Consider the following 72,089-nt stretch of genomic DNA (forward strand, 5'->3'; position numbering starts at 1 on the left):
TCGGTGAAGAGGAAATGGATGGGGTGGTGGCTGTGGGTTTTCCTCTTCTCTGCTTCTCCCTCTCTCTATTTTCTCCCAAACGAAAATGAGGTCTCCTCCTCTTCTTCTTTTTGTTTTGTTTTTTATAACTAGGGTTAGGGACCTAGTTCCAATCCTCACCATCCATTTCCTTTGATGGCCTAAATCACTTCTCCTTGTGCTAAAATCTGAAACCCTAAACATGCTTTCCATCATGGCCCTACACTTGTCCTTCTTTTGATCTTAGGGTCCTTGCTCATTGCTTATAGAGGAAGCAATGAGAACATCCAAGAATACCCTTAAAGATGGGTTTATTTCCTTCTTGCCCAACACCTCTATTTTGATTTTTTTATTAGAGAAGAATGATATACCCGACCCCCCCCTTTTGCTCTAGACAGCCCCATCTAGTGTATTTTAACTACTCTTATCTCTACAGGGGGGTGGCTCGGGTAGGAAAAGGGGGCGAAATAAATTTTCTTCTTCTTTGATTTGCCTATGGTAAGCTAGTATTGGCACACCCATGCCCTGCTGATTCACCCTCCCTTTTCATATTTCTTCAAACTACACCCAGCTCGAGACATGGGTTGGGATGCGACTTGGGTCGATTCATGAAATTCGGGTTGAGATTTTCAACTGGCAATCGGGTTAGGCTCGGATTAATTCCATTCATTTTCCGCCTGACCCTGGCCTGACTCGACCCAATATATAGACATGAGCGTCAGATATCAATACCAACAATTGAAGGTTCAAAATAAAAGAGGGTGTCCGATATCAGAGGTGAAGGTTACATTGGTAATTTCACCAATTCCTGGGACATGAGTGGGGATCAGGGCTTCGAATTAAAGGGGGTTTCTCGGGTTATGAACATCGATCAAAGGGCCTGGCAACGACAGTATTTTCCAGGTTTTTCGGGTTGGTTTCACACTTCGAGACCTTATTCAACCCCGGGATTTCATTCGAATACGCGGGTTTAGGGCCCTATCAAAATGGGGTGTCTACAACGGCATTCACCACTCAATGGGGAACTTATTGTTATAGAGTGATGCCTTTTGGATTAAAGAATGATGGGTCCACTTATCAGAGCACTACTACAACCCTACTTCATGACATGATTCATAAGGAAGTTGAGGTCTATGTGGGTGACATGATCGTTAAGGCCAAGACTCGACAAGAGCACACAGTAGCTTTAAGGAAATTCTTTCAGAGGATTCAGAAGTACTAGCTTTGCCTAAACCCAAGTAAATGTGTATTCGGGGTTACCTCAGGGAAACTACTAGGATTCATGGTAAGTGAAAGTGGAATCGAGCTGGATCCTCAAAAGATTAAGGTAGTCCAAGAGATGGAACCGCCAGATACTGAAAACCAGATCTGTGGATTTCTAAGAAAAGTTCAATACCTGAGGAGATTCATATCTCAGTTAACTACAACTTGTGAACCGATCTTCAAGTTGTTGAAGAAGAATTCTTGGGATGAGACCCCGTGGCCTCTCAATCTCCACACTCCGCAACAAGGTAATTTAAGGTTCTTGGACTTCATCATGCACAAACTCATATTACCTTTTCTTTTTTCAACAGCAATCAAAGTTTGTTACAGTTTCAAAAAAGCTCTTAGAAGCCAATTAGTAAACAAAAGACAAGCACAGTTTGTGCAGTTATAGAACATGTTGATGTCAATATACATAGGCTAGATTTTGGATCCATTTTCTGGTGACCGGCAGACCTTCCTTCTCAAACTTGACTCACAAGACGCCACATTGGCTTGGCGAAGAGATTCCAAAGTGCACTGGTTGCATTAGGGTGCCAAAAATTTCTTTCCATAATTTGAAAATTTATCTATGGGATAATACTTTTTTGTCATTTACATATGGAGGCCACAATCAAACGCCACTAATTCCCTGTTCATTTGAGATTACGAAAACCGATTGTCAGCTGGCAACCTTTTATTTAGGTTGCGGGTTGACAATCGGTTTTCATAATCTGAAACGAACAGGGCCTTAAGAATATTACAACCGATTGCTAGTGCCAAACCTATTATTGGATTGAGTCCAGTAATCGGTTTAGGACTCACAATCAGTTGTCATAAACTTAAATGAATAGGGCTTAAATGAGCCGTTCAGTTTTCTATCGGAAAACTGGTTCATGTTTTGCTAGCAGTTCTCTAGGACAAATTGTGGCATAAATCATATTAGGGATTTGCTAGCGTCCATCACAAAAGGCATTTCGAAGATTGTTTGTCACTTCTGCGCTTGCAGCGGTGGAGGCACATATAGCATGAGGGGGGCCTATGGCCCCCCAATGACTTGAAAAATCCCACTAAAGGTGCATGTACAGCCATGCATGCTTAGGTAGTTTAGTGACTATCCCCCCTCCCCCCCCAAGTGTAAATTCCTGGCTCCGTTCCTGTGTGGTTGCGTGCTTGCATGCGAGCGGAAGGGAGGCTTCTCCGACCGCTTTTAACGAACAAATGTCACCAATAAAGAAGCTTCTACTCCGGTTGTGAGGCTTCGCCGATTGAGACCACATGCCTCGCTGCTTGAGAAGATAGGCCTCGTCGAGTAAGAGGAATAAAAGAACCAATTTCATCTCCGAGAACGATTTTTTTCCTCGTCGTAAACACACTTAATTACCTGAGTTATTAGCATGCATTACCACTTCCATGAATATCCCACTTCCTTTAAGACTCCTAGCAGAGCAGCCACACAGGCTCACTTTTCAGCAGATTTTGTCTTTATTCACGATGTGGCTGCACAAACATGCAACAAACCTTCCGCGAAATGCCTTTTCCTTAGCAAATCCCATCCTATAAATAATCCACATCGTTACTTCCATTGGCAATCCCAAAATGACGCTGCTAATCCCCTCATTTTGATAGAGAGGAGGCTCGACCTCGTCATGGTCTTGCATTCAATATTATAATAAGAAATGGCAAATGAACTTGGACATATATTTTCTCCTGGGTATGATATCCACATTCCCTTTCTTAAATGATGGCACTACTATCTTCAAAAGAATTGTTCAATAACTTAATGAGTGCTACTATCAAAGAAACTAGTTGCAGTCCCGTTGCGATGCACGGGGTGGTAAAAGAAATTAAATATTATAGTTGTATTCCTTATCCATGTGATTGTGAAATATTATTTGGAAGCATAGCATAGGCTGATGAACATCTATGTTTTCCATGGAGCGCTGAGTAGTAAAATATGTACATAACCATTAGACTATATATCTGTGAAACTTTGAGTAAAAAAAATCAATAGTACCATTTATAAAATTCCATCTAAATGGAAAGTAAAACCACAAGGCAACAAATAGACATCATTTTTTCTATTTATAAATAGAAAAAAAACAGAAAATGGTGATTTAGATTTCAAGGTAGAGAGAGAGAGAGAGAGAGAGATTAACTTGTAATGTGAACTATCACAGTTCAAATTTTAATTAGGGGACCTTCAATTCATAATTATATCCCTCTAATTAAAACTTCTTTTTGTATTTCTTCACTGTTCCAATTCTCTTCTTATTTTGTTTAGGTTATTAAAATAAAAATAATCCTTTTTATTATTTTGTGTTTTCCAAGGACTAGCGTACCTGAAAATATACTGTTAAAAAAAATAGGTCAAGAAAACATAGAGAGTGAAATTGTAGAAACACCAAGAAAACCTCAGAAATCAGCGAAACCTAAGAGAAAGAGAGATAATAACCTATTGGTATTAGGAATCCTCATCCAAATCCAATGATTAATAGGGCGGTGTCATCCTCTCACTTTCAACATCAGCTGTGAAAACCTGCAAAAAAAACCTAGAACATGGAGAGAAACAATAGGTGAGAGAGAGAGAGAGAGAGATCACAAAAGGCAGCGTACATAGCTATAAAGATAAACCCATCAAAAGAACCATGTAAATCAGGAAAAAAAAGCCAAGGACAGAAAGAAACCTAGAATATTAGATGTGCTTTTTTAGTTCGTGGAGAGAGAGTGGGAGAGAGAGATTAGGAAGATTTTGATAAACTTCCCATACGTATAGGGGGAATATATATATATATATATATATATATATATATATATATATATATATATATGAGAAAACGGTTTCTACACACAAGTGTAGATAAGTTATCTACAGACTAGCTTAAAATACAGTGGAGGGCATATTGTTTGGGTGATCCAAACCATTCATTTGATTGGCCCTCACATAGATAGGGTGTCCACAAAAAATCAGCTCCAGAGGATCATCCCAATCCTACGATTTGTGGAGGTAAAATTGACGTGTATAAACCTTCACAAATCTATCCATTTTTTGCCTCCACGGTTCGAAGGGTTAGGATGATCCTATGAAGCTGATTTTTGGGGCACACCCTATCTATGTGAGGGTCCATCAAATAAATGCTTTGGATCACCCAAACAATGTGGGCCCCCACTGTATTTTAAGCTAGTGTGTAGATAACTTATTGTTAGCCCAAGGGTTCAACAAGTACTCCTATTGAATTGTTTTGATGATTAACAAACTAGATTTGTTTTAAAGGTTTTATACACTAATGATTTCCATTGGCAAAGTTATAATGTTCACAGTGTACCATCCTCAAGAGTGCATGACAAGGTTGAACTCAAGCACAAGAATGGCAAATCAACTCAAGCATCAATGGAGTTGAGTGAAGACATGTCAAAGCCTCTACAAGGTGCCAACAAGATTGAAGACCAAGTAAATTTAGAATGTAAATGGTCCTCAATGTTTTGTCTAGGTCTATGGCACAAAGGAGAGTTAAAATCAACCTAGATAGAATTTAATGGGTTTGTGAATGTTCATAGTGGTGTCTCAACATTGTTGGACCCTCATGACACTCCATTTATCTTGAAAAATCAAAGTTCCAAAAGCCCAAACAAAATCAGCAAAAATATAAGGAAAATCTGCTGGCCGTAGGCTTCTCGGAACTCCGAGAATATTCTCGGAGCTCCGAGCTCGGAACTCCGAGAATTGTTCCAGGTTCAAAAAATAGCCGCTCGGAGCTCCGAGCCCGGAGTCCGAGACGACCGTTGGGGTGCGAATATTTTGTGTTTTTTTATCCCCTCTATTTATATGAACCTAGGGACTCTTGGTTTTTTTACCTAAGGACATTACAAAGATTTCAAGAGCACAAAAAGCCATTTGTTCTCCTTCTCTTGAAGATCTTCACTCTCCATCTCTCACTTGTGCCATTTACCTTAGATTATTCTTGAGAGACCTTAGGACCTTCACTTGTTCAATCTTGTTCTTGTGAGAGTGAGTGAGCTTTACCTTAAATTAGCCTATCTAGAGGCAAGCAAGCTTTTTCATTTCATCTACTTTGTATTTGGCACAAAGGGCGCCGTAGAAGACCCTTGGAGCGTGGAGCTCGATTTGTACAAGGCGGAAGGAACGCCGTATTTAAGTTCCTTGGAGAAGATAGTGGAATCCTCAAGGAAAGTAACTTGAGAAGAGTGGAGTAGGTCTTGAGCTAAGACCGAACCACTATAAAAATCTTTATGTCAAAGCTTCTTTGCCTCTTCTCCTCTTCTTGTGTGGTAAGTTTTCACTATTGCTTTGAATACTATTTTGGATTTCCTATTCAATCTAAAACTAGTGCAATCTAAGTTTTCAAAAATCTTAAAATTAGAAAAGAAACCCAATTCACCCCCTCTTGGGTTGCTAAGTGGAACTTCACTTGGTATCAGAGCATAGGCTCTTACATAGGAATTCTCTTTGAAAACCTACAAGGGAAAGATTCAAATGGCAACCTTTTCTCATAGCAATGAGGGGCAATCCACCACTAGACCTCCCTTCTTCAATGGCTCAAACTATCCATATTGGAAAGCTAGAATGAGAGTGTTTTTAAAATCTTTGGATTTTGATATTTGGAGAAGTATCCAAAATGGATATAATGAACCTAGTGTTGATATGGAACTATGGGATGAAAATGAAAGAAGAGAATCCACTATCAATGCAAAAGCAATGAATGCCTTGATTTGTGCCTTATCTCCCGAGGAGTTCAATCGAGTTTCTACTCTTGAAACCGCTAAGGAGATTTGGGATATGCTAGAGGTAGCTCATGAAGGGACAAATCAAGTGAAAGAGTCCAAGATGAATCTTCTCTTTAGAGAGTATGAGCTATTCATGATGGACCCAAATGAAACCATTGCCGAAATGCATACTAGGTTCACAAACATAACAAATGGGTTGAGATCCTTAGGTAAACAATTGTCTAGCAAGGACTTAGTTACCAAAATACTTAGGTCTTTACCTAAAGATTGGGATCCCAAGGTCACCGCCATTGAAGAAGCAAAAGACGTATCAAAAATGGGCTTAGAAGACTTAATAGGTTCCTTAACAACTTATGAAATGATTTTAAAAGGAAGAGAAACCTTAAACAAACAAAAGGAAGATACAAAAAGGAAAGGAATAGCTTTCAAAGCAAGAGTTGAGAGTGAAGAGGAAGAGAGTGAATAAGACACACAAGATGATCTTGCTCTCTTCACCAAGAGATTCAAGAAATTTCTCAAATTCAAGAAAGGAGGCAACTCTAGCCAAGGAAGAAATAGACCCTCAAACAAAGAGGAGATGAGATGCTATAAATGCAACAAGGTTGGTCATATACGACCAAATTTCCCACTCATCAACAACAATGACAAGGATAGGAAGAATAGAAGACATGGCAAAAAGGCTTTGTGTGCGGCGGCTTGGGATGAAGGGAGTGCTTCATCCGGAAATGAATCCAACGGAAAGGATGAAGATGACCTTTGCTTCATGGGACTCGCTGATGTAACACAAGACATCTCCTTATCCGAGGTAAATGATGTTGATGATATATCTCATGAATTCTCTAATGATGAACTAATTTTGGTTGTGAAAAACTTCATGAAAATTTGGATTTACAACTCGCCAAAAACAAAACAATGAAAAAGTCCTTACAAAATGTCACTAGGGATTTTGGGTTCATGAAAAAGGAATTCAATTTGCAAACCAATACAAGTGAAAAATTGTTTTTGGAAAACAAAGCTTTGAATGAAGAAGTAGACAAATTAATCTTTGAAAACAAAAGCTTAAAAGAAGAAAATGAGAAACTTATTTTGAAATGCAAAGAACTTGATTTGACATTTAAAAAATTCTCATGTGGCAAAAATAAACTAGATGAAATTCTTGAAAATAAGCTTGTCTCTCTAGAAAAAAATGGTCTTGGTTACCAACCCTTTTCTAAAGGAAAAGCCTCATTCAAAAATAAAGCTATAGGAAATTTCTCCTACATCCATGCTAACACTAGTGCCTTTATTCCCACTTGTCACTATTGTGGTAGAATAGGACACTTAAGGTTTGCATGCAATGTTAAGAAATCAAAAGCAACAAAATTTATGTGGGTTAAAAAGAATGAGCTTTATGATGTTGCTAACCTTGAAGGACCCAAGAAAAATTGGGTACCTAAAACTTCAACATGAGCTTTGATTCTTGTAGGTGTGCTTGAAAGGAAAACCCTCAAAGGACAAGTGGTTTTTGGATAGCGGTTGCTCAAGGCACATGACGGGAGATGTAAGCAAGTTCGCCTTTGTCACCATGAGTCATCAAGGAAATGTCACCTTTGGGGATGATACAAGAAGCAAAATCCTCGGTGAAGGTACCATTAAAATTAAGGACATTAAGGTTGAACATGTCTTGCTCGTTGACGGTCTTTCATTTAATTTGATAAGCATTAGTCAACTATGTGATCTTGGTCACAAAGTTCTTTTTGAAAAAGATAGATGTAAAATTTTGAATTCCAAGAATAATGAAGTTGAATTTGTTGCATATAGAGATGGCAATATGTATTCATTAGCATTAGAAGACCTTGAAAATCAAAACATCCAATGTCTCTCCGCCATGGATGATAACCCTTGGTTATGGCATAGGAGACTTGGTCATGCTCATATGGATTTAATTTCAAGATTATCTTCTAAGAATCTTGTGAGAGAGTTACCTAAACTCAAATACATTAGAGATAAAGTTTGTAGTGCTTGCATTCATGGAAAACATGCTAAAAACTCTTTTAAACCCATAAGTGTATTATCTACCTCTTGTCCACTCCAACTCCTTCACATGGACCTATTTGGTCCCATGAAGACTAGTAGTAGAGGAGGAAGTAGATATGTATATGTGATTGTTGATGACTACTCTAGATTCACTTGGGTATTATTCTTAACTAGTAAAGATGAAACCTTCAAGAAATTTGTCAACTTGTGCAAGCGAATTCAAAATGAACAAGGGGTTTTCATAAATGAAATTAGAAGTGATCATGGAACCGAGTTTGAGAACTTTGAGTTTGATACCTTTTGCAATGAAAATGGAATCAAGCACAATTTCTCGGCTCCAAGAACTCCCCAACAAAATGGGGTAGTTGAAAGGAAAAATAGATCTATTATTGAAATGGCTAGAACCATGTTAAATGAGCACAATGTTCCAAGAAACTTTTGGGCGGAAGCCGTTCACTCGGCTTGCTATATTTTAAATAGAGTGCTCATTAGACCTCACCTTAACAAAACACCTTATGAACTATGGAGTGGAACACCCCCCAAAGTTAGCTATTTCAAAGTTTTTGGTTGTAAATGTTTTATATTAAACATGAAAGACACCTTGCATAAGTTTGATTCAAAATCCGATGAAGGTATCTTCTTAGGCTATTCAACCCATAGTAAAGCTTATAGAGTCTATAACAAAAGAACTCAAATTGTGGAAGAATCCGTGCATGTCAAATTTGATGAGTCATTTGAACCTCCTAATGTCATTAATGAAGATGATGATGGTATCAATCTTCTAGAGCCTCTTAGTCAAGTAGAGTCCATTGTCCAACCCTTAGAAAATCTTAATTTAGAAGGTCAACCTATAGAAGAACTTGAAGTAGAAAGTCTTCCTAAACATAGTAGAATCATGTCTAGTCACCCCTCTACTCAAATCATAGGTGAAACCTCACAAGGAGTTAAGACAAGATCTCACTATAAGAATGTTTGTGCCAACATGGCCTTTATCTCCCAAATAGAACCCAAGTCCATAAAAGAAGCTGAAAAGGATGAATTTTGGATGATTGCTATGAATGAGGAACTAAACCAATTTGAGAGAAACCAAGTATGGAGGTTAGTTCCTAGGCCTAGTGATCACCCGGTTATTGGGACTAAATGGGTGTTTAGAAACAAACTCGATGAGCATGGAGATATTCAAAGGAATAAAGCTAGATTGGTAGCCCAAGGTTACAACCAAGAGGAAGGTATCGATTATGATAAGACCTTTGCTCCGGTTGCTAGATTGGAAGCCATAAGGATGCTACTTGCATTTGCATCCCATAAAAACTTTAAGTTGTATCAAATGGATGTGAAGAGTGCATTCCTAAATGGGTATATTATGGAGGAAGTTTATGTTGAACAACCTCCCGGTTTTGAGGATTTCAAATACCCTAATCACGTATATAGGTTGGACAAAGCCTTGTATGGTCTAAAGCAAGCTCCTAGAGCTTGGTATGAGAGGCTTAGCTCCTTCCTATTAGAGAGTGGCTTTCAAATGGGCACGGTTGACAAAACCTTGTTCATTAAAAGAAAAGGAAAAGATATGCTTATTGTTCAAGTCTATGTAGATGATACAATATTTGGTGCTACCAATGATAAGATGTGTGAAGAATTCGCACAATCCATGCAAAAAGAGTTTGAGATGAGTATGATGGGAGAGCTTACCTATTTCCTAGGACTTCAAATCAAACAATGTAAAAATAGAATTTTCATCAACCAAGAGAAGTATACTAAGGAACTCCTTAAGAAATTTGGCATGGATAGCTCTCAAATCAAGCCAACTCCTATGAGCACTTCCACCAAATTAGAAAAGGATGAAAGTGGGAAACCGGTTGATGAGAAAAAGTTTAGAGGAATGATAGGAAGTCTATTATATTTGACCGCTAGTCGGCCGGATATAATGTTTAGCGTGTGCATTTGTGCTAGGTTTCAATCGGGTCCTAAAGAGTCTCATTTGAGTGCCGTTAAGAGGATATTCAAATATCTCAAAGGAACTCCTTCTTTAGGATTATGGTATGAACGATCGAATGAATTCAATCTAGTAGGATTTTCGGATGCCGACTTTGCCGGTTGTAGAATTGATAGAAAAAGCACAAGTGGCACTTGTCAATTTCTAGGAAGGTCTCTAGTGTCCTGGTTTAGCAAAAAACAAAACTCGGTAGCCTTGTCTACAACCGAAGCAGAATACATTGCGGCCGGCGCTTGTTGTGCACAAATCCTATGGATGAAGAACACTCTCATGGACTATAATCTTGCATTTAGTAATGTTCCAATCCATTGTGATAATACAAGCGCCATCAACTTGACAAAAAATCCAATTCAACATTCTAGGACTAAGCACATAGAGGTAAGGCATCATTTCTTAAGAGATCATTCTCAAAAAGGGGATATTGAAATTAAGTACATCCACACCAATGAACAATTGGCGGATATCTTCACAAAACCCCTTAATGAGGATCGATTTTGTGACCTTAGGAGTGGACTCAACATTTGGAGTCTAGATCAAATGAAAGAGTTTGCACATGAAGCATGAATAGAAGACATAATTATCTTTGTATATATATATCTCATATTTTGTTTGTGACTACATGGTTTTTGATGATCCAACCCTAACTCTAAAACTCACTCAATTGGTACCCATAGCCCACTTCATTTCAAGGGGGAGTCGGTACCATCACCCTAAATTAAGATACTTAAAACTTTGGCCTTGCGCCATCATCAAAACCCTCGGAAAGTCATCTATGTTCATGCATTGGATCATGGTTGGTTAAGTTGCAATTCAAAATATCACATGTAACTATGTTCTCCTCCCATTCAAAAAAAATAAAAATAAATAAATAAATAAATTCTCGGAACTCCGAGATTTTGTCTCGGAACTCCGAGGAAATGAACAGAGGGCTCTGGAGCGTTTCTCGGAACTCCGAGATTTCTTCCAGGCTTCTCGGAACTCCGAGAAAATTTCTCAGAACTCCGAGAATCGGACAGTAGAAAAATAAAAAATTGCGTGTGTTCTCGGAACTCCGAGAAAATTTCTCGGAACTCCGAGAATCGGACAGTAGAAAAATCAAAAAGTGCGTGTGTTCTCGGAACTCCGAGAATATTTCTCGGAGCTCCGAGAATCGGTCCAGGAGCGTTAAAACCCCTGGATCCGGTTCATTTTTTTCATTTTCTCATCTCCCCTTTCCCTCTTCCTTCCCTTTCTTCTAAACTACTACCTCCATTTTCGTTCTTTTTCTTCCTTTTTCTCCTTCCACAACCCCTTTTCCTCCTTCAAACCATTTCCTTTAACTCTCTTCTTCCTACCAAACCATTTTTCTTCTTCAAACCCTAAAATTTCTCCCTTTTTCGTTTTTTTTTCTTCTTCCTTTCTCCCCTTCTTCTATTTTCTTCCATTCTAGGGCTATTTCCTTGTTTTTAAACCATTATCCTTCTCTATTTCTCTATTTTTCTCTATTTCTCTCTATTTCTCTCTATTTCTCTTATTCTCCTTCATTTTAGGGCTATCTCTCCACTCACATTTCTTCTCACAATGCCTCCCAAAACCAAAAATCTCAACATTGGAGGCTCCTCCCAAGCTGCAGACCCTGAATACTTTCCTGAAGAAGTTCCCGAGGAAGAAGGGCCTTCTCGGAAGAAGGCAAAGGCAAAGGCTGTAGCGGCTGAGGTTGTGCCTAACTCATTTTTTACTGGGGATAAAGCCAAGAAACTCTGGGCCGACATCGGCACTAGGGGCATCCTCACCGGCAGGTACATTGATCCTCCTGTCCTTCAAAATTTCGACTTACAGGCCAAATTTGATGCCCTTCACTGGACATCCATCCTACACCTCAATGAACCAGTATACCCTCGATTGGTGCGTCTCTTCTACGCCAATCTCACAATTTCTCCTTCCTTCTTCAAAATTGAATCCAAAATCAAGAAAACAGTGATCAAACTCAACTATCACACCTTTGCCACTCTTCTTGGGATCAGCTCTGATGGCCTCACCCACTATTTCTGGCCGGAAGATGGGACACATTCACTTGATGATATCGATCATGACACGGTCTATGGTCGGATCACGCGGCGCTACCACTCAAATATGCCCGTCCAATCCGGCGACCTCATACCAGTAGCGTGCATGCTTCACAATTTCATGTACCACATCTTCATCCCTCGTGCTGGGATGCGTGAAGCCCTCAGACCCTTAGAGGCCTATCTTATCTATAGCATCCTTGAGGGCCGCCAGCTTTGTCTGCCGTACATCATGTTCCGCTTCATGTTTCAGACCCCTGGCCGCTACCGCTCTTCGTTGCCCTATGGCATGGTCCTCACCCGTGTCTTCCGTCACTTTGGCATCACCTTGGATGGTGAACTGACCATGACTCCGACTGCCCCGTTTGATGAGCAGACCTTTAACCGCATGGCTTTGAATCAAGTAGCGGTTGACGATGTTCCTGCCGCTGGAGGCGGCTACGAAGCCGATGCTCAGGCTGCACCGGCCCTGCAGCCATCACAGGATACATCTTCATACTGCACTCGCCAGGATTTGGCTCAGATGCAGGAGGCTATTGAACGATCCATGGCCTCACAATTTGCGCAGCTATCTACCCATGTCGACTCTGAGATCTCTGCTCGCTTCCAGACCATGACTACCCACGTTGATGAGCAGTGGGCCGTTTATTATCGCTACCTCTCCGGTGACCAGTGGGGCCAGGCGCCGGGCAGCTCTTCTCATCAGCCACCGCCTCCTCCGCCTCAGTAGATGGCTCGAGTTCTCTGATGCTCAGATTTCTATTTCTATTCGGTGTATCTATCTGTTTCTATTTTGTATCGATAGTCTTTGGACTATACGCTGGTTGTATGGATCTTTTTTTTGGGATGTATTAGGTTTATCTACATCTGTCGCCATTATGCTGTGTCATGAATGCTATGTACGCTGACTGATTGTATGCACTTTTCTGTATGCCATTTCACATCCTCTATATATATCTCTATGTTTCATTCTTTTTGTTTGCATACCTTGTATTATGCTTACTCTCTCTATCGCATGTCACGTTACTTGTTCATTTGCTCTTACCTACCCTCACTCCTTTTGTTCCACCTTTTTGGTGATGACAAAAGGGGGAGAATATTTGAGCTCCCAATGCATATATTAAGGGGGAGCAAAGCTCTATGCTTAAAATTTTGCAATCAAATTTTCATCCTTAAAGTAATGCCTTAAATGTTCAATTAAATCAAACTCTTAGGGGGAGCCCAAAGTGTTTTATTCATCCCTAAAGGGGGAGGTCCTACCCTAAAACAAATTATGTTTGTCATCATCAAAAAGGGGGAGATTGTTAGCCCAAGGGTTCAACAAGTACTCCTATTGAATTGTTTTGATGATTAACAAACTAGATTTGTTTTAAAGGTTTTATACACTAATGATTTTCATTGGCAAAGTTATAATGTTCACAGTGTACCATCCTCAAGAGTGCATGACAAGGTTGAACTCAAGGTTGAACTCGAGGTTGAACTCAAGCACAAGAATGGCAAATCAACTCAAGCATCAATGGAGTTGAGTGAAGACATGTCAAAGCCTCTACAAGGTGCCAACAAGATTGAAGACCAAGTAAATTTAGAATGTAAATGGTCCTCAATGTTTTGTCTAGGTCTATGGCACAAAGGAGAGTTAAAATCAACCTAGATAGAATTTAATGGGTTTGTGAATGTTCATAGTGGTGTCTCAACATTGTTGGACCCTCATGACACTCCATTTATCTTGAAAAATCAAAGTTCCAAAAGCCCAAACAAAATCAGCAAAAATATAAGGAAAATCTGCTGGCCGTAGGCTTCTCGGAACTCCGAGAATATTCTCGGAGCTCCGAGCTCGGAACTCCGAGAAAATTCTAGGAGCTCCGAGAATTGTTCCAGGTTCAAAAAATAGCCGCTCGGAGCTCCGAGCCCGGAGTCCGAGACGACCGTTGGGGTGCGAATATTTTGTGTTTTTTTATCCCCTCTATTTATATGAACCTAGGGACTCTTGGTTTTTTTACCTAAGGACATTACAAAGATTTCAAGAGCACAAAAAGCCATTTGTTCTCCTTCTCTTGAAGATCTTCACTCTCCATCTCTCACTTGTGCCATTTACCTTAGATTATTCTTGAGAGACCTTAGGACCTTCACTTGTTCAATCTTGTTCTTGTGAGAGTGAGTGAGCTTTACCTTAAATTAGCCTATCTAGAGGCAAGCAAGCTTTTTCATTTCATCTACTTTGTATTTGGCACAAAGGGCGCCGTAGAAGACCCTTGGAGCGTGGAGCTCGATTTGTACAAGGCGGAAGGAACGCCGTATTTAAGTTCCTTGGAGAAGATAGTGGAATCCTCAAGGAAAGTAACTTGAGAAGAGTGGAGTAGGTCTTGAGCTAAGACCGAACCACTATAAAAATCTTTGTGTCAAAGCTTCTTTGCCTCTTCTCCTCTTCTTGTGTGGTAAGTTTTCACTATTGCTTTGAATACTATTTTGGATTTCCTATTCAATCTAAAACTAGTGCAATCTAAGTTTTCAAAAATCTTAAAATTAGAAAAGAAACCCAATTCACCCCCTCTTGGGTTGCTAAGTGGAACTTCACTTATCTACACTTGTGTGTAGAAATCGTTCTCTCTCTCTCTCTCTCTCTCTCTCTCTATATATATATATATATATATATATATATATATATATATATATATATATGAGGAAAAGGATTGTGAGCTTGAGCGTTGGAACATATTCGTGAGCTTGAGCTAAAAAACCATTGAGGCCCACATTGTTAGGATGATCCAAAGCATTCACTAGAAAGGGCCTTACATAGATAGGGTGTGTACAAAAAATCAGCTCCATAGGATCATCCTAACCCATCCATTTGTGGAGGTCAAAATGGACAGACCACAAATCTGCCCATTTTTGCCCTCCACTTTTGGAGGGGTTAGGATGATTCAATGGAGCTGATTTTTGGTACACACCCTATCTATATAGGCCCTTGCAAATGAATGGTTTGGATCCTCACAGAAATTGTGGGACCCATGTGATTGGTGCACTCAAGCGCACCATTCCTTATTAGAGCTTGAGCGCACGAACATATTCCTATATATATATATATATATATATGAGAAAACGGTTCCTACACATATGTGTAGATAAGTTATCTACACACTAGCTTAAAATACAGTGGGGGCCACATTATTTGGGTGATCCAAACCATTCATTTTTAAGGCCCTCACATAGATAGGGTGTCCACAAAAAATCAGATCCATAGGATCATCCTAACCATTCGAACTGTGGAGGCAAAAAATGGACTACTTTGTGAAGGTTTAAAGACATCCATTTTACCTCCACAAATCGTAGGGTTGGGATGATCTTATGGATCTGATTTTTTGTATACACCCTATCTATGTGAGGGCCTTTAAAATGGATGGCTTGGATCACCAAACAATGTGGGGCCCCACTGTATTTTAAGCTAGTGTGTAGAGAACTCTCTACACATATGTGTAGGAACTGTTTTCTCTCTCTCTCTCTCTCTCTCTCTATATATATATATATATATATATATATATATATAGATAGATAGACCACACACACACACATAGTAAGTCCTGGTTTTTAGGTTTGTGACTCTTTGAAACGAAAATAATGTTTGGGATTCTTGTAGCTTTTCCTATTCTATCCAAACTCTACTAATTAAGGGTAATTAACTGCTAAAATAAAGGTTTAATTAAGAAATTAATGGACTAATAAAATCCAAACAGAAACGTTTGAAATGGAATAAGGGGAGTTTAATATACAGGATGGAGAAATATTTATTGAGAGGGGTGACACGTGGCACCACCACGGCTTAGAGGATTCCGCTTTACTTATTTATATAAAATAAGATAAGGTGAAGAATGAAGGCCTACACCCCCTTATATCAAAATGTAAATTCAAAGGCGGATTAGCGTGTGGGGCTGCCCGATGCATAAAAGGGAGAATTACTCTTTCCTTCACGAATACGCAATGTTTGATTCCGAGGTGGGCCCGTTGCCCACCCATATTCCCTCTACTCTTCATCTTCCTTTTTCCACCGAACAAAAAGGTATATTCTTTCAATTCAAGTTAATTGACTATGAATAATTGTACGTAAGAAACTGCAAGAAACGGCCAGAACTGTTAGTTTGAAACAGAACAACAGAGAGAGAGAAAAAAGACAAAAGAAAGATAGGTTTTGCTTCCATCACTCGCGTAGAAACAACCTTGCCGTCTCTAATGTGTCCACTCTATGGCACATGGTGGGTCCAGTGGACCCATCTAGAGACAAAAAAAATAGTATTAATGAAGCAAAAATGACACAATTTTGGATATTCAAGCTCCATTGGTTGGTCGAATCTGTAAAGTGATAGCCTCGAGATCAATGGTTCAGTTCTAATACACGTGTGCAACTTGCATTGCCAAAGAAACCGAGAGACATTCCCGTGAGTATCAATAGAGTCGCGGTTATAAAAATGAAAAGGTAAAACGGGTATCTTCAGTGTTTCTTTTGGAAATGCTATCAGCACTACTGTATTTTCATGTATTTTGATGATGGCACTCCTCATTTTATTAAATGTACCGTATGGCCCGCACCATAAGATGGCCCAAAACGTCCATTAGATGGGCCACAACTTAAATAGGTTGTGCCCCCTCTATAGATCGGAGGGTTAGTAACAACTTATGGAAATAATTTTTGGGGCACAATCTATTCAGAGTGTGGCCCATCTAATGGAGGGTTTAGGTCCGGGCCGCTTTTAATAAAGTGATGAGTGCGGTCATCAAAATAAAGTAGTGCTGATAACATTTCCCTTTTTATGCTTTTGCGTGTAGAACGCGAGTGACGAAAGGGAGGCGCTCCCTCAAGCAAATGCTATAAATAAGGGATCGAGGGGCTAAGAAGAGGCTTGAAGGAGCTACTCTCTCTTCTAGATTCTTCTTCTCTTCCTCATTCTTCTTCCTTTTTCTTCTCATAACCATCTTCGTAACCGTCAAAGTAAACCCAGTTTTTTTCGTAACTCACCCAAAACAATATGGTCGGAACTCCTTTAAATCCTGATGTCAACAATATCGTCAAGTTCCTTTACAGCTACGGAGGCAAGATCCTCCCCCGTTATCCCGACGGAAAGCTCCGTTACGTTGGTGGAGAGACACGTGTCCTCGCTGTTGATAGATCCGTCCCGTTTTCAGGTCCGTTACCCGTTATGTTTCCATTGTTAGTTAAATCGAATGACAAAAAAGGCATTTTTCATTTTAGAATTTAGAATAGTTTGGTTTTTAGGTTGTTGAGTTATGTTTGTGGGTTTGTACAGAGCTTTTGTTGAAGCTTGGAAAGTTGTGCGGAACGGTGGTGAGTCTTAGATGTCAGTTGCCGACAGAAGATCTGGACGCCCTTGTTTCTGTAACCTCTGATGAAGATCTTGGCAATCTCATCGAGGAATACGATCGGGCCAGTCGTGAGAGGGGGGATCCGTTAAAGATCCGAGCCTTTCTTTTTCCGCCTAAAATAAAAATCTCTCCTCCTTCAACTCCTCCAGCTAAAGATCTCGGATCTCAGTCGATTCCAGCCGTTCGATGCGTCCATCACGTATCTACTATGCCGGTGAGATTTCCCGTCCGGATCGAGAAATCTGCACCAAATTTCCGATACTACCCCTGCTTTCCAGCAGGAAATTCTAAGAACAATAATATATACCTTGGGAATCACTGGCAATAACCCTACCCGAATCAAATCTCTCTCTATATAGTTTTAAAAATTGAGAAAAAAATGGATATTAAAAAGGGAAAAAAAAATTCTAAAATCAGAGGACTTGATGTAAACGAACTGATCGACCGACTGTAAATTGAAAGGATTCCCCAGTTGGTGGCCATTTTTATGCATTTTTTTCAGTCCTGTTTGTCTATGTCGGCCTTTGTCTCGTGATTTTTTTCTTAAGTTTGGAGCCATTATTTCCCTTCTTTGAATGAGAATCTCGCCGTTTATTAGGGTTCCGTCAGATATTGCCGTTTGTTAGGTTTACGAAGACGAATACGTGTCACATCCGTCTCGTACGTGTCACATCCGTTTCAGCCTTTTATTTCCGTCACATCTCCGTTATCGTCCTATTCGAACGTAAACGTGTCTGTTCATCGTCCTCGTTATGCGTTTTCGTGTCATGTTTTTGCCACGTACATGTTTGCATCGTTGACACGTGTAGATTCCTTTGTAAAGGATATATATATATATATATATTTTTGGGTGGGTAGGATTATTTTACTTATACTTCTTGTATTTCCGTCTGTGCAGGTGACGACAGACTAACTGTGGTTCTCGAACGCGGAAGGAAGGCTTTAATTGCCCTTTTTGTTACATAATATAAATTTTTTAGGCTACTGATAATGGCACTGCAATGATTTAATAATTGCACCAACTCATCTGGTCTTTTCTTTTTTAATCGACTTCTGTAGTGCAACTATAAAAAATATGGCAGTGCCAAATCAGTAGTCATTTTTATAATAATTTTAAATTGCTATAGGATATTCCTTTGCCTTCGGTATATTCCTATACTGTAATCATCATATTTACTTAATTTTTATAGGATGCTTAATAATTGCTCTAATTTCTCCTCTCTTTTACTCTTTAAGCAGCTGTCAGATGTTTTGTCAGATGTTATTGCAGTTCCCAGAAAGCTCTCAGAAGTCCATTAAAACATAAAAGACAACCTGAGTTTTTGCAATATAGTTGTGCCAATATCAGCTACTTTTGATATTGAATTGATGTTTGATTTGGCAACGACTTTTCTTATCTTATTTTAATAAAGTAAAAAGAATGATAGAGCAAAGACCCAATTGAAGAGAAGACGTCGCCGACTGGAGGAAAGGCTACAATTAAATGTGTGACCATGAAAAAGTTGAAAATATTTGCTGGAATAAAATGGAAATAATTTTCTTTCAACAGAGAGAGATTTGGGGAAAAAATTAATGAAAAGACAGGCAATTTGAGTGGTGATGGGACCCACTCTGCCATCACAGGTGGGGGATAGAGTTGCCACGTATATTGTTTGGTACTCCTATGTCCTAACTGGTATGGCCAGTAACAGTGCCCTGAATTTGCGGTTACACTGAGCTAACAATAAAGTCTTCATTTTGCGGGATAACATTTTGTACTTTATTTCTGATATATGGGCACCCCTTGGCGGGGAAAAGAGAACAAAGAGAACAAAGAGAACGAAGAACCTTTTTTTATCTGACTCATGTAGAGAGAGAGAGAGAGTGACATCCAATCTTTTTACAGAGGAGAATTGGAACAAACCATCTTTCTAATTTGTGGGCATGCATATGGGGCACTGGTAAATAGGACTTAAAAAATGAAATGAAGGAAACCTGATTAGAGAACGTTATGGAGAAGAGGTGAAGAAATAAACAAAGAATATAAGGAAAAATGAACGTTCAGATGACATCAAATCATGTTTCATAAATTCACAAACAATAAAAAATAAAGCAACCTTCCACGAAGTAATCCGAGCATGGAGTTGGAGGGGATTCAAATATCTGAGTGAGAAGAAAGAGCAGCAGAGCTCCAACAGAATAAAAACATTTATCAGGCTGCAGATGGTAACATGATTTTGGGTTTCAGACCAGATCGATGGGCTTTCCAGTCTCTTCACTGCAAAAATGAAATTTCTACCTGCAACGAACCGGAAATTGATTCTACCAAGTGTTAAAATGTGGTCACTTTCTAGATCTTTCTTGTTGCGGCCAAAAGTTGGAGATTTACTGATGTGGCTTTGAAAGAGTTGAGGTAGGCCTGCTCAGGGTAACAAAAGGTCAGGCGACCAACCGAAGTGAATCCTCCGGGAAGGCCCTCCCATGCTTAAGTTAGTGACTGCAACAGATAATGAAGGTATTTTTATGAATAGTAAATTTTTGGATATGAACCCAGCCTTTGAAGGCTATCTATAGTTGGAGTCTCGGTATGACATTACCCTGGTGCACTTAGACACGTGTTAACTTGTGATTGGGGTAGATTTGATCTAGAACCTTCTTTGAAGGGTGTGATTACATAATTATCCTTTGTCACACGTCCTTTTGTAATTGGATGGTTATTTTGGTCCTCATCATTTCCGATTTATAAATGGCGAGTGCCAAAAACATGGAAATGGGGTCGATATAATTTCACTGTCTCCGAAAAACCACGTGAAGTAGAAGGACTTGTGTCTAAAGATGGCCTTGTCCACTATTCACTCCAACTTTCCTGAGCTACTGAGAAAAAAAGGAAAAATACTTCCAAGATGGGATCTGTTTTGCGAAAAAAGATGAAATTGAAAATGACTAGACTACCCTTATTCCGGGGTTAAATTTTCAGACAAACACCATCACTGTTAATCATATTATTATAAAAAAAGATATAAGACTTAAGTAGATTTGGATCACTGAAATGCAAGTGTGGCAACTCAAGGAGGGGGTGAATTGGTCAATTAAAAATTCTTTGCTTAATTAGGTGGATTATTAAAATAATTTTACTAATTAAGCATTAATTAATCAAACCCTTGTTCAAATATTAAAATAATAGAGTTAGGGTTTGGATATTACTATCATGTATTTACTAACCCTTGTTCAATTAAAACATAAACACACAAGATGGTTAGAATTTACCAATCAGTAAGGGAGAGAGAGAGAGATAGAGTGAGGAAGAGACAATAGGAGGTACACAATAATTTTATAGTGGTTCGAAACTAAGCTCTACGTCCACTCTTCAAGACCTCCTTGAAGCTTCACTAAGCGATCCTCCACTCTTAGCGGGCCGGGTCAATGAGCTCTCGATTACAAACGCCTTCTCCACCTCCGAGGGGTCAAACCCTCTTTGCTCCGGATTCTCCTTTCTTAATGGGCCGAATGGGAGACCCTCTTACAATCAAGCTTCTCCTTAAGGCCGAAGCGAAATCCCCTCTCACAACTCCAAGATTCACCTTTCTTATCGGGCCGAATCGGAGATCATCAATACAAATGAAGAACGAAAAAGAAAAACTCTATTAGCCTCTTAATAGGCTTGATACAAAAATATAAGCTCACAATCACTCCAAAAGATAAACAAATCAAATCCCTATGGAGTTCCTCTTGATAAAAGTAAGTTGCAAAAATCAAAGCATAAAGAGGATAAACTAACAACCTTTGGATTTGAAAGTGTAAGTTCAATAGGATAGGAAATGATCTTTCATATGGTTATTTAGTTGGTTATGGATAGGGTATATATAGCCCATAGAAAGATATGACCGTTTGGGGCAAAACCATAAATAAACTGGCAAAAAATCAAGGCGTTTGAGCCTCAACGGCTACTTTTCGTTACTGGCATGGTCGACCGGGATGTCACGGTCGCCCGCCCTATCGGGCGCTCACCTTTTTTATTTTGAATTTTCTTACCGTCACGGTCGACTGAGGTACGGCGGTCGCCCGAGGCGAGCAACCTCGACTTTTTACTTTTGTCCAGGTCCCTATCCGCGGTCGCCCGGCCCTATGGCGGTCGACCGGCTCGACCATGATGGATTGTTTCTGGCTTTCCAGAAACACATCAGCGGTTGGCCGGGAAGCCCCGGTCGACCGGCCCGCTATGTTTCGACAGGTGCTAGTTTTCCAGCCACCTTGCTACAGTCGCCTGGGGAACCCCGGTCGACCAACCTTCTTTAAAATCTGTTTTTAAAGTTAAAAAGTCTAGGGCTTTGGGCCATGGTCTTTGGGCATTTGTCTAAGGTTTTCTATCATATTTTAGGGAGTGTTGATGGTTTTCAAATATATTAAATTTAATTATGAAAACGATTTGAAAACCTTTGAAAGTGCAAATACATTTAAAACAAGAGGACTCCAATACAATCTAAAAATGATGTAATCTTGAGTCTTCTTGGATTGCTTGGCTCTTCCGCACTTTCTTGGACATCTTGAACTTGCAAGAGAACTCTTCAACTTATTTCAGGACATGTGACTTCCTCCATCCTTTGAGTCATGTTGAATGGTACATGAGGATGCCACCAATGCTAGTTCAACTCCAAGCTTCTCTGGCACTTTGATAGGCAACTTGTGGGATCTTCAACTTGAGCTTCTAGACTTGAACATTCTCCAATGATGATGTCTCCAATGTAGGTGCAAGCTCTTTGGTTCACTTGCATCTTAATCCTCAAGCCATGTGCTGTGTTAAGTTGTGTAATGGCGATATGACATGTCAAATTCTTGTCTAAGGCACAACACTCAAAGACAACACATTAGTTCATAAAGACTAATCAATTTAGGTTTGCTAGCATCAAAACAAGAAGGTAAGGTGAATGATTGAACCCATGGGAACCCTTAGGCTTACAATCACTTTCTTGGCAGCCGACATACCACCTTTCTCCGTCCCGATTCTTCCCCAATACCATCTCAACTATCAGCCTCAAGTCTCTGTAGGTATTAATCGCAAATTTAACTCTGTGATAAGGGTATTGTGGTCATTTTATTCAATGCAATACTCAACATAGAATCTTGTGTTTTTTTTTCCACACCTGTAGCCATCATCTGCTCCAGTTTTTTCAGTAAAACAGAATGGAACGCCTTTTGCCAGCATATCTAAGGAATAAAGATTGGGGAATGATATTCCCCCCCTCTGACGGATAAAATCGCCCCCTTTAACATTATTCGTTAAGTTTTTTAAAGATAAAGAAAAATGTTAAAGGGGGTGAATTTATCCTCAAGCAGTGAAACATTCTCACAGAAACAGTTGGGGGGGGGGGGGGCATTTTATCCATTTAGAGGGGATATCATTTCTCTAAAGTTTCGCTCTTTTGTGCAGCATTCCTGAGTTTTACGAGATTTTTCCTTTTTCTAGGTCACTGCCCACTTTTTCCCCACTTCTCTACTTTCCCAAAGTAGTTGCTGATAAAGGTTGTCATAAAGTACAGTGTCATTCTCAGAACAAGGGATCATTGTTAGCTTTTCCGAAGGAAAGACCGGGATCCTGAACTAATAATGTCCTCCTACAGTGAACTGAACCATCTGATGCTCTTTTGTAAGAGGATCTTCCGATTTTCACCCAAATCCTGCACACATCGTCACTCCAATTTACCTCTTCTTAGGGGATTAATTTACCCAGTGGTAACACAAAGAGGGAAGAAGAGAAGAGTTACAGAGAGAAGATGATAATGGTAGCTTAGGTTGAATAATTTAATCCTGATTTTTGTAGGGACATTGAAATCCTAGGCCACCCCAAATATTTCAATATCCTATAATCAGGACTGTTAATCTCTTCAGTTCTCCGCTCTATCTATCTTACCCTTCCCTTACCCGTTCTATCTTATGTAAATAAAACTGAGAAGATGCCTAGGTGTCAATGGACTCAAAATGCTTTGATTAATCCTAAGGATCCAAACTCAATTGGATAAACATGGTGACAATTTCTAATATTTTTTGTAGATTTCTTTCTAAGTTGGAATTTCTAATTTTAGATAATTTCGGATCCTTGATGGATTAAGATTAGCAAATATTTTAGAGAGATTAGGAAACAAAAGCTCTATAAATATGGACTTGAATGTGTAAAATGGGACAATTATAGAAAAAAGTTTCAGTTTGCTTCTTTTCCTTGTGGATTTAAGTGTTTCTTCTAATTTACTTGTGGATTCAATGATATTTTATCAAAGGAGATGATGTTCTTCTTTTTCCAGGATGAAGACAGTGATGTTCGCCTTTTCTGCACACTTCTGCCTACGCCAAAGTGGTATCAGAGAGAGGTTTTTCCAAAACTCAAACCCACTTGCTTCAATCATCTCATTAGGTGTCAGTTTTCCTTATCTGTACTCAAGTTTCAGTTTTCTTCTTTTCCTTGTGGGTTTAAGGATTTCTTCTAATTTACTTGTGGATTCAAGGATATTTTATCAAAGGAGACGGTGTTCTTCTTTTTCCAGGTTGAAGATAGTGATCTTCGCCTTATATGCACGCTTCTGCCTATGCCAAAGTGGTATCAAAGAGAGGTTTTTCCTTGAATCAAACCCACTTGTTTCAATCATCTCATCCAGTTATAGGGTCAGTTTTCCTTATCTTTACTCAAGTTACATTTTTCACCTTCCATCTCAGCTACCATCCACCACCAAGAAAAGAAAAAAAAAACAGTTTTCCTTGTTTTAGATTTCATACGATCAGCCCGTTTCCTGGTTTGTTTGATGTTAAAAAACCAGATTTGTTGAGGTTCTTTTTGTGCCACAGTAACTCCCAGTCGTCATCAAACAACCGGTCCATATTGCCTTGTTCTCAGTTGACTAGAGGAAAATTTTGAGAATCACCTCTCCATCATTTGTTTCAGCCCTGAAATCAGTCGATCACCAAAGCATAATAAACTTATTGATTTCTTCTCTTTTCCAGGCACTGGAGCCTTTACTTCTTTGAGTGCTGGGCTCAGGGTCGGCCCTACTTCTTTGCTGATGGCGAGCTCGGACCAACTTCTTGGAGCCTTTACTTCTTTGAGAGTTGGGCTCAGGGTTGGCCCTCCTTCGTTGCTGATGGCGAGCTTGAGCCAACCTCTTGGAGCCTTTACTTCTTTGAGTATTGGGCTCACGGTCGACCCTGCTACTTTGTTGATGTGAGCTCATACCAACCTCTTGGAGCCTATACTTCTTTGAGTGTTAGGCTCAGGGAAGGCCCTGCTTCTTTGTTGTCTACGTTAAAGGTAGAGGTAGCAGTTCATCTTTTCTGTCCATCGTGCCTAGGGTGTTGTACCCTATGTGGGTCTTTTGTCCATCATGCCTAGGGGGCCTAGGTCGTTTGCCCGAGTGACTCCCGGGTCTTTTGCCCTGTTAGAGTCTTTTTCCCTATTTGGGTCTCTTGTTCATCGTGCCTAGTGGAGTCCTAGGTCTTTTGCCTGAGTGACTCTCGGGTCTTTTTCCCTATTTGGTTCTATTTTTTGTCATGCCTATGGGGGTCTTAGGTCTTCTTCCCTAGTGACTCTCTGGTCTTTTGCCATATTCATGTCTTTTCTCCTCCGTCTAGGGGGGCCTGAGTCTTTTGCCCGAGTGACTCTCGAGTCTTTTGCCCTGTTCGAGTCTTTCCTTGTCATGGTTATCAGACTTTGGGATAATATGTCATCAAAGATAAAACACACAAAATAAGCAAAGAAATTTCATTAATTTTGTAAAAGGAAATTACATCGACCTTAGGGGACGAGCCAGGTTGGCGTGCTGTTGGCAGTTGTTTCTCTGCGCTGGAGTACATCGCGGTGATGGTCTCCTATGTCCTCAATGATGCTCAGGGAACCTCCTCGGCTCTCGTCGAGCCGACAGTTCCTTTTGCACCTAGTTCCGCTTATCAACGTAGCGCCCAAGAAGGCCTTGGTGGATCAGGTTCTTGATTTCTCCCTTTAGGTGCCAAACTGCGAACAATCCTCGATGTCATGGCCATGATCTCGGTGAAACCAAATATATTTTCTTAGATCTCACGGAGATCCTTCTGTCCACAGCTTCTTCAGCCAAAGGAGGAGCAGTTCGTCGAGGATGTCCATGAGCACATGTGTCTTAGGAGCATTCAGAGCGGCATACTTCTCAAATCTTCAGGGAGGGACTCCAATGTTGGTTCTCGGCATGGTCGTAACACCGGGGTTGCTTGATTGGCCCGCATTAGGGCCTAAACTCTTCCCTGCTTCTTCATCTGTCAACGAGCCAGCTTTCTTCTGCCTCTTTCTCGGCCGCAATGATCACTTCGGCATTTCTATACTTTTTCACTCGGATCAGCAGGTCGCGAAAGGTCTTGGAATGCTTTTTGGCAAGAGAGTTTGAGTCCAATGTTTGTGATTCCAGTCCTCATAGTAGTTAGGGTGACAGGTGTGTCAAGTTCCACCACCTCCGCTGCATTGGCATTGAAGTGGGAAACGTATTCCCTTAGAGTGCGTTTGGATCGATGGAATTGGAAATAAGAATCGGTATCTAATACCGGTTTGGGTGATTCCGTTGTTTGGCTGCCTTTATGAAATGGAATGGGAATGGACATTTGACTCCAGGCAGAGGAATTTTGGGCGTGATTTGATACCCACCTAGAGGGCTGGTATTCTGATTCCTAGAATCAACGAAAAATTAAGCGCCAATATTCTCTCTATTTTTTCTCTATTTTGCTACCAATTTTAGGTTTTAAGACTCCTTCCCTCTCAAGCTCTAAAAAAAATCCGTCATCTTCCTCAATCTTGCTCTAGCTTCTCTGTGAACTCTCTCTCTCCCTTTCTAGATCTTGAAACTGCAATCTTAATCTTTTGATCTCTATTATCCCCCATTCTTCTATGGTTCATTTTTTTTTCCTTTTGACTTAATCTTGAGATGTCTGAGAAAGAGAATTCTCATATTTGATATCTGCACTTTTAGGGCTTTTATTTTAATTTTCAAATCCTTTTCATATGATTTTTGTGGGTTTTATATTTTACCATGGATTCTTGATGATCTAGGGTTTTGTGGGTTTCCATCTTATAATATGAAGCTGCAAATTGGAATCGACCTTGAAGTTTAAGCATCATTTTTATTTGGCTACTAATATTCACACCACATTGTTTATCGAAAAAAATAGAGTGCTCTTTCTCTCTTTCTTTGCTTTACCGTTTAATAAAATTGAAAATTCCATAAAAAAATAATTCAATTTTTATTAAAAGAAATAATTATTGAAAATTTAATTCCATCCCGGTGTTGGCCTGGAGAGTACCAAACGCTAGAATGGGAATCACGATTGATTCTCAAGATAAATTCTAGTGCTTACACAACACTATAATTGGAATAATTATCTGTTACAGAGGGGAATTGGAATTGGATTGGAATGTGATACCGTTACCGATTCCTGATCTGCTCCTTTCTTATTTCCTAGGTGAAGGTGTGTTCTTCATCACCACTGACGTCGTCTACTGGACGTCTTCATCCCATCATCTCCTCTATCATCTCCCAAATTTCTTAGCGGAGGTTGGGGCGTTTGAGATTCCGTTCTTTGGGGCGAGCTTGTTTGGGTGGACTAGACAAGGAGGCAGAAGGAGTCCTACTGGAAAGGACAATGGGTGTTTCAGCCACCGATCGAGTGGATTATTGCGTGCCCTGATGTGTAGAGGGCAGTATTGCTGGCAAGACGGGGTGTTCCACTAGAGGGACTGGTCCATCTCTTCGCTCTGGGAACCATTGGACCTGTTTGATGATAACGTTGAACTCTCCCCTTATCGAAATAGGGACAATGATTGTACATCAATAGGTTGGGAGTGGGCCTGTTCCTCAGGCTGGGGTGTTAGGCTCGCTACTAAAAGTGGCTCCTGGGGAATATTTGGAGTGATAGCAGTAACTATAACATTTCGGGTGTTACTCCTACCAACCATGGTGCTTTACTCCTTGTTTTCTAGGACCGGTCGAGCCCCACGGTAGGAGCCAATCTGTTGCTGCTTGAATTCGGCTTATGTAGATCGAAGAGTCCTCCTAGAATCCGGAAGGGGCTGAGGAACGGTCCATTGGGATCTGCATCTAATAGAGGGATAGGAATGCTCGGAGCCATAGCTTCTAGAAAATCCTTCGATACTCAAGTCAGTGGAGGCAACAGATGGAGTTAAGCGTCAGGGAGATGCTAAGGGGGTTTTGTCCCGCGTACTAGTGTTCAATCAATGAACAAGCATTGAGTCCTGTGGACCTCTGACAAAAAATCTTTTCTTCATGGTGTATGGGTTTCTTTTTTTGTGTAGGAGTTATGTATTCCATGGGGCAAAGATGGCACGGTTGCCCCTGCCATAGTGGGCATTGCTGCTTGTATCAGTGCTGCAAGAAATATTCAGTCGCATGCTAAGGGAATGATTAGCTTTATTGCCACAAATATGATATCTGAAATACTCAAGAGGGGGGGTGAATTGAATTTAACTCAATATTAGGCCTTTTGAAAATTACCTATGAACCCTAATTGGAATTTTTCTTCACTTAAATAAATATTTGGTTAGTGCAAATATAATTGAAAAACAAAGTGAAAATCCCAAGCCAAACAATAATGGAAATGCAAGAGTGAGAAATGACACACCGATATATAGTGGTTCGGCCAACGGCCTACTCCACTCTACTCAAGGTCGCACTTGAGGGATTCCACTATTGGAGACCTCCACGATGCCCGGCTCCGAGGCGGTTACAATTCCAAGGGATATTAAACAAGGATGCCCTTACACCTTTACAAAGACTCTCCTTCTCCGCCGAGTTCTAAGCGGTTGCTCTCTAGGGAATTAAAAACGGAATACCCTAGCCACCTATACAAGATATGAAGGATTGATAGCTTGGCTTCTTCTTGAAAGCTTGATGCCCTTTGTAGTTCCTTGATTGCTCTTCAACAAGGATTTGCAAGTGATAGCTCTAAAATATCCAAACTCAATAGGTTCACAAGTGAAAGGCAAGTTTGGGAAAAACCAAAAATCTTAAGCTTGAAAGGGTTGCAAGTTTGCTTGAGTGCTTAAGAGGGTTTTTCAAAAATCAAGAGTTGGAAAATAATCCTCTAGATATTGTATAAATAGTCTCTCCTCAAAATATGACCGTTTGGGGGTGTAGATAACAAAAATCAAATTTTAAATCAAAACCCAACGGCTCTTTTTTGAGCTGTCGCAAGGTTCTCGGAGTTCCGAGAATTCTCGGAGTTCCGAGAAATATTCTCGGAGTTCCGAGACAACGGCCAGAAAATGGAATTTTTCTACTGGACCATTTCTCGGAGTTCCGAGAAAATGTCCAGACGCTACTGGACCTTTTCTCGGAGTTCCGAGCTCGGAGCTCCGAGAAGCCTAAAAATCCACATATTTTGAGATTTTATTTCTTGTTTGATTTTTGGCTTTTGGAACTCATCTCCTATGATTATTTTGGAATGTTTATGAGGGTCCCAACATGTTGGTCCACCACATAAGCATTCACTAATCCATTTTAAGTTCTTAAGTGTTCTTTGAAAAACATTTTGAAAACACTTTGCCTTGACTTGGAAATCTAAAGAGAAAGGATGTACAATGATACCTATGTAGCTTTCAACTTCTCTTTAGTCTTGGTCTTCAATTGATCTTCCATCTTGTGTTTGCTTGCTTGAGAGATGAGGTGAGCTTCACTTAGCTCCTTTGACTCTTGTATGGGATATCTCCAAGCATGACCATGTTGTGTGTTGGTTTCTTCAATGATCAATCCTATCTCAAACACAACACTTCAAAGCAAATTGATTAGTATTAAAAAACACAATCAATTATGTTTAGAATCATCAAAACAAGATAGGAGAGTAGACCCTTGGGCTTACAATCTCCCCCTTTTTGATGATGACAAACAAAATTGATTATGAGGTGTGTGTGGAGTGACATAGTAGGCAAGTGAATACTGGAACTCCCCCTCAATATATGCACACATATAAATGATACAAGTTATAAGCAAGTGGTGCATATAGTCAATTGAATAGATAATCAATTTCAAACTTCTCCCCCTTTTGTCATCGACAGAAAGGGTGTAAAAAAAATTTAGGAGTGGATAACTCCCCCTAAATCAATGCTTATGGTATAAAAATATATAACCAAGTAATGCACATATACCTGTTCATGATCGAGATGTTGACATATGTCAAGATGTTAGGTATTTTAATTAAAGTGAAGATACCTCTCCAACTTAGAAAAACTAAGAAGGCTAAGAATATCAATTGAGTGATTTTTAAGATTAAAAATTTGACATCTCATTCATGCAGATACTACCAAACAAAGATTATATATATAAATACTATATAGATAAGCTGGTGAAAGGCACAAAGTATTTATTTGGCAATTTCTTTGATTTGATCCGCACTCCATATGTTTAAGGCACTTCGGATATAGCAAATTCTATCATCACTAAGGGGTTTTGTAAAGATATCCGCTAATTGTTCTTCAGTGTTGATATATTTTAAGCAAATATTTCCTTTTTGTGAGTGATCTCTAATGAAGTGGTGCCTGATCTCAATATGTTTTGTTCTTGAGTGTTGTATGGGGTTCTTTGTTAAGCTTATAGCACTAGTGTTGTCACATTGGATGAGAATATTGTCCATTTTAATTGCATAGTCCATCAATGTGCTTTTCATCCATAGGACTTGAGCACAGCAAGCTCCAGCTGCCACATATTCTGCTTCTGTTGTGGACAGAGCTACTGAATTTTGCTTCTTGCTAAACCATGAAACAAGTGATTTACCCAAGAATTGGCAAGTCCCACTAGTGCTTTTCCTATCTACTCTACATCCAGCAAAGTCTGCATCTGAATATCCGATGAGAGTGAAGGAAGATGATCTTTCATACCACAGTCCTAGACTTTGGGTTCCTCTTAAGTACTTGAAGATCTTCTTAACTGCAGATAGGTGAGATTCTTTAGGATCCGATTGAAATCGAGCACAGAGACAGACAGTAAACATAATGTCTGGTCTGCTGGCTGTCAAATAGAGCAAACTACCTATCATACCCCTATACAATTTCTGATCCACAGATTTGCCAAATTCATCTTTTTCTAGCTTAGCAGTAGTACTCATGGGAATTCTTGATGTCTTACTGCTATCCATGCCATACTTCTTTAATAACTCCTTTGTATATTTTTCTTGATTTAAAAATATTTCATTTTTGTATTGTTTAATTTGGAGTCCTAAGAAGTAGGTTAACTCTCCCATCATGCTCATTTCAAATTCATTTTTCATTAAGGTTGCAAATTCATCACACAATTTTTGATTAGTTGAGCCACAGATGGTATCATCCACATAGATTTGGACAAGGAGGATATCATGATTTTCTCTTTTGATAAACAAGGTTTTATCCACCTTTCCCATCTCGAATCCCTTTTCAACTAAGAAAGTGCAAAGCCTCTCATACCAAGCTCTAGGAGCTTGCTTTAATCCATATAAAGCTTTATCAAGCCTGAAGACATGATTTGGATGTTTAAAGTCTTCAAAACCTGGAGGTTGCTCAACATACACTTCCTCTTGGATATAGCCATTTAGGAAGGCACTTTTGACATCCATTTGATATAGTTTAAATCCTTTATGAGATGCATATGCCAAAAGTATCCTAATAGCCTCCATACGGGCAACAGGAGCAAATGTCTCATCATAATCTATCCCTTCTTCCTGATTGTACCCTTGGGCTACAAGCCTAGCTTTATTCCTAGTGATAATTCTATTTTCATCCAATTTATTTCTATACACCCATCTCGTGCCAATGACTGGATGATCACTAGGTCTAGGTACTAGCCTCCACACTTTGTTCCTTTCGAATTGACTTAGCTCTTCTTGCATGGCCATCAACCAATATTCATCCTTTTCAGCTTCCTTGATGGATTTTGGTTCTAATTCGGATAGGAACGCCAAATTGTTACTCACACTACGATAGTATGATCTAGTTCTTACTGGCAATGTGGCATCACCTAAAATTTGGGATTCAGGATGATCTACCAATGTTCTCCTATCCCTAGGCAATGAGTCATCATTTTCATTTTCTACTTCCTCACTAGGTAATGTATGACTTGTTGATGCATGAGGAGGAGCACTCAATTTTGGAAAAAGATGTTCAATGGGTTCATCCTCATCATGTGGCATTTCTTGAGGTGTTGGCTCTCTTTCATCAAATGTCACATGCATGGATTCTTCTACTACTAGGGTTCTCCTATTAAATACTCTATATGCCTTGCTGTGAGAAGAATACCCTAAGAATATCCCATCATCCGATTTCCTATCAAATTTGTGTAGATTATCTTTGATGTTTAAAATAAAGCATTTACATCCAAACACTCTAAAATAGCTTATATTTGGTTTCAAGTTTTTCCAAAGCTCATAAGGTGTTTTCTTAGAAATTGGCCTTAGATATACCCTGTTTATGATATAGCAAGCGGTGCTAACCGCTTCCGCCCAAAAATATCTAGGGAGATCATTTTCATGCAACATAGTTCTAGCCATTTCTTGGAGAGTTCGATTCTTTCTTTCTACTACTCCATTTTGTTGAGGTGTTCTAGGTGCGGAAAAATTATGTTTTATGCCATGTTCATTACAATAAGTGTCAAAATGTACATTTTCAAATTCCGTTCCATGATCACTTCTAATGTGGGAGATGGCAATACCTTTTTCATTTTGAATTTGATTGCACAATGTAAGAAAGTTTTCATAAGTTTCATCTTTATGTCCTAGAAATATGACCCATGTGAATCGTGAGTAGTCATCCACAACTACAAACACGTACCTCTTTCCACCTAGGCTACTAGTCTTCATTGGTCCAAAAAGATCCATATGAAGTAGCTCCAAGGGGTAGGAAGTTGAAATCATATTTTTAGGTGCAAATAAGCTTTTCAATTGTTTTCCTAATTGACAAGTTCTACAAATGTGATCCTTGATGAATTTGAACTTAGGCAATCCTCTAACACTTTCTTTTGAGGAGAGGGTCGAAATGAGATCCATTCCGGCGTGACCCAACCTCCTATGCCATAGCCAAGAATCCTCACTAATGGCATTTAGACAAGTCACATTTTGGAGTCTAAGATCATCTAGTCCAATTGTATAAATGTTATTGTCTCTAGACCCTATGAATTTTACTTCTCCATTTATCTTATTTTTAACAATGCATTTATCGAGATTGAAGACAACTTCAAAACCATTATCACATAATTGACTGATGCTAATAAGATTATGGGACAAGCCATCAACAAATAGTACATCATGTATAGGAGAGGTAGAGTTACCTATGGTGCCTTCACCTTTGACTTTTCCTTTCTTATCATCTCCAAAGGTAACGTCTCCACCATCCTTGAGCGATAGGGATGCGAATTGAGTAAGGTCTCCGGTCATATGTCTAGAGCATCCACTATCAAGGTACCATGTGTTCTTCTTGTTATGGCTTTTAAGGCATACCTACATATGAATAGGCAAGTGAGATCCCTTAGGTACCCAAATCTTCCTAATCTTGCTATGTTCATTTGTTTTCACATTAGAGTTCAACTTAATCTTATCTTGTTTAGCATGTAAGCAAGCAACCTTGTAATGACCTTCTAGACCACAATAAAAGCAAATTTTGGTACCGCTAGAAGAAACCTTTTCAAGTTTAGTTTTATAGTTGGATATTGTGGTGTTCCATTTATGTCCAAGTCCACTTTTGTCACTTGACATTCTTTGAAGATTTACAAGCCTATCCAATTTTAATGAACTATTTTCAAATTTTTCAAAAAGTTTCTTTAGTTCATCATACTCAAAAGATAATCTACCATTTTCATGCTTTAGATTGTTGTTTTCATTTGAGAGTTCTTGTCGGTTTTTATTTAAGATTTTGATAGAAGCATTTAACTCATGAATTTCTACTTTGTATTTTTCATTCTTATCATCTAAAAATTCATGATCTTTTTTTAACCAACCAAATTCTTTTATCATGTTAGCAAGAGAATTTTCAAGTGATGCAATTTTATCAAATTGAATTTCAAGTTCATCATTTGCATTTTGTAGGGAATCAAGAACTTCTTTTAAAACAATAACATCATTTAAAGTGTTTACCTCATTGTTGTCGTTTGTTGAGGCCATGAAGCATACGTTCCTTGCTATCAAGCAATCTTCGCCATCATTTTGTTCGCCTTCGCTATCAATTTCCTCATCCCATGTGGCGGTCATTCCTTTCTTGCCTTCTCTTCTCTTGAAGCGGTTGTTTGAAGTGGGTTCATTGTTGAGTGGACAATCCGGGCGAATGTGTCCAAGCTTCTTGCAACCGTAACATCGTGGTTGAGTGGATCCATCACCGAGTTCTTCTTTCTTCTTGAATGGAGGGTTTGTCCTTCTATTTCTCATCCCTCCCATGTTCCTTTGCAAGAATTTGATCCTTCTTGTTAGGAGGGCAACTTCATCTTCCATGTCTTCTTTTGCATCTTCATTTTCACCTACATTACAAGCAAAAGCAATTCCTTTTCCTTTTTCGATTTTAGTTTCGATTTCGGGTGCTTTTGTTTTGAAAATCATTTCATGGGTGATCAAGGACCCTATTAGTTCATCTTGGTTCAATGTGTTCATGTCCTTGGCTTCGGTGATTGCGGAGGTTTTGGATTCCCAAGACAAAGGTAAGGACCTAAGGATTTTAGTCACTAAATCTCTATTGAAAAATTGTTTTCCAAGACCCCTTAATCCATTTACAAGATTGGTGAATCTAGTGTACATGTCGGCAATTGTTTCATCGGATGTCATTTGAAAGAGTTCGTATTGCCGAAAAAGGTGGTTCATTTTAGATTCTTTTACTTGATTCGTTCCCTCATGGGTGACTTCTAAAGTGTCCCAAATTTCCTTAGCCGAATTCAAATTTGATACTCTATTGAATTCTCCGGGAGATAGAGCACAAATAAGAGAATTCATGGCTTTAGCATTATAATTCGAAGCTTGTTGTTCGGCTTCGGTCCAATCATTTAAATTTCTTGTGGGTAAGATGTATTCATTATTAATTGCTCTCCACATTTGATAGTCTTGGGTTAAAAAGATTTTCATTTTGGTTTTCCAAAAACCATAGTTTGTTCCATCAAAATAGGGTGGCCTAGTGTTTGAATAACCTTCATGGTGTTGAGGGTAGTTTGCCATTTTTAGAATCTTTACTCTAGACCGGTTAGGGTTTTCTAAAAAGAATTAGAGACGAGGCTTTGATACCAATTGAAATACTCAAGAGGGGGGGTGAATTGAATTTAACTCAATATTAGGCCTTTTGAAAATTACCTATGAACCCTAATTGGAATTTTTCTTCACTTAAATAAATATTTGGTTAGTGCAAATATAATTGAAAAACAAAGTGAAAATCCCAAGCCAAACAATAATGGAAATGCAAGAGTGAGAAATGACACACCTATATATAGTGGTTCGACCAACGGCCTACTCCACTCTACTCAAGGTCGCACTTGAGGGATTCCACTATTGGAGACCTCCACGATGCCCGGCTCCGAGGCGGTTACAATTCCAAGGGATATTAAACAAGGATGCCCTTACACCTTTACAAAGACTCTCCTTCTCCGCCGAGTTCTAAGCGGTTGCTCTCTAGGGAATTAAAAACGGAATACCCTAGCCACCTATACAAGATATGAAGGATTGATAGCTTGGCTTCTTCTTGAAAGCTTGATGCCCTTTGTAGTTCCTTGATTGCTCTTCAACAAGGATTTGCAAGTGATAGCTCTAAAATATCCAAACTCAATAGGTTCACAAGTGAAAGGCAAGTTTGGGAAAAACCAAAAATCTTAAGCTTGAAAGGGTTGCAAGTTTGCTTGAGTGCTTAAGAGGGTTTTTCAAAAATCAAGAGTTGGGAAATAATCCTCTAGATATTGTATAAATAGTCTCTCCTCAAAATATGACCGTTTGGGGGTGTAGATAACAAAAATCAAATTTTAAATCAAAACCCAACGGCTCTTTTTTGAGCTGTCGCAAGGTTCTCGGAACTCTCGGAGCTCTGAGAAAAAATCTCGGAGTTCCGAGAAGCCTAAAAATCCACATATTTTGAGATTTTATTTCTTGTTTGATTTTTGGCTTTTGGAACTCATCTCCTATGATTATTTTGGAATGTTTATGAGGGTCCCAACATGTTGGTCCACCACATAAGCATTCACTAATCCATTTTAAGTTCTTAAGTGTTCTTTGAAAAACATTTTGAAAACACTTTGCCTTGACTTGGAAATCTAAAGAGAAAGGATGTACAATGATACCTATGTAGCTTTCAACTTCTCTTTAGTCTTGGTCTTCAATTGATCTTCCATCTTGTGTTTGCTTGCTTGAGAGATGAGGTGAGCTTCACTTAGCTCCTTTGACTCTTGTATGGGATATCTCCAATCATGACCATGTTGTGTGTTGGTTTCTTCAATGATCAATCCTATCTCAAACACAACACTTCAAAGCAAATTGATTAGTATTCAAAAACACAATCAATTATGTTTAGAATCATCAAAACAAGATAGGAGAGTAGACCCTTGGGCTTACAATATCTCATTTCCTTGGAATCCGTAAAAATACGGTATTTCATTCTATCTTAGTCCATTTAAAAATGGTCTCTTGTTTCTCTTTGAGATCCATATGATGTCTCATTTCCTTAGAATCTGTATAAATATGGCATTTTATTTTATCTGAGTCCATTCGAAAATGATCTATCTCTTATTTCCCTTTGGCCTGTACAATTATAGTACCTCATTTCTGTTGAGCCTGTTTGAAAGCAGTATCCATTTGAAAATGATTTCTCATTTCCTCATTGCCCGTTTGAAAACGGCGCTGCCTCATAATTATCTTTCATTCTGAGTTGCGAAATTTTTGCAAATCAGATTAGATCCATTTCTCCATTATTCTGAACCACCAAGTCACGGTGTTTAGAATAAATAATCTTGAATATGTTCTAGGACTTCATCTAGGGTCTTGCATTAGGTTAGGTTGCATTGTCTAGTGAATCCTGAAAATCCAAGGGTGGTCCCGAATTGGCAACTAATGAGGAGGTGAAATTTAGGTTGCTAACAAGTTTTAACCTTTTTTAAAACTCAAACCCAAATTTAGAAGATTAAGAGATCAAGATGAAATTCAAGCACACAAGTTAAATCTAAAGGTGCAATGCAAAATAAAGAGCTAGAGTTCAAGAGAGAGTGCACCCGAGATTTAAAGTGGTTCGGTCCTCAAAACGCGAGGCCTACTCCACTCCACCAACCAAATCCGTTGATGGCTTCACTAGTGATCTTCTTAACTTCGGCGAAGATCAATGCCGATTACAATTCCAACCGCCTTTAACCTTGGTGGCGATCTTCACCACGGAGAGTGGGCTACGCTTCTCCGAACACTCGCCCAATACAAAGTTCTTGAATAAGAAAGAAAGAACAAAAAAATCCCTCACAAGGGTTTACAAGAAGTAGAAGATGTACAAATTTAGCCTATGATCCAAATCCTAATCTTAGAAGATGAGAGGCATAAATAAGCTTTGATTCACTCTTTGAATGTTCAAGTAAAGTTTAAGAGTGTTAGGATTGATATTTGGTATGTTAGGAATACCCATATTTATAGGAAAACCAAAATATTACCGTTCAGTGGCATTGTTGTAATTCTTGAAAAATTCCCAACGGCTAAAAATCCGACCGTTATAGTGTTCTCGGAGTTCCGAAAAAAAATCTCGGAGTTCCGGGAATACAAACAGAAGTTGGAAAATGTCTACTGGACCATTTCTCGGAGCTCCGAGGAATGTCTCGGAGTTCCGAGCTCGAAGCTCCGATAATTCTCTCGGAGTTCCGAGAAGCCTATGTTGAGCAGATTTTCACTTCTTGTTTTTGGGCTTCCAACTTTACACCAACTTGGGATTGTTATGAGGGTTCCAAAGTGTTGGAACACCACAAGTACAAACACTTATACATTTTAGGGGTGTGCGAGATTACTTAATTTATGCCTCTTAAGATCTAAAAACTAAGATTGGATCTTATACATTCTAATATGACTTTGATCTTTAATGCGATTCTTCAAGTCTTCAATCGTCTTGGACTTCGATGTCTTTGGCCTTCATGATGTGGTCCAATGAGAGCTTCTTTGGCCTTAATCCAAGCAATCTTGTCTTTAGCACCAATGTGATCTACAACTTAGACAATCAAACACATTAGTGATCATAAATCACTTGTGTATTGGAATCATCAAAATAAGATGGGAATGCCAAGGTGGAAACCATTGGGCTTACAATCTCCCCATTTTTTATGATGACAAGCACAAGAGATTTTCCAATAAAAAGCACATATATTTTTCCTAATACTAAATTCTCTCCCCCTTTGGCATCTATCAAAAAGATTGGGTAAAAATTTAAAGGGATAAAATTTATAATTTTAAGCTCCCCTTTTTTCAAGGAAAAAGATAAACATTTGAACTCCCCCTATTGGAAAAACAATTTCAATACAAGAGGGGATATTTAATTAACCATAAAAGATATTCAAAATTAAGCAAAAGCCCCTAATCTAAGCACATATGAAGATGATCATATGGGGGCTTTGGGAACCCAAGATTTCTTGGTTCCACCATAATCCCTAATCTTAGATGCACATTGGAATTGGTAATGACTATTAATTCCACAATAATGGCATCTAACATGAGGGTTAGATAAACTAGTCCTATCATAATGTGCATGATTAGGTCTTTGACTAGCTTTCTTTAAAATTATGTCAATTATTTTATCTCCATTTAGGAATCCATGGAGACATAATCTTAATCTTTCATTTTCATTATGAAGATGTGTTATTTGATTTAAAGAATCATTAAATTCATCTTCATAAGATTTGGAAGAGCTTGCCATATATTGAAATTGTGCTAATTGGCAAGTTTTCTCATCCAACATACCCTTAAGGGTTTCAATCTCAAGTTTAAAATTTTCAAATTGAGCTTGAGATTTGGAAGAAGATTCATTTCTCAAAAAATTAAGTTCATTTTCTAATTTTGAAATAGATTTCTTTTGAACTTTATTTTTAGAAATTTGAGAATGCAAGGTTGAGCATAATTCATCATAGGATATTTTTTCATTATCACTACTTGATGAATAACAAGAGGGGTTAGAATTTACCTCAACTTCATGGGAGAATGCCATGAGGCAAAGATCATCCTTTTTATCTTCCACTTCGCTTGAACTCTTGCCCGACGTGCTTAACGCATCCCAACCGGCGGCAAGAGCCTTATGCTTCTTCCAATCCTTCTTTCCCTTGTATTTTGAGAAAGATGACTTGAGAAGTGGACAATCCGGTCTTTTGTGTCCAGTCTTCTTACAATTGTAACACCTTATGGCTTCCTCAACTTCACTTTCTTCTTGCTTCTTCTTTTTATCCTTCTTATGCTTTTTTCTCCATAAGCTTTTAAATTTTCTTAAAGCTTCTTCTTCATCACTATTCGCGTCACTTGAGGATGATGAGTCCGCTTTTATCTTGGAGACTTTTAGAGCTAGAGATCGGCTTTCTTTTTCCTTCTCTTTTGGCTTCTCCTCCTCTTGTCGGCTAGTGAGGAGCATCTCATGGGTGATGAGAGATCTTACGAGCTCTTCCATAGTTAGCGCCATGAGATCCTTTGATTCTTGTATGGCGGTGACTTTTGGATCACAATGTGGAGGAAGTGACCTAAGCAACTTACTCACAAGCTCATCAGTAGGATAAGATTTACCAAGGTTAGCTAGTTCATTAGAAATTTTAGAAAAACGGGTATACATTTCGGAAATGCTTTCATTTTGACTCATTCTAAACATTTCATATTTGCTCTTTAACAAGTTTATTTTGGAATCCTTGACTTGTGATGTTCCCTCATGGGTAACGGCAAGTGTATCTCAAATAACCTTGGCGGAATCAAAAAGAGCTACTCGATTAAACTCCTCCGTAGATAGGGCGCAAAACAAAGAATTTATAGCTTTGTAATTTAAATTTGCATGTCTTTTCTCTACCACATTCCATTCTTCAAATGGTTTGGAAGGCAACATGTATCCATTTTCAACAATGTGCCAAAGTTCCACATCTATCGAAAGAAGATAGATGCGCATTCTTGTCTTCCAATGTCCATAGTTGGACCCATCAAAGAAGGGAGGTTTAGTTGTGGAATGGCCCTCCGGAAGTCCGATTCCATTTGTGTTTGTCATTTCACAAAATAGAAAGTTGCCAAAGATCTTATTATCTTTCCCTTGTTTGAAATTTTTAAAGAAAAATTTACTAAAGATTTATAGAAAAGAAAATCTTTTAAGAGCCTTTGCTCTGATACCAAGTGAAAATCTAAGGGTGGTCCCGAATTGGCAACTAATGAGGAGGTGAAATTTAGGTTGCTAACAAGTTTTAACCTTTTTTAAAACTCAAACCCAAATTTAGAAGATTAAGAGATCAAGATGAAATTCAAGCACACAAGTTAAATCTAAAGGTGCAATGCAAAATAAAGAGCTAGAGTTCAAGAGAGAGTGCACCTGAGATTTAAAGTGGTTCGGTCCTCAAAACGCGAGGCCTACTCCACTCCACCAACCAAATCCGTTGATGGCTTCACTAGTAATCTTCTTAACTTCGGCGAAGATCAATGCCGATTACAATTCCAACCACCTTTAACCTTGGTGGCGATCTTCACCACGGAGAGTGGGCTACGCTTCTCCGAACACTCGCCCGATACAAAGTTCTTGAGTAAGAAAGAAAGAACAAAAAAATCCCTCACAAGGGTTTACAAAAAGTAGAAGATGTACAAATTTAGCCTATGATCCAAATCCTAATCTTAGAAGATGAGAGGCATAAATAAGCTTTGATTCACTCTTTGAATGTTCAAGTAAAGTTTAAGAGTGTTAGGATTGATATTTGGTATGTTAGGAATACCCATATTTATAGGAAAACCAAAATATTACCGTTCAGTGGCATTGTTGTAATTCCTGAAAAATTCCCAACGGCTAAAAATCCTACCGTTATAGTGTTCTCGGAGTTCCGGGAATACAAACAGAAGTTGGAAAACGTCTGCTGGACCATTTCCGAGCTCGGAGTTCCGAGAAGCCTATGTTGAGCAGATTTTCACTTCTTGTTTTTGGGCTTCCAACTTTACACCAACTTGGGATTGTTATGAGGGTTCCAAAGTGTTGGAACACCACAAGTACAAACACTTATACATTTTAGGGGTGTGTCAGATTACTTAATTTATGCCTCTTAAGATCTAAAAACTAAGATTGGATCTTATACATTCTAATATGACTTTGATATTTAATGCGATTCTTCAAGTCTTTAATCGTCTTGGACTTCGATGCCTTTGGCCTTCATGATGTGGTCCAATGAGAGCTTCTTTGGCCTTAATCCAAGCAATCTTGTCTTTAGCACCAATGTGATCTACAACTTAGACAATCAAACACATTAGTGATCATAAATCACTTGTGTATTGGAATCATCAAAATAAGATGGGAATGCCAAGGTGGAAACCATTGGGCTTACAAATCCATTGTTGATTAAAGCTACGCAAAACGGTTCTGTCACTTTTTGCTTTGGTATTCGATGACTACGTCGCCTCTACCAAAGAGGGGCATCTGTAGACACCCCCATTTTGCTACGCTTTAAAAAGTAAAAGATTCGATAGTATCATCGAGTTTTGAATTCGTATTCAGCATTAGATTAGGCATCCATGCATTTTAGGGTAGATTTCATTTCATTATGGGAGTTTTGAAGTTGATTCCCGATCCTGAAGGTCTCTAGGGAGTTCCTTTGGCCTCTAAAAGATGAAAGTTCAAGTTTCCAAGCAAATGAAAAAAACCTGCTATTTTTAGAATTTTCAGGGTTTCCCTCATTTTTGCATATTTTGCACTGCAAGGGTATTTTGGTCATTCCCGATGTGTCTCGTTTGACCTCCGAGTTATATTTGAGAAATCTTGAGTGACTTTACAAATTTTGAAAAAGCTGCTATTTTTAGAAACTCATGGGGCTTCCACATATTCATCATCTTATGGATATTTCAATCATTTCTCATATGTCCAAAATCATCTCGAGGGTACAGCTGATGGATTAGGAGTAATTTCGTAAGATTTGGGAAACCTGCTAAATTTAGATCTCTCAAGATTTTCTCTTAGTCTTGCACTTCGGGGGTATTTTAGACATTTTCAAACATATCATATTTGGTCCCTAAGTTGTGTCTAAGAAATCTGTAAGCCCAAGGGTCTACTCTCCTATCTTGTTTTGATGATTCTAAACATAATTGATTGTGTTATTGAATACTAATCAATTTGTCTTGAAGTGTTGTGTTTAAAATATGATTGATCATTGAAGAAACCAACACACTACATGGTCATGCTTGGAGATGTCCCATACAATAGTCAAAGGAGCTAAGTGAAGCTCACCTCATCTCTCAAGCAAGCATACACAAGATGGAAGATCAATTGAAGACCAAGACTAAAGAGAAGTTAAAAGCTACATAGGTATCATTGTACATCTTTTCTCTTTAGATTTCCAAGTCAAGGCAAGGTCTTTAAAAGAGTTTTTCAAAAACACTTAAGAACTTAAAATGGATTACTGAATGGTTATATGGTGGACCAACATGTTGGGACCCTCATAAACATTCCAAAATCATCATAGGAGTTGAATTCCAAAAGCCAAAAATCAAACAAGCAATAAAAAATAAAAATCTGCTGATTTGTAGGCTACTCGGAACTTCGAGATTTTTCTCGGAACTCCGAGAAATGGTCCAGTAGCTTCTGGCCATTTTCTCGGAACCCCAAGAAATGGTCCTGTAGAAAAATTCCATCTTCTGGCCGTTCTCTCGGAACTCCGAGAATATTTCTCGGAACTCCGAGAATGGTTCTCGGAGCTCCGAGAACCTCGTGACAGACCAAAAAAGAGCTATTGGGATTTGAATTAATTTGTGGTTTTTGATATCTACACCCCCAAACGGTCATATTTTGAAAAATGCTATATATACAACACCAAGAGGATTATTTTCCTCTCTCTTGAACCATTGAAAAACCCTCTTAAGCATTCAAGCAAACTTGCAACCCTTTCAAGCTTAAGATTTTATTTTTCCCAAACTTGCCTTGCAACTTGCAAATCTATTTGAGTTTGGATTTAGAGCTTTCACTTGCAATCACCATTGAAGAGCAATCAAGGGACTTCAAAGAGCATCAAGCTTTCAAGAAGAAGCCAAGCTACTTATCTTCCATTTCTTGTAAAGGTGTAAGGGCATCCTATCTTAATTCCCTAGAGAGAAATCGCTTAGAACTTGGCGAAGAAGGAGAGTCGTTGTAAAGGTGTAAGGGCATCCTTATTTAATATCCCTTGGAAGTGTAACCGCCTCGGAGCCGGGCATCGTGGAGGTCTCACATAGTGGAAATCCTTAAGGACGATCTTAAGAAGAGTGGAGTAGGGCTTTGCCCGAACCACTATATATCGGTGTGTTCTTTCTTGTTCTTGCACTTTCATTATTATTTTTGGTTTGGCATTTCATTTTGTGTTTAATCATATTTGCACTAACAAAAAATTTAATCAAGAGAAGAAAATTCAAATTAGGGTTCATAATTAATTTTCAAAAGGGCTAATTTAGTGCTAAAATCAATTCACCCCCCCCTCTTGTTTATTTCAATTAGTATCAGAGCCTCGTCTCTAAGCTTTTAAAACCCTAACCGGTCTAGAGTAAAGATTCTAAAATGGCAAACCATCATCAACACCATGAAGGTTACTCAAACACTAGGCCACCATATTTTGATGGAACAAACTATGGTTTTTGGAAAACTAAAATGAAAATCTTCTTAACCCAAGATTACCAAATGTGGAGAGCCATTAATAATGAATATACATTACCCACAAGAAATCTAAATGATTGGACCGAAGCCGAACAACAAGCTTCAAATTATAATGCCAAAGCCATGAATTCCCTAATTTGTGCCTTGTCTCCCGGAGAATTCAATAGAGTGTCTAATTTGAATTCGGCTAAGGAAATTTGGGACACCTTAGAAGTCACCCATGAGGGAACCAACCAAGTCAAAGAATCTAAAATGAACCATCTATTTCGGCAATATGAACTCTTTCAAATGACACCCAATGAAACAATTGCCGACATGTACACTAGATTCACTAACCTTATAAATGGACTAAGAGGACTTGGAAAACAATTTTCAAATAGAGATTTAGTGACCAAAATCCTTAGGTCCCTACCTTTGTCATGGGAATCCAAAACCTCCGCAATCACCGAAGCCAAGGACATGAATACATTGAACCTAGATGAACTAATAGGGTCCTTGATAACGCATGAGATGATTTTCAAAATAAAAGCACCCGAAATTGAAACTAAAATTGAAAAAGGAAAATGTGTTGCTTTTGCTTGCAATATAGGTGATAATGAAGATGCAAAGGAAGACATGGAAGATGAAGTTGTCCTCCTAACAAGAAGAATCAAGTTCTTGCAAAGGAATATGGGAGGCATGAGAAATAGAAGGACCAATCCTCCATTCAAGAAGAAAGAAGAACTCGGTGATGGATCCTCTCAACCCCGATGCTACGGGTGCAAGAAGCTTGGACACATCCGCCTGGATTGTCCACTCAACAATGAGCCTACCTCAAATAATCGCTTCAAGAGAAGAGAAGGCAAGAAAGGAATGACCGCCACATGGGATGAGGAAATTGAAAGTGAAGGCGAACAAAATGATGGGGAAGATTGCTTGATAGCAAGAAATGTTTGCTTCATGGCCTCAACAAACGACAATAAAGAGGTAAACACTTTAAATGATGTCATTGTCTTAAAAGAAGTTCTAGATTCCTTGCAAAATGCACATGATGAACTTGAGATTGAATTTGATAAAAATGCATCACTTGAAAATTCTCTTGCTAACATGACAAAAGAATTTGGTTGGCTAAAGAAAGACCATGAATTTTTAGATGATGAAAATGAAAAATATAAAGTTGAAGTTCATGAGTTAAATACTACCATCAAGATTTTGAATGAAAATCGACAAGAACTTTCCATTGAAAACAACAAGATAAAGCATGAAAATGGTAAACTATCTTTTGAATATGATGAACTAAAGAAACTTTTTGAAAATTTTGAAAATAGTTCATTGAAATTGGATAGGCTTGTTAATATTCAAAGAATGTCACATGATAAAAGTGGACTTGGACATAAATGGAATACTACAATATCAAACTATAAAAACAAACTTGTTAAAGCTTCTTCTAGTGGTACCAAAATTTGTTTTTATTGTGGTCTAGAAGGTCATTATAAAGTTGCTTGCATACATGCTAAACAAGATAAAATCAAATTGAACTCTAAAGTGAAAATAAATGAACATAGCAAGATTAGGAAGATTTGGGTACCTAAGAGATCTCACTTGCCTATTCATATGTAGGTATGCCTTAAAAGCCATAACAAGAAGAACACATGGTATCTTGATAGTGGATGCCCTAGACACATGACAGGAGACCTTACTCAATTCGCATCATTATCACTCAAGGATGGTGGAGACGTTACCTTTGGAGATAATAAGAAAGGAAAAGTCAAAGGAGAAGGCACCATAGGTAACTCTACCTCTCCCATACATGATTTACTTTATGTTGATGGCTTGTCCCATAATCTTATTAGCATTAGTCAATTATGTGATAATGGTTTTGAAGTAGTCTTCAACCCCGACAAATGCATTGTTAAAAATAAGATAGATGGAAAAGTTAAATTCATAGGTTCTAGAGACAATAACATTTACACTATTGGACTAGATGATCTTAAATTCCAAAATGTGACTTGTCTTAATGCCATTAGTGAAGACTCTTGGTTATGGCATAGGAGGTTGGGTCATGCCGGAATGGATCTCATTTCGACCCTCTCCTCAAAAGAAATTGTTAGAGGACTGCCTAAGTTCAAATACACCAAAGATCACATTTGTAGAACTTGTCAATTAGGAAAACAATTGAAGAGCTCATTTGCCCCTAAAAATATGATTTCAACCTCCTACCCCTTGGAACTACTTCATATGGATCTTTTTGGACCAATGAAGACTAGTAGCCTAGGAGGAAAGAGGTACGTGTTTGTAGTTGTGGATGACTACTCACGATTTACTTGGGTCATATTTCTAGCACATAAAGATGAAACTTATGAAAACTTCCTTAAATTGTGCAATCAAATACAAAATGAAAAAGGTATTGCCATCTATTACATTAGGAGTGATCATGGAACGGAAATTGAAAATATACATTTTGACACTTACTGTAATGAACATGGGATAAAACACAATTTTTCGACACCTAGGACACCTCAACAAAATGTGGTTGTAGAAAGAAAAAACCGAACCCTCCAAGAAATGGCTAGAACTATGTTGCATGAAAATGATCTCCCTAGATATTTTTGGGCGGAAGCGGTTAGCACCGCTTGCTATATCATAAACAGGGTATATTTAAGGCCAATTTCTAAGAAAACACCTTATGAGCTTTGAAAAAACTTGAAACAAAATATAAGCTATTTTAGAGTGTTTTGATGTAAATGCTTCATCTTAAACATTAAAGATAATTTGCACAAATTTGATAAGAAGTCGGATGATGGCATATTCCTAGGGTATTCTTCACATAGCAAAGCATATAGAGTATTTAATAGAAGAACCTTAGTTGTAGAAGAATCCATGCATGTGACATTTGATGAGAGAGAGCCAACACCTCAAGAAATGCCACATGATGAGGATGAACCTATTGAACATCTATTACCTAAGACAAATGTTCATTCCCATGCATCTACAAGTAATACATTGCCTAGTGAGGAAGTAGAAAATGTAGATGATGACTCATTGCCTAGGGATAGGAGAATATTGGTAGATCATCCTGAATCCCAAATCTTAGGTGATGCCACATCACCGGTAAGAACTAGATCATACTATCGTAGTGTGAGCAATAACATGGCGTTCCTATCCGAATTGGAGCTTAAGTCCATCAAGGAAGCCGAAAAGGATGAATATTGGTTGATTGCTATGCAAGAAGAATTAAGTCAATTCGAAAGGAACAAGGTGTGGAGGCTAGTGCCTAGACCTAGTGATCATCCAGTCATTGGCACGAGATGGGTGTATAGAAACAAATTGGATGAAAATGAAATTATCACTAGAAATAAAGCTAGGCTTGTAGCCCAAGGGTACAATCAGGAGGAGGGAATAGACTATGATGAGACATTTGCTACTGTTGCCCGTATGGAAGCCATTAGGATACTCTTGGCATATGCATCTCACAAAGGATTTAAACTCTATCAAATGGATGTCAAAAGTGCCTTCCTAAATGGCTATATCCAAGAGGAAGTGTATGTTGAGCAACCTCCAAGTTTTGAGGACTACAAACATCCAAATCATGTCTCCAGGCTTGATAAAGCTTTATATGGATTAAAGCAAGCTCCTAGAGCTTGGTATGAGAGGCTTTGCACTTTCTTAGTGGAAAAAGGATTTGAGATGGGAAAGGTGGATAAAACATTATTTATCAAAAGAGAAAATCAAGATATCCTCCTTGTCCAGATTTATGTGGATGACACCATCTGTGGCTCAACTAATCAAAAAATGTGTGATGAATTTGCAACTCTAATGAAAAATGAATTTGAAATGAGCATGATGGGTGAGTTAACCTACTTCTTGGGACTCCAAATTAAACAATACAAAAATGGGATATTTTTAAATCAAGAAAAATATACAAAGGAGTTATTAAAGTAGTATGGCATGGATAGCAGTAAGACATCAAGAATTCCCATGAGTACTACTGCTAAGCTAGAAAAGGATGAATTTGGCAAATCTGTGGACCAGATGATGTATAGGGGAATGATAGGTAGCTTACTCTACTTGACAGCCAGCAGACCAGACATTATGTTTACTGTCTGTCTCTGTGCTCGATTTCAATCGGATCCAAAAGAGTCTCATATATCGGCAGTCAAGAAGATCTTCAAGTACTTAAGAGGAACCCAAAGTCTAGGACTATGGTATGAAAGATCATCTGCCTTCACTCTCATTGGATATTCAAATGCAGACTTTGCTGGATGTAGAGTGGATAGGAAAAGCACTAGTGGGACTTGTCAATTCTTGGAAAAATAACTTGTTTCATGGTTTAGCAAGAAACAAAATTCAGTAGCCTTGTCCACAACAGAAGCAGAATATGTGGTAGCTAGAGCTTGATGTGCACAAGTCCTATGGATGAAAAGCACATTAATGGACTATGCAATTAAAATGGAAAATATTCTCATCCAATGTGACAATACTAGTGCTATAAGTTTGACAAAAAACCCCATACAACACTCTAGAACAAAACATATTGAGATTAGGCATCACTTCATTAGAGATCACTCACAAAAAGGGGATATTTGCTTAAAATATATCAATACTGAGGATCAATTGGCGGATATCTTTACAAAACCCCTTAGTGATGATAGAATTTGTTATATCCGAAGTGCCTTAAACATTTGGAGTGCAGATCAAGTCAAAGAAATTGCCAAATAAATACTTTGTGCCTTTCACCAGCTTATCTATATAGTATTTATATATATCATCCTTGTTTGGTAGTATCTGCATGAATGAGATGTCAAATATTAATCTTAAAAATCACTCAATTAGTACTCTTAGCCTTCTTAGTTTTCTAAGTTGGAGAGGTACCTTCACTTTAATTAAAATACTTAACAATTTGACTTATGTCAACATCTCGATCATGAACAGGTATATGTGCATTACTTGGCTAAATATTTTTATACCATAAGCATTGATATAGGGGGAGTACCTAACTCAATTCTCATTTACTCCAAAATTGCTATACATTTTAGTTCACCCTTTCTGTCGATGACAAAAGGGGGAGAAGTTTGAAATTGATTATCTATTCAATTGACTATATGCATCATATGCTTTTAATTGCTATCATTTTTCTGTGTGCATATATTGAGGGGGAGTTCCAGCATTCACTTGCCTACTATGTCACTCCACACACACCTCATAATCAATTTTGTTTGTCATCATCAAAAAGGGGGAGATTGTAAGCCCAAGGGTCTACTCTCCTATCTTGTTTTGATGATTCTAAACATAATTGATTGTGTTATTGAATACTAATCAATTTGCCTTGAAGTGTTGTGTTTAAAATATGATTGATCATTAAAGAAACCAACACACTACATGGTCATGCTTGGAGATGTCCCATACAATAGTCAAAGGAGCTAAGTGAAGCTCACCTCATCTCTCAAGCAAGCATACACAAGATGGAAGATCAATTGAAGACCAAGACTAAAGAGAAGTTGAAAGCTACATAGGTATCATTGTACATCCTTTCTCTTTAGATTTCCAAGTCAAGGCAAGGTCTTTAAAAGAGTTTTTCAAAAACACTTAAGAACTTAAAATGGATTATTGAATGGTTATGTGGTGGACCAACATGTTGGGACCCTCATAAACATTCCAAAATCATCATAGGAGTTGAGTTCCAAAAGCCAAAAATCAAACAAGCAATAAAAAATAAAAATCTGCTGATTTGTAGGCTTCTCGAAGCTCCGAGCTCGGAACTCCGAGAGTTCCCTCAAAACTCCGAGAAATGGTCCAGTAGCTTCTGGCCATTTTCTCGGAACTCCGAGAAATGGTCCAATAGAAAAATTCCATCTTCTGGCCGTTCTCTCGGAACTCCGAGAATTTCTCGGAGCTCCGAGAATGGTTCTCGGAACTTCGAGAACCTCGCGACAGACCAAAAAAGAGCCGTTGGGATTTGAATTAATTTGTGGTTTTTGATATCTACACCCCCAAACGGTCATATTTTGAAAAATGCTATATATACAACATCAAGAGGATTATTTTCCTCTCTCTTGAACCATTGAAAAACCCTCTTAAGCATTCAAGCAAACTTGCAACCCTTTCAAGCTTAAGATTTTATTTTCCCAAACTTGCCTTGCAACTTGCAAATCTATTTGAGTTTGGATTTAGAGCTTTCACTTGCAATCACCATTGAAGAGCAATCAAGGGACTTCAAAGAGTATCAAGCTTTCAAGAAGAAGCCAAGCTACTTATCTTCCATTTCTTGTAAAGGTGTAAGGGCATCATATCTTAATTCCCTAGAGAGAAATCGCTTAGAACTCGGCGAAGAAGGAGAGTCGTTGTAAAGGTGTAAGGGCATCCTTATTTAATATCCCTTGGAAGTGTAACCACCTCGGAGCCGGGCATCGTGGAGGTCTCGCATAGTGGAAATCCTTAAGGACGATTTTAAGAAGAGTGGAGTAGGGCTTTGCCCGAACCACTATATATCGGTGTGTTCTTTCTTGTTCTTGCACTTTCATTATTATTTTTGGTTTGGCATTTCATTTTGTGTTTAATCATATTTGCACTAACCAAAAATTTAATTAAGAGAAGAAAATTCAAATTATGGTTCATAATTAATTTTCAAAATGGCTAATTTAGTGTTAAAATCATTTCACCCCCCCTCTTGTTTATTTCAAAATCTTGAGTTCGTTCATAAATTTTTGAAAATCTGCTATTTTTAGAATTTCTCAGGGTTTTCCCTAGTCTCGCCAAATTCAAGCACATCGGGGTAATTTTGTCTTTTCCTGTGTAATTCTTTTGATCCCCGAAATATGTCTGAGAGATTATGAATGATTTCCTAAATTTTGGAAAACCTGCTAAATTTAGAATTTCTCAGGAGTTTCGCTTAATTTGAAAATTCTAAGTGTTTAAGGCATTTTGGGTATTTTCAGGGGATACCAAATGATCCTGTTTAATATTGCTCACCGAAATGACCCAATTTTAAAAGTTTCTATTTTTGAAGTTTGACTACAAAGACTTTCCATTTTTAATTTTTTCCTTTAGGGGTGAATAAATCTGAGGGTATTTTGGTTGCATTTGGATGTCTAACAGTCAAATAGGGGCATTTTGGTCCGAAAAGTTATTTTCCAAAAAAGATGGTCCGATCATGTGTGAGGGATGCACCATAAATGTCAAATGGGTTGGGTCCATATATAGAATGTTGAATTTAGAAAGATTTTATTGATTTTTTACGGAAAAACCCGAAACCCGTGTGAAATTGCCCATTGGGCTAAAGCCCGCAAAGATGGAGCTCATGTGGGTTCACCCATATGGGTCAACCACCATGGTGGGTGGCCCACATGGTTGACCCACATGAGTTGAGCACCCAACCTTGATGATGTCACAATTGTGACATCATATTTGTTAAAAGAAAAATAAAAAGAATAAAAAATAAAAAGAAGGAAAGAAGAAAAAGATGAATGATTGCTTAAAAAGGTTTTCTTCCAAAGAAGCAATGTGGAATGAGAATAGCATGTCTTGATTGACAAGAAATTAATATTGGAATAAAATCCAATTTGGAAACAAGAAAGAAAGAAAGCAAGAGGAAAAAATTGGAAACAAGCCAAAAAGGGAGCTACTCACATTGGAAATTACTATTTCTCTTTTAACCCTAGCTTTTTTGTATAAAAATCAAAGCAAACAATCCTAGAAAAGATTGAAAAAAATCCAAATTCGTCCTTTTTCTCTCTCCTCCCAAGCAAAAAAACAAAACCTCTTCTCTCTTAAAGTGTGTTCATATCTCTCAAGGGTTCTTCACAAAAGGGATTCTTAAAATCCCTTTTCTTCTTCAACAAATCACACATCAAGGATCTTTGGGGTGTTCTTTGGGTCTTCTTCATCATATAAAAGGGTGCGACAAAGCGTATACCTCGGATCTACGCACCCTAGAGACTAGGAGCGCGATCAACGGTAGGATCTTTATCTTTGAAATATCAAAAGTAGAAAAACATGCTAGGGTTTTACTTTTGATAGATCAAATCAATGATTTTTTTATTTGATTTTAGGATACTATTAGGTTTGCTTTTTAAGTAATTCTTTGGTTTCATCCGATTATTGTGTGAATTTCAATTGACATCAAATCATAATAAAAGTCCATGAAATTCATACCGTAGTCTAATCTCATGATTATCTTTATTGTGTGAAAGTTTGAATTAATTTGAAATTGATATGCTATAAGTTACTGTGTTAATCTATGAACTGATTTGAATTTTGAGAAATTGGAAATTGATATCAAATCTTAATGAAAATTCATATAAGTTTTCCAATAAGCTATAATTATCTAGATCTCTATTCTGTGAAAGTTTGGATTAATGTGAAACTGATATGCTATAAGTTGCTGTGTTAATCTATAATCTGATTTATATTTTGGAAAATCAGAAATTGATATCAAATCTTAATGATAATTCATGAAATTTTTTCAGTAAGCCACAATCATCCATATCTTGTTACTGGAAAAGTTTCAGCTGATTTGGGGTTTGATTGCTTAGGGTTTCTGTGTAATCCTAGAAATCTAGTCTTAATGTTAATAAATCATAATTTAATAGCAAATCAACACAAAAGTCAGTAAAAACCTCAAACAAATCTTAAATTTACATCATGAATTTAATCCCTAACTTGTTTGAAATAGAAACCTTAGGGTTCATAGATCTCCATTGTAAATTCGCTATACCGCGATAGTCTAACTGCCGAGATCGCAACCGTAATCGTATACTAATTGCGATTAATCCTGCATAATTGGAGTACGTAAATTATAGTATGATACTGGCTCCGAGGTCCACTGTCCATGAAAATTCTGAGAAATATGCCAGGCAATAAGATACTATAATTTACGTGCTAAATTATACAAGTGTTGAGAGCACGATTCCCTTCTATGGTTGCGATTCGAGGCTGAAACTTGCGAACCATAGAGCCTTTGATATTCCTTAGATGTTTAGGAATCGAAAATCCTCAAAAATTGAAAATCATCGGTCTCCTATCGTAGGAACCTTTAGGGCCCCTTAGGAACACTTACGTCTCATTGTGTCCTAGGTTTTAGGGAGTCCTAGAGTTAGGAGTCCAGCCTCATCACGGTCGTTTGCTATGGATAGCAACCGTGCCAATAGATCTAGTTACACTAGTCACCCCTTTTCCCATAGGACAAGCCTAGTTACCTAGGATGTAGGTTCACCTGCATTAGTCAAATGGATGTCTTGCACTTAGATATGACCATATAGCATCTTAGATGAAGTCCTAGGATAATAAAATCTTCAACTTGAACTAAATAATTTCTCTTAAACTGTTAAAACAGTAAATCCAGTCTAGATCGGTGTCCTAGATGAGTTAGGCATAAGTAGCTTAGTTCAGGTGCACCGAACTACGATCGACTCTGATTCTAGTGAGGCTGGGATACATAGGCAACTTGGATACTTGAGTGGCATACCAAGCCCGAGTCGGCTCTACACATAAGTGGTGGGGTTTTGTACATTAATCCTTAAATTAAAATTAATTAAATCACTTAGGACTTTCCATGAAATTAGAATTTTATGAGAACTTTCACTTAGATTGAATTCAAACAAATTAAGAAAATCAAGATACACATTTAGGAATTACACTGAAATTAGATCTTAGGATGCATGTCATGTAGTTCGCACATTAATATAGAGTTAAATGAGCCATTTAAAAGAAATTCAAAAGAGTTAACTTTTGGAATTGAAGACCGATTATCGGGCAAGAATGGTGCATGTGGTGGTAACTCCCCATACCTTCCATTCTCATAACCAGGTAATGAGTCTAGATTTCTGGTCAATTATGGGTCTTAGATCCCTCATCTAGGTGGCGACTCTGTCACTCTCTTTTGCGTGGAATTCGGATTGCCTTGGTGATCCCAAGTTCACAGAAAAGATGAATTAAATCACACCTTGCTAGGCTCGGCGGCTTACCCCTGCCCTTATGGGTACTGGGTTGCACGTTTGTTTGTACCCTATGGCTTGGTTGCTGCCTGCTTGGTTGGGTAATTAAAATCAATAATAAAAAGCACACGCCATTCGCGTGGGTACGAGAGACCAAGAGAGAGCGTGGCGGCTCGCCCCCCACCCCTCTCGCGGGATCGGGTCCCACAACTAGAAGTAAATCATATAGAGTATTCAATAGAAGAACACTGTGTTGAAGAAGTTATTCATGTGAAATTTGATGAACTTAGTGAAGAAATGAAAAGATCACATGATGATGAAGACTATGAGATTATTCCCCGAAACACAAACCTAAACGAAATTGAAAATGAGGTGCATGTTGATAATATTAGCGAAACTCTAGAGACACTAGAGCTAGAAAGTCCTCCTAAAGAGGTTGATGATCAAGGGAAAGGGAATGGGATTCTATCTGGTCACCCAAGTACCCAAATTATCGGTGATGCCTCTCAAGGAGTCAAAACAAGGTCTCAGTATAGAAATGTTTGTGAGTTTGCTTCATTCTTGTCACATATAGAGCCTAAGAGTATAGATGAGGTGGAGAAAGATGATTTTTAGATTATTGCCATGCAAGAGGAGCTAAATCAATTCGAAAGAAATAAAGTTTCGAAATTAGTTCCTAGACGTACAGACCATCATGTGATTGGCACTAGATGGATCTATAGAAATAAGTTGGATGAACAAGGGGAGATTCAAATAAACAAAGCTCGATTGGTAGCCTAAGGTTACAATTAAGAAGAAGGAATCGACTATGATGAAACCTTTGCACCCGTAGCCCGGTTAGAGGCCATTAGGATGCTTCTTGCATTTGCTTGCCATAAAGGATTCAAGCTATATCAAATGGATGTCAAGAGTGCATTCCTAAATGGATACATAATGGAGGAAGTTTATGTTGAACAACCTCCCGGATTTGAAGATTTCAAATTCCCTAACCATGTCTATAAATTGGACAAAGCCTTGTATGGTTTAAAGCAAGCTCCTAGAGCTTGGTATGACAAACTTAGTTCATTTCTATTAGACAAGGGTTTTGATATGGGTGAGGTGGATAAAACCCTTTTCATCAAACGACAAGAAAGTGACATACTCATTGTACAAGTATATATTGATAATACATTGGATCAACAAATGAGAGTATGTGTAAAGAGTTTGCTCAATGTATGCACGATGAATTTGAAATGAGCATGATGGGAGAACTCAAATATTTTCTAGGTCTACAAATTCATCAATTAAGAAATGGCATATTCATTAATCAAGAAAAATATACAAGAGAATTGCTTAAAAAGTTTGGGATGGATAGCTCTTCAACAAAGCCTACTCCCATGAGGACATCCTCCAAACTAAGCAAAGATTATCTTGGCCCATCTATTGATCAAAAGAAATATAGGGGTATGATAGGGAGTCTACTATATTTGACTCCTGGCCGATCGGACATTATGTTTTGTGTTTGTCTATGTGCTAGATTTTAGTCAAACCCTAAGAAATCCCATTTGCAAGGTGTCAAGAGAATATTCAAATATCTCAAGGGGACTCCTAGCCTAGGTTTATAGTATGAAAAGTCAAATGATTTAAACCTAGTAGGGTATTCGGATGCTGACTTTGCCTGATGTCGAGTGGATCGAAAAAGTACAAGCAGCACTTGTCAGTTCCTAGGTAGATCCCTTGTTTCTTGGTTTAGTAAAAAGCAAAATTCAGTCGCCTTATCCACTATAGAGGCTGAATACATTGCTGCAGGAGCTTGTTGTGCACAAGTCCTTTGGATGAAGAACACCTTGGAAGACTATTGTCTCACCTTTAAGTGTGTTCCAATTCATTGTGTTAACACTAGTGCTATCAATCTAACCAAGAACCCTATTCAACACTCTAGGACAAAGCATATAGAGATAAGACATCATTTTCTTAGAGATCATTCACACAAAGGTGACATATCAATTGAGTACATTCACACTGATGCTCAACTTGCTAACATATTCACCAAACCCCTAAGTGAAGAGAGATTTTGTGATCTTATGAGTGGTTTGAATATGTGGTCACTTCAACAGGTAAAAGAATTTTGAACTGGCATGCATATACATATACTATATATATACATATACTATATATATATATATATATTTGAATGATTGTGTGTTATGGAAAGCATGGTCATGATGTCAACTTAAACTTAAAAGCTACTCAATTTGTACTCTTTGTCCTCTTATCCGTAAGATGGAGAGTGTACACTCACATTCTAATTAAGACATCTAATCATTAGACTTCATGCCTCATCAAGACTATGATCATGTCTATTTGCTCTCTAAATACTATATATATCTAGGCATGTATTCTACAAAAAATGGGGAGAAACCGACTTTTATAAAATCAAAAAAAAAATATCACCACAAAGGGGGCTTTTCACTTGCTTTTATCATTCCCCATTCTTTTTTATGTGACGAAAGGGGGAGAATGGTAAATTGCTTATGTATGCATGTGTGTTCTCACACTTTTGTGTTCCATGCATATGCTTTCCCTGGCCACCATGTTAGCTCTACCTATGCTTATCTTGTGCTCATTGTCATTTATTCCAAATAGATTCATATATCTTTTAATCTTCATATTTATGATAAGCATATATTGAGGGGGAGGCAAAATTTGTATAAATATTTTATCAAGGGGGAGCCTCCAACCCCATAATCAATTTAAGCTTGTAATTATCAAAAAGGGGGAGAATGTAAGCCGAAGGGTACATCCCTCTCTAGTTTTGATGATCAATAAACTCAAATTGATGGTAGTTTGATAATTGTTGTTCAAGTGTTGTGATTAAGACATGGTCCATTCATGTCAACACTTGAAACAAGAAAATCAAGGGCTAGTCTTGGAGAAAGTCAAGTCTTGGTGGTCTCCCTTCAAGCCGTATGGTGTATTGAAGAATTAAGGGATCCACAAGTGCAAGAACATGTTTGAAGACTATCTTAAGACAAGGAGAAGATCGTGCAAGCACTAAACAAGATTGAAGATCAAGAAGACCCAAGGTTATAATTCGTAGAATGCATAGGAGTCCTCTTGGCATTTTTTGTTTGCATGTTTAATGTTTTCAAATCATCTCTAAAACCATTTTTCTAAGTGCATAAATGTATTTGAAAACACATGTTTAAAGCACAAAGACCATGGCCCAAAAGCTCCTGAATTTCAAAGTTAAAAACAGATTTTCACTCAGGGTCGGTCGACCAGGACATGCCGGGCGACCGCAATATGCTTACTGGAATTCCAAGACATCTCGAAATTTATCGGGCCGATAGACCGCTAACCCCTCGATCGACCGCGAAAAGTTTTTAGGCAAAATGAATTTTAGAAACAGTAAGCCCATGGCGGGCGACCGCGAAGGTCCGGTCGACCGCATAACCTTTTTAAGCCAAAATATTTCTAAAACAGTAAGCTATCGGCGGATGACCGCGACTACCTCGGTCGACCGCAACGATAAAGAGTTTGAAATTTAAAAATGGTGCCCGATAAGGACAGGCGACCGCGGTGGCTCGGTCGACCGCGGCGGACTCACAAAAGAAACGTTGGGGTGTACAGTGGGTAGGTGCAACCACCCAGTTTTATTACAGTTTTGACCTTGTTCTCTCTCAAATGAACTAGGGCTATTTAAACCCCATCAAAGACCTTCTCTAATAACCTTTTGAATATTTGAATATCAAACTTAGAGCTTTTCTCTTGAAAATCAAAATGATTCTTCTTCAAATCTCTTGAGCATTTAAACTTGCATTCATTTCTTGTCAAGAGATTGTCCCTAAGCTTTTATTGTTAATCATTGGGAGTCTTGTGAGCTTTGAGAGTTGTATACGCCTATAAGAGGCTTGAGTGTTCTTCATTTTCCTTTCTTCTTCCGTTCCAGTGTATGTGAGGTTGCAAAGAGGAGTTTCTTGCTTCAAGGCCGGAGTGCAACGAAGAAGAACATCTTTGGAGGTGGATTTGTAATACAAGGGCGTGTCCCCTTGTGGAGGTGGTGAATGTGTATACGCTTTGTGAGACAGCATGAAGGAGTCTCTCCTTAGTGGAGAAAATCCCAAGGAAAGACGAAATACTTGGGTAGTGGAGTAGGTCAAGTCGTGACCGAACCACTATAAATCATCGTGTGGTCTCCTCACTCTTTCTCCTCTCTCTTGTGGTGTTGGTAATCTCTTTCCCTTTTATTTTTAATATAACTTGAACAAGGGTTAGAAGTAATTAGGCCAAACTCAATTGCCCTAGCTTTTTAAATAGAAAAATTTGAAAACACCAATTCACCCCCCTCTTGATTGTTGCCCTTCGGGATTTCAAAGATTAATCTCATTGCAAACTGATTTGGATTTTTAAGAATTGGTATCAGAGCAGCATGTTTCAACTCCATGTAGGAGCAAATAGGAAGAACAATGGATCAATGGGAGGAGACTATAAGAGAGATCAAAAGAAATCTAGTTTCTACGAAAGCGTTGTCGCTTGGTATGAAGTTAGAAGAACTTCCATGTCTGCAGAAGCTAAGTGAAGAGTTCAACGAGAACATCGTAGAGAAGGCTTGCACAATGAAAAAGAAAAGATAAAACCAAAAAGGGGGAGAAAAGAAGAGAGAAAGAAATTAGATAGATGAAAAGGTACAAAAAAAAGTGGCGTCACCGAAGAATCTATTGTTTTGCTCAAATTGGTCAATGCCATCAAGAAGATGCTTGCCTGTGGACACCCCCATTTTCTACACTTTAAAAAAGCAAAAGATTTAGTAGTTTGTCAAGTTTCGAGTCCAAATTCCACCTAGGATTAGGCATCTGTGCATTTTAGGGTAGATTTCGCCTCGTTGAAGGAATTCTGAAGTTGATTCACGATCCCAAAGGTTTCTAGGGTGTTCAAATGGTATCTAGAAGATGAAAGTTCAAGTTTCCAACCAACTGAAAAAACCTGTTATTTTTAGAATTTTTGGGGTTTTTCTCATTTTTCCCCATTTTTACACTACAGGAGTATTTTGGTCATTCCTGATGTGTCTCGTCTGACCCCCGAGTTATATTTAAGAAATCTTGAGTGATTTTATAAATTTTGAAAAAGCTGCTATTTTTAGAAATTCATGGGGCTTCCACATTTTCATCATCTTATGGATATTTCAATCATTTCTCATATATTAAAAATCATCTTGAGGGTACGGCTGATGGATTCGGAGTAATTTCATAAGATTTGGAAAACCTGCTAAATTTAGATCTCTCAAGATTTTCTCTTAGTTTTGCACTTCGGGGGTATTTTAGACATTTCCAACATATCATATTTGATCCCTAAGTTGTGTCTAAGAAATCTTGAGTCCGTTCATAAATTTTCAGAAATCTGCTATTTTTGAAATTTCTCAGGGTTTTCCTTAGTCTCGCAAAATTCTAGCACCTCGGGGTAATTTGGTCTTTTCCTGTGTAATTCTTTTGATCCCCGAAATATGTCTGAGAGATTATGAATTATTTCCTGAATTTTGGAAAACCTGTTAAATTTAGAATTTCTCAGGGGTTTCGCTTAATTTGGAAATTCTGAGTGTTGAGGGCATTTTGGGTATTTTCAGGGGATACCAAATGATCATATTTAATATTGCCCACCGAAAGGACCCAATTTTAAAAGTTTTTAATTTTTGAAGTTTGACCACAAAGACTTTCCATTTTTAATTTTCTCTTTAGGGGTGAACCAATCTGAGGGTATTTTGGTCGCATTTGGATGTCTAACAGTCAAACAGGGGCATTTTGGTCCGAAAAGTTGTTTTTCAAAAAAGATGGACCGATCATATGTGAGGGATGCACTATAAATGTCAAATGGGTTGGGTCCATATATATATAGAATGTTGAATTTAGAAAGATTTTATTGAATTTTTATGAAAAAACATGAAACCCGTGTGAAATTGCCCATTGGGCTAAAGCCCGCAAAGATGGAGCTCATGTGGGTTCACCCATATGGGTCGACCACCATGGTGGGTGCCCCACATGGCTAACCCACATGAGTTGAGCACCCAACCTTGATGATGTCACAATGGTGACATTATAAAAAAAAAGAAGGAAAAGATGAATGATTGCTTAAAAAGGTTTTCTTCCAAAGAAGCAATGTGGAATGAGAATAGCATGTCTTGATTGACAAGAAATTAAGATTGGAATCAATTCCAATTTGGAAACAAGAAAGAAAGAAAGCAAGAAGGGAAAATTGGAAACAACCCAAAAAGGGAGCTCTCACATTGGAAACTACTATTTCTCTCTTAACCCTAGCTTTTTGTATAAAAATCAAAGCAAACAATCTTAGGAATGATTCAAAAAATCCAAATTCGTCATTTTTCTCTCTCCTCCCAAGAAAAAAAAGAGAGAAAAAAACCTCTTCTCTCTTGAAGTGTGTTCATCTCTCTCTCAAGGGTTCTTCACAAAAGGGATTCTTGAATTCCCTTTTCTTCTTCAACAAATCACACATCAAGGATCTTTGGGGTGTTCTTTGGGTCTTCTTCATCATACCAAAGGGTTGGACGAAGCGAATATCTCTGATTACCAACCCAAGAGACACGGATCGAGATCGACGGTAAGAATTTTCCTTTTTTGCGAATTAGAAAAGCATGCTAGGGTTTTATTTTTTGAAGCATCAAATCTATGAGTTTTCTTTTAAAAATCCAGTATGTTATAACATAGATCATAGGCTTTTAAAATCTAAAATTTCGCCCAAAAATTAATTTTCCTCCACATAAATTTTGAATTTCTTTCTTTTCTTTTCTTTTCAATATGGATTTAAGTGGAATTTTCAAAGTAAGTGTTTGAAAAATGGATCTTTTTCAAAAAAAGAATTTTTTTTAGGGTTCTAAAAATTCTAAAACTACTGGAAATCATGATCTTTGACCATGGTTTGACCGCCTCGGTTTCCATTCTATTTTTCAAAAGTTAACCCAATAAAGGGTTATCTCTTGAAGAATAAAATGAAAAATGGGTCCAATCAAGTCCAAAATTCATGAAATTTTGTTTCCAGACCGATTTTTGGATTTCCAGTTCACTATAAAATGTTTGGAATTTTTTAATTTTTTTAATCCACTTTTAATTTATTTTATTTTTGGGTTATTTTTAACAAATATCAAACGATTTTAAAAATTGATGAAACTTTTCAGAACTCATGTGTAAATTATAAATTGAAGTTTTCATGGAGTAAATTTTGAAAAAATGTTTCCTTTACTGTTTTCTAATCGATTTTTCGGTTTATGTGCCGTAATTCTTTTTCGTATTAAATTAGTAAACTTTTGAAAATTTTCTTTACAAACCAGTAATTTAGGTTACTGGAATGTTGGAGAAAAATTTCAATTTGTTTTGCAAATTTTTAATATGGTTTTGTAATTTATTTTAATAAATGGGTTTCAATTCCTTGGAAATAAATTCCCCTTTTCTATTTAAAAATCAATTTTATGGAAGAGATTTAATTTTTAAATTTTGACATTTTTATAGAAAATTGTATAATCTATTATATATCTAATGGAAATTGTTATTTGATTTTAGGATACCATTAGGTTTGCTTTTTAAGTAATTCTTTGGTTTCATCCAATTTTTGTGTGAATTTCAATTGGCATCAAATCATAATAAAAATCCATAAAAGTTATACAGTAGTCTAATTTCATGATTATCTTTATATTGTAAGAGTTTGCGTCGATTTGAAATTGATATGCTATAGGTTACTGTGTTACTTTATGAACTGATTTAAATTTTGAAAAATCAGAAATTGATATCAAAACTTAATGAAAATTCATGAACTTTTTCAAGTACGCTATAATCATCTATATCTCTATTCTGTAAAAGTTTGGATTAATTTAAAATTGATATGTTATAGGTTGCTGTATTAATCTATAATCTGATTTGAATTTTGAAAATCAAAAATTGATATCAAATCTTAATGATAATTCATGAAAATTTTTCAATAAGCCACAATCATCCATATCTTGTTACTGAAAAAGTTTCAACTGATTTGGAGTTCAATTGCTTAGGATTTCTGTGTAATCCAAGTAATCTGGTTTTAATGTTAATAAATCATAATTTAATAGCAAATCAACACAAAAGTCAATAAAAACCTCCAACAAATCTTAACTTTACATTATGAATTTAATCCCCAACTTGTTTGAAACAGAAACCTTAGGGTTCATAGATCTCCCATGTAAATTTGCTATACCGCGATAGTCTAACTGCTAGATCGCAACCACAATCATATACTAATTGCGACTAGTCCTGCATAATTGGAGTGCGTAAATTATAGTATGATATTGGCTCCGAGGTCCACTGTCCACGGAAATTTTGAGAAATATGCCAGGCAATAAGATACTATAACTTACGTGCTAAATTATACAAGGGTTGATAGCAAGATTCCCATCCATGGTTGCGATTCGAGGCCAAAATTGGCAAACCATAGAACCTTTGGTATCCCTTAGATATGTAGGAATCGAAAATCCTTGAAAATAAAAAATCAGTCAATCTAAAAATCATCAATATCAACAAATTGAATTAACTTAATCAAAGTCTTAAGAGCCGTTGGATTGCAGTCTCCTATCGTAGGAACCTTTTAGGGCCCCTTAGGAACACTTACGTCATGTTTTGTCCTAGGTTTTAGGGAGTCCTAGAGTTAGGAGTCCAGCCTCATCATGGCTGTTTGCTATGGATAACAACCGTGCCATAGATCTAGTTACACTAGTCACCCAATTTTCTCCTAGGACAAACCTAGTTACCTAGAATGTAGGTTAACCTGCATTAGTCTAACGGACAACTTGCACTTAGCTAGGACCATATAGCATCTTAGATGAAGTCCTATGATAATAAAATCTTCAACTTGAACTAAATAATTTCTCTTAAAACTGTTGAAACAGTCAATCCAGTCTAGATCGGTATCCTAGATGAGTTAGGCATAAGTAGCTTAGTTTAGGTGCACCGAACTATGATCGACTCTGATTCCAGTTAGAGGCTGGGATACGTAGGCAACTTGGATACTTTAGTGGCATACCAAGCCCGAGTCGGCTCCACACATAAGTGGTGGGGTTTTGTATATTAATCCTTAAATTAAAAGTAATTAAATCACTTAAGACTTTCCATGAAATTAGAATTTTATAAGAACTTTCACTTAGATTGAATTCAAACAAATTAAGAAAATCAAGATACACATTTAGGAATTATATTAAAATTAGATTTTAGGATGCATGTCACGTAATTCGCATATTAATATAGAGTTAAGTAAGCCATTTAAAAGAAATTCAAAAGAGTTAACTTTTGGAATTGAAGACCGATTATCGGGCAAGAATGGTGCATGTGATGGTAACTCCCCATACCTTTCATTCTCGTAACCAGGTAACGAGTCTAGATTTCTGGTCAATTATGGGTCCTAGATCCCTCATCTAGGTGGTGACTCTGTCACTCTCTTTTGCGTGGAATTCGGATTACCTTAGTGATCCCAAGTTCACGAAAAAGATGAATCAAATCATACCTTGCTAGGCTCGGCGGCTTCCCATGCCCTTATGAGTACTGGTTTGCACGTTTGTTTGTACCCTATGGCTTGGTTGCTGCCTGCTTGGTTGGGTAATTAATATCAATAATAAAAAGCACACGCAAACCGCATGGGTACGATAGACCAAAAGAGAGAGTTGCGCCTCGCGGGCTCGCGATCCTCTCGCGGGATCGGGTCCCACATCGCCCATAACCATTCGTGCATCAACATCCAAATCATTCAAAAAAAAACACTGAAGGAGCTTTGATGGACAGTAGATGAGATCGTTTGAAAATGGAGCTGCCTCAACTATTGTTGACGACATAAAAAAAAAGGATAACTAATCGCTAGATAAAGAGAAGTAGAAAGAGAGCGAGAGAAGAAGTGAAGTGAGAATGCAATGTTAGGCCCAAGTATGATGGTGGCAACCCAAGAGGGGGTGAATTGGGTTTATAAAAACAAGTTTAACTTTTTCAAACTTTAACCTAATTTTGAACTTCCAATTAAAGATAAGAGATCAAAATATTTAAGCACACAAGTTAAACTTAAAGTGCAATGCAAATGTAAAGAGCAAGAGATAAGAAAGATTGCACCTGAGATTTAAAGTGGTTCGGTCCTCAAACTCACAAGGCCTACTCCACTCCACCAACAAAATAGGTTGATGGCTTCACTATGTTGATCTTCTTAACTTCGGCGAAGACCGGTGCCAATTACAATCTCCAATTACTTTAACCATTGTAGCAATCCTCACCACGGAGAGAGGGCTCCGCTTCTCCGAACACTCACCCAATTACAATGTTGATTGAAGAAAGAAAGAAACTAGAAAATCCCTTTCGAAGGGTTACAATCTTGATGTAGAAGATGTAAAATGAAAGCTCCTAATCCAATCTTTATCTTTGAATCAAAAGAGGCTCAAGTATGTTCTATAACTCAATACATATTCAAATGAGGCTTAAGGAGTGTTAGAATTAAGTTTAGAAAGGTTATAGACCTTTTTATAGGCAAGAAATACCAAAACTAGCCGTTATAGGGCCCACAACGGCTAGTACGGAGGCTACGCACAGGGTTCTCTGGTAGCCGTTAGCCATTTTTTATTTTGGTCCAGGTGCCTCCACGGAGCTCCGTGACATCCCACGAAGTTTTGTTCATGGAGCTCCGTGGGATCCCACGGAGCTCCGTAACTGGTTTTCTAGGTTACAACATCTAACTTATAAAATTCATATCTCCTTCGTTTCTCATCGGATTTCAACGTTCTTGTGCTCTACGGATATTAGAAGAAGGGGATATATCTGTTAAAAATATTATCAAAAATATTTAAAAAATATTGGACCAATTATTATCAAATTAAGTTCTGTGGTTACTAAATGAATTACTAAGCTTACAATCCCCCCCTTTTTTATGATGACAACACATAAGGTGATTGCCGCATTTTAGCACAATTTACATAAAACTTCTCCCCCTTTGTTATCAACAAAAAGATGGAGTGAGAGTTAAATATTAGAGAATAAAAATATGCAATATATACTCCCCCTTAGTCAAGCCATATATCAAAATCTATACTCCACCTATTTGAAGATAAAAAAGAAAGTATTGGGGATCATAAAAAAAAATTGCCAAGGTAAAGATAAATCAAATCAAAGAAGAACCTTGGGCATTTGAACTTAATTGAATAATATTCAAATTGAAGTGCAAGCCCCTAAACTAGGATAAAAATATGAATAGAATCATGCGGGGGCTTTGGGAACCCAAGCTTTCTTGGTCCCACCGCTATCCCTAATCTTAGATGCACATTGGATTTGATAGTGACCATAAATTCCACAATAATGGCATCTAACATGAGGGTTAGATAAACTAGTCTTATCATAAAACACATGCTTAGGTTTATGACTAGCCTTTTCAAGAATATGTCAACGATTTTATCACCATTTAAAAATCCATGAAGACGTATTCTCAATCTTTCACTTTCATAATGAAGATGGGTTATTTGTTTCTAAAACACACTTTTCTCATCTTCATAACATTTGGAAGAGCTTGCCACGTTTTGAAATTTAACTATTTGGCAAGTTTTCTCATCCAAACTACTCTTAAGGGTTTCAATCTCAAGTTTAAGATTTTCTATTTGCATTTGAACTTGAGATTTGGAAGAAGACGATTCATTTTTCAAAATATCAAGTTCATTTTCTAATTTGGAAATAGATTTCTTAAGAACTTTATTTTTTAAGATTTAGACCTGCAAAGTACTACACAATTAATCATAAGACATGCTTCCACTATCACTACTAGATGAACTTTAAGAGGGATTTGAATTTACCTCATCTTCATGGGTGAGTGCCAAAAAGCATAAATCTTTCTTTGTTTCTCTTTCACTTGAGCTTTTGTCGGAAGAGCTTGACTCATCCCAAGCGGCTACAAGTCCTTCTTTCTTCTTCCAATCGTTCTTCTTTTCTTTGTACTTCGAGGATGATGACTTGAGAAGTGGACACTCCGGCCTTTTGTGTCCCGGTTTCTTCCAATTATAGCATCTTATTCCAACCTCTAAGTCAATTTCTTTTTCTTCCTTCTTCTTCCTTTTATCTTTCTTGTGCTTCTTTCTCCGTAGGCTTTTGAATTTTCTCAAAGCTTCTTTATCACTATCCACTTCACTTGAAGATGATGAGTCCGCCATGGAGGCTTTGAGTGTTGCGGACTTGATTTCTTTTTCTTTCTCTTTTGGCTTCTTCTCCTCTTGTCGGCTAGTGAGGAGCATCTCATGAGTGATAAGAGATCCTACAAGCTCCTCCAAAGTGAACTTAAAGAGATCATTTGATTCTTGTACGACGGTGACCTTCGGATCCCAATTTGGTGGAAGTGACCTAAGCAACTTACTCACAAGCTCATCATTTGGATAAGATTTACCCAGGTTAGTCAATTCATTAGTAATTTTAGTAAATCGGGTATACATTTCAGAGATGCTTTCACTTGGGTTCATTCTAAGCATTTCATATTTGCTTTTTAACAAGTTTATTTTGGAATCCTTGACTTGAGATGTTCCCTCATGGGTAACGGCAAGGGTATCCCAAATAACCTTGGCGGAATCAAAAAGAGCTACCCTACTAGACTCATCTGTAGATAAGGCACAAAACAAGGAATTAATAGCTTTATAGTTCAAGTTTGCTTGTCTTTTTCTCTACAATACTCCATTCTTCAAATGGCTTGGAAGGCAAAGTGTGTCCATTGTTGACAATATGCCAAAGCTCTACATCTATCGAAAGAAGATAGATGCTCATCCTTATCTTCTAATGTCCATAGTTGGACCCATCAAAGAAAGGAGGTCTACCTGTGGAATGGCCTTCCGGAAGTCCGGTTCCAATTATGTTTGCCATTTCACAATTAGACGAGTTGCCAACGATCTTTTCCTTGTTAAATTTTGAAAACCTTGCCAAAGTTTTGAAAATCTCTTCTAAGAGCCAAGGCTCTGATACCAAATGAGAATGCTATGTTAGGCCCAAGTATGATGGTGGCAACCAAAGAGGGGGTGAATTGGGTTTATAAAAGTAAGTTTAACTTTTTTAAACTTTAACCCAATTTTAAACTCTCCAATTAAAGATAAGAGATCAAAACATTCAAGCACACAAGTTAAATCTAAAGTGCAATGCAAATCTAAAGAGCAAGAGATAAGAAAGATTGCACCCGAGATTTAAAGTGGTTCGGTCCTCAAACCCCGAGGCTTACTCTACTCCACCAATAAATAGGTTGATGGCTTTACTATGTTGATCTTCTTAACTTCGGCGAAGACCGATGCCAATTACAATCTCCAATTGCTTTAACCTTGGTAGCAATCCTCCCCACGGAGAGAGGGCTCCGCTTCTCCGAGCACTCGACCAATTACAATGTTGATTGAAGAAAGAAAGAAACAAGAAAATCCCTTTCAAAGAGTTACAATCATGATGTAGAAGATGTATAATGAAAGCTCCTAATCTAATCCTTATCTTTGAATCAAAAGAGGCTCAAGTATGTTCTATAACTCAATACATATTCAAATGAGACTTAGGGAGTATTAGAATTAAGTTTAGAAAGATTATAGACCTTTTTATAGGCAAGGGAGACCAAAACTAGCCGTTATAGGGCCCACAACGGCTAGTACGGAGGCTACGCATGGAGTTCCGTGCTAGCCGTTAGCCATTTTCTATTTTAGTCCAAGTGCCTCCGCGGAGCTCCGTGACATCCCACGGAGTTCCGTGCACGGAGCTCCGTGGGATCCCACGGAGGTTCGTAATTGATTTTTCATGTTACAACGTCTAACTTGTAAAATTCATATCTCCTTTGTTTCTTATCGGATTTCGACGTTCTTTTACTCTACGGATATTAGAAGAAGGAGATTTATCTGTTAAAAATATTTTCAAAAATCTTTAAAAACATTTTGGACCAGTTATTATCAAATTCAATTCTGTGGTCACTAAATGAATTACTAACCAAGTGACAATGATGTCTATCTTTTGGGTGTGTTCATTAAGGCTTGTCCCAAGATATTTATCACGTTATAGGACCCTAATAGAGTATGTTTAAACCTTGTTAAGTGCTGTTTGGTCCTCTCATAGGTCTTAAGCTAAGGATTGGACTATTACATTCTAAGACTTGACAAACATTCAATTTCTTCAATCTCTTCAAGTCTTCATTGTCATCATGGATCATCTCTTCCATTCTTTTGGCTTCACAAGTTCTTCATGAAATGCTCCAAGACTTTATCTTCCTTTGGCTTCAAATGATCTTCTCCGTTTGGTTCATGCCACGATCCATGCATTTTCCTTGACTTTGGTGTGTGATTCCTCAATTTCTAATACATGCACTTAAACATAAAAAAACATTAGAAATAATACACAAATCAACTTGTGTTTGGAATCATCAAAATATAGAAGATTGCCAAGGTGGGAACCATTGGGCTTACAATCTCCCCTTTTTTTATGATGGCAACACACAAGGTGATTGCCGCATTTTAGCACAATTTACATAAAACTTCTCCCCCTTTGTCATCAACAAAAAATGAGGTGAAGTTAAATATTAGAAAATAAAAATATGCAATATATACTCACCCTTAATCAAGGCATATATCAAATCTATACTCCCCCTATTTTAGATAAAAAGGAAGTTATTGGGGATCATCAAAAAAAGATTGCCATGGTAAAGATAAATCAAATCAAAGAAGAACTGTAGGCATTTGAAATTAATTGAATGGTATTCAAATTGAAGTGCAAGCCCCTAAACTAGGATAAAAATATGAATAGAATCATATGAGGGCTTTGGGAACCCAAGCTTTCTTGGTCCCACCGCTATCCCTAATCTTAGATGCACATTGGAATTCATAGTGACCATAAATTTCACAATAATGGCATCTAACATGAGGGTTAGATAAACTAGTCTTATCATTAAATACATGCCTAGGTCTATGACTAGCCTTTTTCAAGATTATGTCAATGATTTTATCACCATTTAAAAATCCATGAAGACATATTCTCAATCTTTTATTTTCGTAATGAAGATGAGTTATTTGTTTCAAAAACTCACTTTTCTCATCTTCATAACATTTGGAAGAGCTTACCATGTTTTGGAATTTAACTATTTCGCAAGTTTTCTCATCCAAACTACCCTTAAGGGTTTCAATCTCAAGTTTAAGATTTTCAATTTGCAATTGAGCTTGAGATTTAGAAGAAGACAATTCATTTTTCAAAATATCAAGTTCATTTTCTAATTTGGAAATAGATTTCTTAAGAACTTTATTTTTTTGAGATTTGGGAGTGCAAAGTACTACACAATTCATCATAAGACATGCTTCCACTATCACTACTAGATGAACTATAAGAGGGGTTTGAATTTACTTCATCGTCACGGGTGAGTGCCATAAAGCATATATCTTTCTTTGTTTCCCTTTCACTTGAGCTTTTGCTTGAAGAGCTTGACTCATCCCAAGCGGCTACAAGTCATTTTTTCTTCTTCCAATCATTCTTCTTTCCTTTGTACTTCGAGGATGATGACTTGAGAAGCGGACACTCCGGCCTTTTGTGTCACGGTTTCTTCCAATTGTAGCATCTTATTCCACCATCTAAGTCACTTTCTTTTTCTTTTTCTTTTTCTTCCTTTTAACTTTCTTGTGCTTCTTTCTCCATAGGCTTTTGAATTTTCTCAAAGCTTCACTATCCGCTTCACTTGAAGATGATGAGTCAGACTTGAGTGCTAGGAACATGATTTCTTTCTCTTTCTCTGTTGGCTTCTTCTCATTTTGTCGGCTAGTGAGGAGCATCTCATGAGTGATAAAAGATCCTACAAGCTCCTCCAAAGTGAGCTTAGACAGATCCTTTGATTCTTGTACGACGGTGACCTTCGGATCCCAATTTGATGGAAGTGACCTAAGCAACTTACTCACAAGCTCATCATTAGGATAAGATTTACCCAGGTTAGTCAATTCATTAGTAATTTTAGTAAATCGGGTATACATTTCAGAGATGCTTTCATTTGGGTTCATTCTAAGCATTTCATATTTGCTTTTTAACAAGTTTATTTTGGAATCCTTGACTTGAGATGTTCCCTCATGGGTAACGGCAAGGGTATCCCAAATAATCTTGGCGGAATCAAAAAGAGCTACCCTACTAGACTCATCCGTAGATAAGGCACAAAACAAGGAATTAATAGCTTTATAGTTCAAGTTTGCTTGTCTTTTTCTCGACAATACTCCATTCTTCAAATGGCTTGGAAGGCAAAGTGTGTCCATTGTTGACAATATGCCAAAGCTCTACATCTATCGAAAGAAGATAGATGCTCATCCTTATCTTCTAATGTCCATAGTTGGACCCATCAAAGAAAGAAGGTCTACTTGTGGAATGGCCTTCCGGAAATCCGGTTCCAATCATGTTTGCCATTTCACAATTAGACGAGTTGCCAACGATCTTTTCCTTGTTAAATTTTGAAAACCTTACCAAAGTTTTGAAAAAATCTCTTCTAAGAGCCAAGGCTCTAATACCAAATGAGAATGCAATGTTAGGCCCAAGTATGATGGTGGCAACCCAAGAGGGGGTGAATTGGGTTTATAAAAATAAATTTTAACTTTTTAAAACTTTAACCTGTAGACACCCCATTTTGACCATACCCTAAACTTCCCATGTTTGTGTGAAACCCTATCAAATCAGTTAGGTAGGATCCTAAACTTCACCCTAAGCTAGGTTAGGATCTCACCGTGGCCCCTGAAAAATTTCGTCGAAATCCGAGCACGTTTGCTCAGCGAACGGGTCAAACAGAGGCGTAGTGTAAGTCCAGAAAAGGGGGGTGAGTTTATCCTGAGAGGGGGCGAATTTATCCTAGAACGGTGTGACCCAAATCTGAATAAGACACGATTCAGCGACGCGCCTAATCAAAAATCGCGCAACAGCGCGCCTATCAATATTAGTTGTGCCGATATCTGTTCCTTTCATTTCTTATAAATAGCCATTTTAACCCTCATAAAAAATTTTAATTTGATTTTCCCCTTTTAGAGAGAGAGACTCTGCGAATTTTTGAGAAAGAAACTGAATCTCGTTTTCTAAATCATTTTTTCATCTTCTCCGACGAACCTCCGACGAGTTTTCCGGCCTAGTTTACGCTCCGATCATCTTGCTCTCCTTTCTTATTACCTCAGATGCTCTTATTTTCCTTTTTCTTTTACTATTTCAAGCACAGAACCCTAAGATCCTTGCTTGTTTTCAGATCTAGAGTTCCTTGTGTTCTTGAGAAAGAGAAATCCCTAAATCCTTGAAAACCTAATCTCTTTCATCATCTTCTCTGATCTTACACCGGCCATTTTTCTGATCATCTTCTTCAGATTCCGGTCATTTTCCGGTGGATCTCTGGCCATGACCTCTTTTTCCTTCATTATTAATTCTTACTTTCCTTGCTTATTCATTTTCAGCCTCTAAAGCTTTAGATCTGTGTCTTGCGAGTTTGTGAACTTGAATTTTTTTTTATCTCTTTTGTTTAGAAAATCCTAGATCCGTTATGGTTCTTCTGATTAAATCCTAGATCTGAGAGGTTTTTGCAGTCTCTTAGAAAAATCTGCACTCGAACCTCGCTTTTCGTGCTCGGGAAAGGCATAAGTTTGAGATCAGAGCTTTGTTCAAAGGTGAAAGTGAATTTTTTAGCTCAAGAAAGAGAACAGTTTGGTGAAAGGTATGTTTATTTTATATAGAGTGTAAGGATTTGTTCGTCTATGAATTGATTATATATATTTTTATTTTTATTTTATTATTATTCTTCTTCACATGATTTCTGCAATTTAATATTTCTTTCTGAGAAACTTGTTTTCGATAGCTGATCTCTGCGATTCCTCATCTTTGTTGTAAATTGTGAGAGATATATCGTAATAAAATTTGTTCTTTAGTTGGGATATATATGATGAGAGATCCTTGTTATATGATTTCTGTCATCAATTTTATGAGACTCATGAGATCTGTTTGTGATAAGCTATAAATTGTATATATTTGTCCATAGCTTTTATAAGATTTTTAGAGGTTTAATGCCTTCATATTTTGACCTGACTAGTGACACGAGTCTCATTGTTTCAATTTTTTTTTTATGAACTTTTACTTTATATGTCAAAGAAATTTGAGTATTGTGTGGCTGTATAAAAAAATATAGAGGCAAGTGTTTCAGGATCAGATGTTAAGATGATTGATGGTGTTTAATGTTTGAGTTGGTTTTAGAAAGGTTTATCTCAGTTTTGAGCCATAGGCAATATTGTAATGGTTGATTTTTTTAACCATAGATTTGATCTACTTTTGGATATGCTGAGATTGCATGTGGATTACGATTTCTTTACACTCTGCAATTTTAAATTAATTGGAATAACATTGGGAAACAGAATGCTCATTAAATTGTGATGAACAGCTAGAATAATTAGTTTTCCTTTTGAATGATGAACATAGGATTTATGTATAATTTAAAAGATGATTTTTTCTGTTTTGAATCTCGCATTCTAAAAAAATGGTATGGTTATTTACTTTGATTTTTTATATAACTCTTTAATAGTTTTCCCTATATTTGATAAAAAAAATGTAAATGATTTTTTTTTTAGAAAAGAGAAAATCAATTGGTAGGTCCTTTGTAATCCGAAAATGTAAGATTAAGATCAGTAAACATTATGATCCACTATGTTCATGTTGTAATTTCTTTTGCAAGATCATTTATTTTTTTTTCCTTCTTTTGCCTTCTATAAGTTTCAGTGTGTATTATTTTTATAATGATTTATTGTGGCAAAAGCTCTAATTTTTATTCATGGTTGATTAATTGCTCATTATGATCTTTTAGAAATTGCAATAGCTCAGGTGGCTGTTTGAGAATAATTCATGAAATACGGTTATGCCTTATAATTTGGTGAAATCTATGGATGATATCACTCAGTTGGTTCGTTGAAGGTTGAAATGAAAATCATAGTGATTGAATTGTCATGCCTGAGCTGTTAAAATTCTTTC

At 37.7% G+C, this 72,089-nt stretch overlaps 1 protein-coding gene and 1 long non-coding RNA gene across 3 annotated transcripts; both read left to right on the forward strand.

The window, feature by feature from the left end:
• Positions 1 to 16,935: 16,935 nt before the first annotated feature.
• On the forward strand, positions 16,936 to 18,644 carry LOC143860943 (RAF-like serine/threonine-protein kinase PRAF). Of its 2 annotated transcripts, XM_077371810.1 has the most exons (3): positions 16,936 to 17,235; positions 17,358 to 17,647; positions 18,332 to 18,644. In XM_077371810.1, exons 1-3 carry the CDS (start codon positions 17,079 to 17,081, stop codon positions 18,344 to 18,346), a joined length of 462 nt encoding a protein of 153 aa, XP_077227925.1. In that variant the 5' UTR covers positions 16,936 to 17,078; the 3' UTR covers positions 18,347 to 18,644. The 2 variants fall into 2 exon arrangements, with proteins under 2 accessions (XP_077227925.1, XP_077227924.1); XM_077371809.1 differs by lacking the exon at positions 18,332 to 18,644 and having other exon boundaries at positions 17,358 to 17,938.
• A 4,189-nt stretch (positions 18,645 to 22,833) lies between these two features.
• LOC143861150 (uncharacterized) lies at positions 22,834 to 26,459 on the forward strand. Its single transcript, XR_013239926.1, has 2 exons — positions 22,834 to 23,774; positions 23,949 to 26,459. It is a non-coding gene; the product is annotated as an uncharacterized LOC143861150 (long non-coding RNA).
• The last annotated feature ends 45,630 nt before the right edge of the window (positions 26,460 to 72,089 follow it).

Source organism: Tasmannia lanceolata, unplaced genomic scaffold (assembly GCF_043159265.1).
Source record: "Tasmannia lanceolata isolate RefF3 unplaced genomic scaffold, GAP_Taslan_0.1 ptg000037l, whole genome shotgun sequence".
NCBI lineage: Eukaryota > Viridiplantae > Streptophyta > Magnoliopsida > Canellales > Winteraceae > Tasmannia > Tasmannia lanceolata.

Excerpts from the sequence above, each read along its gene's own strand:
- LOC143860943 (XM_077371809.1), top strand. The coding sequence starts at position 17,079 with ATGGTCGGAACTCCTTTAAATCCTGATGTCAACAATATCGTCAAGTTC. Across the intron at positions 17,236-17,357 it reads TAGATCCGTCCCGTTTTCAG|AGCTTTTGTTGAAGCTTGGA; the intron begins GTCCGTTACCCG and ends GGGTTTGTACAG.